The following is a 60,948-nucleotide window of genomic DNA, read 5'->3' on the forward strand; positions in this document are numbered from 1 at the left end:
GTTACAGTTACACAGATGAAACAGTTAATACAGTTCATATAGATGAAACCAGTAATTGTAAAATTATTGTGAAATAAGAGGAGAAATCTCTATGTTCCCTGAGTGTAAAGATTTGAAAGGAGTTGGGCATTTGTGACCTCTGAGTATACACCCTGACACGACCTATTATAATTTTTATCACCTTGCATGAGGTCATCTTTTCATAGCATTTTTTCCCTGATTATAAATGCAATTCGTGCACATTTTACAAAATATGGAAAATAAGAGAAAAATGCAAGTAGGCTATGAAGCATATCATCATTTAGGGCAAAATCCTTTAAAGTTTATGGGTAATAATTGCAGATGGGCAGGAAGAGTAGCTCTACCAGTGAAATCATATAAATCATTAAAAACATGTAAATGAGGACTCTTACCAAAGACAGTGGTTGTTCTTTTTTAAGGGGACATTTCATTTCCCTAGGTTGTGTTTGTTTAACTCATTTAACACAAGAACCTCCTCCAGTCAAATGGGTTTGAGAAGGGGAATAAGTGATTTAAAAAATCAGCACCCTGCGCCGCTCTGGCCCCAACACCTTCTCTAAAATTTTTAAGCTACCAGCGAACGCATGGTGGCGCTGTTGACTAAGAAGGCGAATTAAACCACCGTCATTGTGCGCACTCTTTAAGGCACCGATCCAATTCGGTAAACTAGGGGGTTGTGAGCCTGGGCAGATTTTTAAGCAAGCAAATCTGAGCCCAGGAAAGGATTATTCGCTAGACCTTCTTCAAAGGTTGGAAGGCAAAAGGCTGCGTTTGCTAGCACTGCCGGAGGCTTAGTTTGTCAATATATCCGGGAAGAACGTGGCGAAAGCACAATGGAGGCCAGAGGGGAGCGTTTTCTTAGACAAAGGCAAGTCCTATTTCTCTTTGTTTTTCTGGGTGGGTCTCTGGCTGGGTCTGACTCAAGACGCTACTCTGTGTTTGAGGAAACAGAGAGGGGCTATTTAATAGCTAACCTAGCAAAGGATCTAGGGCTAGGGGTAGGGGAACTGGCTGTGAGGGGCGCCCAGGTTGTGTCTAAAGGGAACAAACAGCATTTTCAGCTCAACCATCAGACCGGCGATTTGCTCCTGCATGAGAAATTGGACCGGGAAGAGCTTTGCGGCCCCACTGAGCCATGTATACTGCATTTTCAGATATTGCTGCAAAACCCTTTGCAGTTAGTTACAAATGAGCTTCAGGTCATAGATGTAAATGACCATTCTCCGGTATTCTTTGAAAATGAAATGCAGCTGAAACTCTTAGAAAACACGCCACCAGGAACCATAATTCCTTTGGAAAATGCTGAGGACTTGGATGTGGGAAGAAACAGTCTCCAAAACTACACTATCACTCCTAATTCCCATTTCCACGTTCTCACACGCAGCCGTAGAGACGGAAGAAAGTACCCACAACTGGTGCTGGACAAAGCGCTAGACCGCGAGGAGCAGACAGAGCTCCTTTTGACGCTCACCGCGCTGGATGGCGGCTCTCCACCCCGGTCGGGAATCGTCCAGATCCACATCCTGATCTTAGACATAAACGACAACGCCCCTGAATTTACACAGTCACTCTATGAGGTTCAAATTCTAGAGAACAGCCCCATTAACTCTGTTATTGTCACTGTCTCAGCTTCTGACTTAGATACAGGAAATTTGGGGACAGTATCATATGCATTTTTTCACGCTTCTGAAGAAATTCGCAAAACCTTCCAGCTAAATCCAATTACTGGTGATATCCAGCTAGTCAAATATTTGAATTATGAGGTTTTGAATACTTATGAAGTGGACATAGAAGCTAAGGATGGTGGAGGCCTTTCCGGAAAAACCACAGTGATAGTTCAGGTGGTTGATGTGAACGACAACCCACCAGAACTGACCTTGTCCTCAATTACCAGCCCTATCCCTGAGAACTCGCCAGAGACTGTGGTGGCTGTTTTCAGTGTTTCTGATCTAGACTCTGGAGACAATGGGAGAATTATGTGTTTCATCGAGAACAATCTCCCCTTCATGCTCAAACCATCCGTAGAAAATTTTTACACCCTAGTTACAGAGAGACCACTCGACAGAGAGACCCAGGCCGAGTACAACATCACCATCACCGTCACCGACCTGGGGACCCCCAGGCTGAAAACCCAGCACAACTTAACCGTGACGGTGTCCGACGTCAACGACAACGCCCCCGCCTTCAGCCAAAGCTCCTACACCCTGCGGGTCCGCGAGAACAACAGCCCCGCCCTGCACATCGGCAGCGTGAGCGCCACCGACAGAGACGCGGGCGCCAACGCCCAGGTCACCTACTCGCTGCTGCTGCCGCCCCACGACCCGCACCTGCCCCTGGCCTCGCTGGTGTCCATCAACGCGGACAACGGGCAGCTGTTCGCGCTCAGGGCGCTGGATTACGAGGCGCTGCAGGCGTTCGAGTTCGGCGTGCGCGCGGCCGACCGCGGCTCGCCCGCGCTCAGCAGCCAGGCGCTGGTGCGCGTGCTGGTGGTGGACGACAACGACAACGCGCCCTTCGTGCTGTACCCGCTGCAGAACGGCTCGGCGCCCTGCACCGAGCTGGTGCCCAGGGCGGCCGAGGCGGGCTACCTGGTGACCAAGGTGGTGGCGGTGGACGGCGACTCGGGCCAGAACGCCTGGCTGTCGTACCAGCTGCTCAAGGCCACGGAGCCCGGGCTGTTCGGCGTGTGGGCGCACAACGGCGAGGTGCGCACGGCCCGGCTGCTGAGCGAGCGCGACGCCGTCAAGCACAGGCTGCTGGTGCTGGTCAAGGACAATGGCGAGCCGCCGCTGTCGGCCAGCGTCACGCTGCACGTGCTGCTGGTGGACGGCTTCTCGCAGCCCTACCTGCCGCTGCCGGACGTGGCGGCGGCCGAGGCCCGGGCCGACCCGCTCACCGTCTACTTGGTCATCGCCTTGGCGTCGGTGTCGTCGCTCTTCCTGGTGTCGGTGCTGGTGTTCGTGGCGGTGCGGCTGTGCAGGAGGAGCCGGGCGGCGTCGGGGGGCGGCTGCGCGGTGCCCGAGGGCCCGTTTGCGGGCCACCTGGTGGGACGTCAGCGGCACGGGGACCCTGTCCCACAGCTACCAGTATGAGGTGTGTCTGAGGGGAGGCTCAGGGACCGGCGAGTTCAAGTTCCTCAAGCCCATGAGTCTGGTTCAAGACACTGAGTGAGACTAAAGCAAAGCTCTAATTTTAAGGATAGTTTAGGTTTCATTTACAGAATAGTATAAAAATAGTTGTTTGGCTATGTTTTTCTTTTGAAATCAAGAATCTTTAGTTGATATAACCTTTTGTTTATATATTGATTTTACTTTGTTAATCCTTGCATATTCTTTTTTCATCTGCTTCCTTTCTTACTAATGCAGTCTTAATGCCTCCTTTTCTTTTTCTAATAGGTGATCAAAAATACATTCATTTTGTTTTAATGATGATTTCTAATAGGTTTACTTTAAGGAACTCATCTCAAATTCTATATCCAGAGCAATGTAGATAGAGTTCCACACCAGTGATCTTATAATTTACCTTGTTGAATACAGTCAGATATTGTTCTTTACAATATACTTAAAGCAGCTTTGTAGTTAATGAAGTTTGTGGATAGATATAATTTGTTTTCTTTAAGATGCACCTTCTTTAAGGTACAACATGTTTTTAAGGACATAGTAATCAAACGAAAGTAATACATTTAGTTCAGTTTCTGTTTTGACATTTGCAGTTAATATTTCAATATTATATGCATTTACATTGACAAAAATGAACACAAAATATAGGCAATAAGGCAAATTACTCTTGGATTTGACTAGAGTATTCTCATGATGTCTGAAGAAAAAAATTAAACCTAGAGTATTTTAAACAACAGATTGTGCCTTTCCATTTTGCACGAAAACATTGTTTAGTGAGGCATCTGATGCGACGACAATTTAGTTTGTAAATTCTGAGATATAAATGTTATCAACCCAAGAGTCATTTTTAAAAAGGTTTCATTTATTTATTTATTTATTTATTTATTTATTTAAAAGACAGAGTGGAGAGGGGTAGGAGAGAGGGAGAGAGAGAGAGAGACTCTCAAGCAGACTCCGTGCTTAGCTCCATCTCAGGACCCTGAGATCATAACCTGAGGGGAAACCAAGAGTCTTGGGCTCAACAGGCTGACCACCCAGGTATCCCAACCTAAGCGTCATTTTTAAAAAATTTTCAAGAAAGCACATGCATATATGATTTCTAAATGGATTATGGTAAAAGTGGTGTCCCATCCAATCCTACTTTTAAAATTAATACCTAGGGGTGCCTGGGTGGCCCAGTCAGTTAAGCCACTGACTGTTGGTTTTCGGCTCCAGTCCTGATCTCAGCGTCATGAGATTGAGCCCAGCCTCCGTGCTCCAGTTGGAGTCTGCTTGAATTCTCTCTTCCTCTCCCTCTGCCCCACCCTGCCTCCATTCTCTCTCTCTAAAATAAATAAGTAAATCTTTTTAAGAAGAACCATTTAAATTAATACCTACTTGGCATTTAGATGGTGATATATGAGGGAAATACATATGTATTTTTTTGTTTCCTGTCTTGGTTCCCTCCTCCTGATTTCAATCTGTCATGACTCAGGATTATATATGGTCCTTCTGGGATAAACTGTCCATCCACATCAGCATTCTACCCCCTATAATGTAATTAAAAGATGTCCAAGAATAGGGTAGTTCTAGAGAAGAGAGAGCAATATCATTGTGAAAGTCTAAATTAGCTACATCTATGGACAAAATCTGGAAGCAACCAACACACATTTTATGGCTATTTTGGGTGAAACAGAAAAACTTATATTTAATTGACAAATTATTTAGTTCCCAATTAGAGAAGTTGATTAGGAAAAAATCGAGTTTTCTCCTCAGAGGCATTTTCTCATCCGAATGGATAGAAACTTCCAAGAACTGAAAACTGGTGACTAGAAGAAAGTAAAGTTTCTCAACGATTTTGAAAATTCCCAAAAGAGAAAAAGAATTTAAGATTGACTTGCCTTCAATCATACATTAAAGTGTATGTCATATATAAAATGCTGTCATTTTATATAACTGAGAATCAAATGTATGAATCCTATTAACCAGGGGAAAGAGAATATTTCCTTTCACTGATGAAGCACTTTATAGAGATGTTTGAATCTGGCTCTTTTAGTCGGATCTTTTTTCTTCTTTTCATACGTAGCTGAATTTTCAGTAAGAGAAGAAAAAGGCAAAGAACTGTGATCAAGACTTCTCTTTATTTACCCAGGCTTAGTCCTGGGTAGTGTGAGAACTAGGGAAGTATTCTCTGTAAGGTATAGAAGGCAGGGTTTTTTTTTGTTTTTTGTTTTTCCAATATGGTATACGACCTAGGACTAAAGATGGAGGGGCTAAATGCTGAGCATTCATTTATACCCAGAACACAAAAGAATGGATACTATTAATAACTTAGTTGGTTGATCCATTGAATTCATATATTGTTGAGAAAGTGAACAGAATTTAGTAAAGCCAGAAAAGATCCTCTGAACTAAATTTGAAGATCAGAAGTAATTACACCTTAGTCTTGTTTCAATATTGCTTTTATTTCTGGGCTGTTGAAGACCTTTTACTCTTTTATTTGAAGACAATGTTCAAAAACCTCTTTATCTGGATATTAAGTACAGGATGAAGGGGGCACCATATGTATAGTACTATCTATTGTGGCCACTTTTTGGAATTCCCATACTGAAAGTCTGGTACAGGGTGAAAGGGATGGCTTCCCGTGCTAATGATAATTTTTAGTAGTCTTCTATGAGGACTAATAAGTTCATTACTGTGAATTATTTCCAAATCGATCTCTAATATTCTAATTTTCAAAAAGTAAGCAAAATTAAAATGGCCCCTCCCCCCAAACACACTAGACTCTAAGGAACTTGTTGGTAGAGTGTGTTTGTGTTTTATTCAGATAGCACAATGTGTCACACATAGTAGATGCTTGAATAACATTTGTTGCATGAGTAATTTTAAAAAAATACTTGGGAAGTCAGCGAATTTTTCAAGGACTTGTTTACTTGAAACTTATCTGCATGCTGAAATTCCAAAGAACTAGCTACATTCAGAAAGGGCCAGGGCTTTAGAATTCTTTTTTTTTTTTTAAGATTTTATTTATTTGACAGAGAGAGAGACAGCTGGTGAGAGAGGGAACACAAGCAGGGGGAGTGGGATAGGAAGAAGCAGGCTCCCAGTGGAGGACCCTGATGTGGGGCTCGATCCCAGGACCCTGGGATCACACCCTGACCTGAAGGCAGACCCTTAACGACTGAGCCACCCAGGCGCCCCTAGAATTCTGATCTCCATAGAGCCAATATATTATTTACTGGTCTTCCTTCATTTGTTGAGATTTCTGGAAACTCAGAATTGTAAAATAATGTATTAATCTCTCTTTGGGTTCCAGTTGCTCTTGCTCACATCCTTGATTTCAGGGATAAAGAAGAAATGAAATGCAAGTAATTTATAAAAGCAGTGTCAATTTCCCAGACCTTCTGTTCCTCAAATTAGCTTCCTGAAATTGGTATTTGAAGTCCCTGGCCTCTAGTAGGTTATTCTGTTGAACTTTAGTTAGTCTTCATGGTATCAGAATTAAAATTTTGCAAGATCTGAAAATCTTTGAATAAACTTTAAAATAGCCACTGATTAATTTATTTTCAAAATGCAATTCTAGGTACTGTGCACTCCTTTTCCTCTCTGAAAACACATAAATTCATAAATAATTCATAACATAAATTCATAAATAATTGAAATATTTCCTTGACATCCACTATTTTTCAACTCTTCAAGCAAAGAAATATTTCAAACTTTTATGTAGGTTTGTTAAAAAACTAAACTGTACTCAAATACCAGTCATTAAAACTAGTGAAGCAAGTTAGTTAGCATACCTTTTATAAATCTTCCTTAAATATGGCTGCCTTGTAAATGAGGACTTAAAAAAAAAAGTCAGTTTTTCTGCATATCCCGCTACTCTTATTCTTTATTTATACTGGCTTTTCAGAGTAGTTTGCTATATATTTTAAAGCTAGAAGTCTGTTAGTTGTAATTCAGAGTTACTTTTATGTCTAATACTGATATTCTTAGCCAATAGTTTGGTTGAACACAGATTTTTTAATTTAAACACATTTTCCTCCTGTTCTTTTGGTATTTAACACTGTTGATCAAAAGTATGAAATCAGTATAGTTGTCATTCTTTTATCTGTAAACTTCTTTATTCTATTTTTTAAAAGTAATCTCTGTGCCCAGCATGGGGCTCTAACTCACGACCCAAGATCAAGAGTCATGTGCTCTACCCACTGAGTCAGCCAGGTGCCCCGTCTTTACTCTGTTTTTTTTTTTAAGATATTTTTTTCTTTATTCTTGATGTGCTGGTACTTGCTAGGTCCCAACCTGAGATTTACCCAATATACTGATTTTTTTTGTTTCAGTAACTTTAGTTTTTTTTAACTTCCATTTGGTCAGTTTTCACAACAACTTGTTTTTTCTATTCACAATTGTTATTTCCTTCTTTTTTGTTTGAGGAAAGTAAATGTCTTTTAAGTTCTTTCCATATTGTTCTGAATCTCTATTTCTTATGTATACGTTCTTTTATCTGTTGAGTCCATTTTTCACTCTGTCAGTCTTCCTCATTTGCTTGGTGATATTTTATTGGCAACTCATCCCCTTTTGGAGGTTTCCCTCATACCAGTACTGGTATTGGTAGTCTTGTGGAAGGGGGAAGGAGGAGTCTCAGGGCGGTTTCAGCCCCAGGCTCTGCAAATCCAAGCCTTAATTAAGAAGCTTATCTCAGCTCTGTCACAGGTAGAAGTTTGAGACCAACACCTAATGATGTATTTGATCTGGGTCCCAGTCTCCCTTGGACGGTCCTGCTCTGCATTTGCTCCGTGAGGCAAAATCACAGAGAAGGTCACCCTCTGCCTCTTGTTTGTCATGGTGATGGCTGAGGCTGTAGACATGGGAGCTAGTGGAGACATTTTTTACTTTCTAATCTACAGAGTAAACAAGCCGGTTTTGAGGAAAATCGAGTTGTAACTGAAGTAATTGATACATGGGAATTCCCTACAGGACAAAAAAGCAAGGTCTTGATTAATATGTGACAGTGTTGCACATGGTAGTGCTGGATGACCAAGAAAATGTGCTGCGGAGCTATCTTATATTATACACTGAGCTGGTGCCACACAGACAAGGTGGTAACCGGGATGGCAATCTGAGTAAAACTCAGGACTGTTTTATCAATGATTCAAAGCTTCATAGTACTTGATGTTTAGCAAGTGGGCCCACAACCTGGAAGTATGGAGGGCTGAAGCATATCTAGGCTCCCAAGTCACAGGCACAGCCAGGCACAAGCTACTGCTATTATTAAAGACTAGAAGTCACCTCTATTTGACAGGGTCTAGGACCTATCCCCACCTGACCTGTCATTCACGGAACCTCCACAGATGTTTACTCAGCTGGCAGGTTCTCTGTCCTCTTGAGCACTGAGATGACTCAGCCATCTTCCTCTTTCAATTCTCTGCTCCTGTTCAATGATATTCAGTTGTGGAGGATGAACAGGGAACCTTCAGTGGACTACTGCTCATAAGGCCATTTTTTTTGAGCATTTGGGGGATATCAACATCATTTGGACTTAGTTAAAGAACTATTAATGTGAGAGGTTTCTGACTGGAATGTCAGAGACGAATGGGTTCAGATTTCTGAAGTCAGTTGTCTCCAGCTAATATGGGCTGACTATGAGCTTTGATGAGAAACTCAACTTCTAAAACAATTGGTGGTTTATAAAAAATTAAAATTGTATTGTCTAAATATTGTCATTTTGAGGTGGGAGGGTTTTTACCTATTTTTTTATCTTTAGGGAAATGGATTTTTTCATCCTAAATGTCTTATCCTATTCAAGATTTAATCAGTAATCAAAAACTTTCCATAAAGATAGGCCCAGAACTAGAATTCTACTGAATGGTTAAAGAATTAGCACCAGTCCTTCACAAATCCAATTATAAAAAGAGGAGCAGAGACATCTCCCAATTCATTCTATGGGGCCTGTATTATCATGATGCTAAAACCAGACAAAGATAATACAAGAAAATAAAATAATATACCATATCCCTTATGAATATAGATGCAAAAATTCTCAACAAAATATTAGCAAACTAACTCCAGCAACATATAAAAAGGATTATATACCATGACCAAGTAGAATTCATTCCAGAAATTAAAGGTTGGTTTAACATATGAAAATCAATCAGTGCAATACACCATATTACCATCTCAATTAACACAGAAAAATCACTTGACAAAATCCAATACCTTTTCATGATAAAAAACACTCAATAAACCAGGAAGAATAAGGAATGTCCTCAACCTGATTAAGGACAACTATAAAACCCACAGTTAACTTCATATTTAATGGTGAAGGACTTTCTCCCTAAGATGAGGAACAAACAAGGATGTCTCCTCTGACTGCTTTATTTAATATTGTACTGGAACTGTAGCCAGGGCAATAAGGTGAGAAAAAGAAAATAGTTCAGATTGGAAATGAAGAAGTTAAAGTATATTTGTGGATGACATGATCTTGAATAAAAATTTTAAATCCTACAGAGGGGCGCCTGGGTGGCTCAATTGGTTGAACATCCAACTCTTGATTTCAGCTCAGGTCGTGATCTCAGGGTCCTGGGATAGAGCCCCACATAGGGCTCCTGGCTCAGTGGAGAGACTGCTTCCTTGCTCTCGCCCTCTGCCCCTCCCCCGCCCCTCCCCCTACCCCTGCTTATGCGCACACTCTCTAAATAAATAAATAATCTTTAAAAATCAATCGAAAACTGAAATGAAAACAATTCTACTTATGATAGCATCAAAGAGAATAAAGTGCTTAGGAACAAATTTAAGAAAAGAAGTGCAAGACTTTACACTGAGCACAACCAAACATCATTGAAAGACATTAAAGAAGACCTAAGTAAATGGAAAGTGTTCATGGATTGAAAGACTCAATATTGTTGAGATGGTGATACCTCCCAAATTGGTCTGCAGATTCAATGCAATCCCTATCAGAATCCCAGCAGGCTTTTTTTGTTGTTGTTTCAGAAATTGGGAAATCGACCTTAAAAGTCATATGGAAATGCAAGGGACCCAGAAGAGCCAAAATAATCTTGAAAAAGAACAACAGAGTTGGAGGACTCATACTTCCTGAGTTTAAAGTTAGATATTAGATTTTGAACATTTCGATACATTAAACATACAAATACTATCTTTTCATTTAGAATGTTCTACAAGAAATTATTAGAAATTATCTTAGATGCCATCATAAATTTCTTTAGCCAAATTCTCATCATTCAGATATCTCCTTTCAAAATTTGCATTTCAATAAAGGTGATTTATTTATTTATTTATTTATTTATTTATTTATTTATTTATTATTTATTGGAGAGAGTGAACACGAGACTGTGAACAGGGAGCAGCAGAGGGAGAGGGGAGAGAGAATCTTAAGCTGGCTGCACACTTAGCATGGAGCCCAGTGCTGGGCTCAGACTCAGGACCCTGAGATCATGAGCTGAGCCGAAATCAAGAGTTGGATGCTCACCGAATGAGCCCCCAGGTGTCCCAATAAATGTGATTTTTAAAAATATCTTACAGGTTTAGTTTGGAATTTTAACTGATATTACATTTTAGTTTGCTTTCACCAGTGAGCAGTATTGTTTGCTTTATAGTTATTTCACTCAAATGGCCAGCCTGATGTATCTAATTTATCTATCTAGTAGAAGAACTCAAAAATTTGTAAGAATTTCTGACAAAATCCACACGCCATCAATATGAACCAATTGTTAATGTTAGTTTAATATTTTGAAATAATACTATTGAAGTGTGATTTAAGGAGCTAAAAATACTAGTTAAAATCTAATTCCTATTTCACCAATTAATCTTTCTCTCAACAATTAGTTTAATTTCCCTCTACTATCCCTCTTCACATTAAGAACAAAACAGCCCTCAAGTCATCATGAGGTTTAAAAAACATTCATTCACTTTTTTTTAAACAAGTGAGAATATTCAAAACTTCAGAGTATGGACTTTGCATTTTGAACTTCTGGTCTACTTGTATTCAAATTCCTTTAAAATGATTTTTATTTTTTCTTCAAGGAAATTTAAAATTCTTGCTTATATTACACCAGGGAGGAATCAAAACTATCTCTCTCTTTGTATATTCAACATGGAAAAAATGCTTTGAATGTCATGCTTCAGGTCTGGTGAAAATTGTGTAAATTGTAGTCATATGAGTCCTTCAGAATGGAAAATGCAACTTTCCCAACTGGAATAGAATGGTTTTTCAGGTGATCATCCTTGATATCATTAACTCTTCCTCCATGCAGGTACAACATAATAGATATTTTTTCTAAGTTTAGCAGTTTTTTTGGGGGGAATAATCCATGATGTAAGACTGCCCTCTTAGGTTGTCTTTCTTGTTTTTAACTTTATACCCTAATAACATTTCAAAAGATCCATACATAGGTATCTTTTTCTTCAGTAATCAAGGCTACAGGGAATTCATGATATATATCACTCTTTTTTTTTTTTACCTAATTAATGATCTCAACAAAACACTACCAGTTTCCCTTCCAATTTCTAAGTTGTGTAAGCACCTGTTTTTGCTGGTATCTATCTCTAAAGGCAGACAGACCATTTTAAAAGTTCTTATATTAATTGCAAACTTGAACACAAATATATCACCTGTGATATCTCTGTAACCAAGGCAAGGCTGAAGTTTGGATCTAAATTATCTAAAAAGTTGTTCACTTCTCCAATTCCACTTATGTGGGTAAGAGAATAGATTCTGGAGCCACACTGTAACGGTGTGAATCCTAGCTTTACCATTTCATATGATGTGTGATTATGGGCAGGTTATTTAAACTCTCTATGCCTCAATTTCTTCATCTATAAAACGTGGCTAATAAGAGTGTCTACCTTGTAGGATTGTTGGGGGATAAAATGAACTAATATGTGGAAATGCTTAGAATAATATCTAGCATATAATTGCACATATGCATTAATATTATCTAAATTTCATTTGCTTTGGGTTGACAAAAAAACTGAAAAGAACTGATTTGCAACATTATTTCAATGTCAACATATAGGAATAAATAAACAAAATGTAGTTTAAGTTTTGTTTTGAACACTTCAACTTGAATCTAACTAGAGCTTGGTTATTATATTATAAACAGTTTGCTCTTTTGTTTTGCCCAGGGTATTTGTTTTCCATTTATATCTAAAATAATATTTTTGCCTTTTGCTCTTTTCAGTGTTTTATCATTTTTTATTTCACTTAATGGTCATATATATTGTATTTACCTCTGATTTGCCTTAAATGTGAAAGAATTCTAAAGTGTATTAATGTTATTATTGCCATTGCTATGACTCTTATAGGAATTAATTACTAGAACTAAAATCAAAGTAAATTTAATTGAATAGTACTTAGCATGTATTATACTTTGAGAATTCTGTTTATTTTCAGACATGTTCATGGCTGAATATATGATCTGGCAGTAATCTTCATATATAAATAGAAACATGATCATTAGAATGGATTAATTTATTTGTTTGACATTCTTTAATGACTACCATAATCCAAGCTTCTTTCAAGAATATTTTTTCTGGGGTGCCTGGGTGGCTTAGTTGTTAAGCGTCTGCCTTCCGCTCAGGGCGTGATCCCAGTGTTCTGGGATCGAGCCCCACATCGGGCTCCTCCCCTGGGAGCCTGCCTCTTCCTCTCCCACTCTCTGTGCTTGTATTCCCTCTCTCGCTGGCTGTCTCTATCAAATAAATAAATAAAATCTTTAAAAAAATAAATAAAATAAAATCTTTAAAAAATATTTTTCTATACTTTCTGTCACTCTCAGAATTTAAATATTAATGCTTTTAAAATAATTCATTCAACATGAATTATAATTTATTAAGTTAACTAAGTAATTAAATAAAATAGCAAGATATTTAAAGAGGGGAAATCCTGTATGTGCCAAGATAAATGGTACTCTACTCAATACACTCAATATACTAATTGTAACCGAGAATCTGCTTAACTGTATCTCAGTTAACTTACTATATCAGGGTGATCACAATGGCTGAACACTGTGCTGGAATCCATTTTATAAATAAGTCTCTCCTCTTTATGATATATGAATAGACAAGGCCTGAGGCACCCTTTGCTCACAAATTAAAATGCTTTAAATCAGGGCTTCTTATTTTGCCCAAATCAGCTGGTTGAAGAATATGGTATCTGGGATACAAAGGATGAATGCAGTAAGAAGTAAACTTGCTCTAAATAAGTTTAAGCTTAAAGCCTTTACTTTAACAAAATTTTATGATTTTTACTTACTTGATTTTGTTTTTATATTATTCTGATAATAGCCCATTAATCAAGTCCTTATCACCCTCTGAGCTTCAGTTTCCTTGTCTGTAAAACCCCTTGCATTTGCTCTCCAGGTCTAAGAATCTGACTCTAATATGTTTGATTTCCTTCTAAATTTAATGCGGGTTTACACTGTAAAAGGACTCATAACAAAGCAAGATGCCTCTTCATTCAACTATACTACTGTTTGTATAGCAGCGTAGGGACAGAGAAAGTTTCTTTGAAAAATAGTCTCCCTGAGACCATGTGATAGCGAGCACCTTAACAAACTTTGCATCATCATAAATTCCTCACATACTTGGAAATAAACAAATATTAACTATTATGATTTATAATTTTATAAGAATTTATCTCCCCTGGTTAGACTACATAAAGGGGAAATGGAGTTCTTTGAAGTTCCACTAATTAGAGTGTGGGGAGACCAGGGTATCCTCCTGATTTGCGCTCACAGTTACTGTAGCTCATGCAATATGAGGAAGTAACCTTATAAATTATGCAAGTTAATGGAATTAAAATTTTGTGAAAGTTCTATACACTTTAAAAAATAGCTTGCCTTTGGACACTTCCAAAATATGCTTTGACGTGAGAATATTAATTTCTCAATCAAGACGCAGGGTGGCGCTGCAGGCTAAGGTTGTGAATACAGAGCCCTAAAAAGCTCGCGTATTCCTTTGTTGCAAAAGGAATCAAAAATACACGAGAGGAGCTTTGTCAGCCGTGCTGGGTTACCAGCGAGTTTGGACTGCGGTATACTAAACGAATTTTAAGATTAAAGGCAACTTTTTGAGGACTCTACCAAACAAGAAATCATAATTTAATACCTCTGTGGGTGCCAGAAGGGATTGGATGTAAGCACCGGGTCTCCAACATGGAGACGCTAGAGAGAATTCAACCAAACAGGCAAGTGATGGTCTTTATTTTGATGGCGTTCTTGTCTCCGGCTCTTGCTGAGCCTATTCGTTATTCTGTAATGGAAGAAACAGAGAGTGGCTCCTTTGTAGCCCATCTGACCAAGGATCTGGGCCTGGGAATCAGGGACCTGGCCTCCCGGTCAGCCCGGGTGGTGTCTGACGATGACAAGCAGTGCTTGCAGCTGGATCGTCAGACTGGAGATTTGCTTTTGAGGGAGAAACTAGACAGGGAAGAGCTATGTGGCCCTACTGAACCGTGTGTACTGCATTTCCAAGTGTTCCTAGAAAAGCCGGTTCAATTTTTTGAAGGCGAATTATCAATCCAGGACGTAAATGACCACTCCCCGGTATTCCCAACTGGGGAAATGCTCTTGAAAATACCGGAAAACAGCCAGCCAGGGACTCTGTTTCCCTTGAAATTAGCTCAGGATTTGGATGTGGGCAGCAATGGTCTTCAAAAATACACTATCAGCCCCAATTCTCATTTTCATGTTCTGACTCGAAATCATAGTGACGGCAAGAAATACCCAGATTTGGTGCAGGACAAAGCGCTGGATCGAGAGGAGCGGCCTGAGTTCAGCTTAACCCTCACTGCGCTGGATGGTGGGTCTCCACCTAAGTCTGGCACCACCACAGTGCGGATCCTGATCATGGACGTCAATGACAATGCTCCGGAGTTTGTGCACACCCCGTATAAGGTGCGGGTCTTGGAAAACAGCCCACTAGGCTCCCCAGTACTTAGTGTCTCCGCTAGAGATGTAGATGATGGAAACTTCGGGAGTGTTTCCTATGGCTTGTTCCAGGCATCAGATGAAATTAAACAAACTTTCTCAATAAATGAAGTCACAGGAGAAATCCGACTGACAAAGAAACTGGATTTTGAACAAATTAAATCTTACCACGTGGAAATTGAAGCTATAGACGGGGGAGGCCTTTCTGGAAAATGCACCGTCGTCATAGATGTGGTGGATGTGAACGACAACGCCCCTGAACTTACCATATCTTCACTCACCAGCTCCGTACCAGAAAATGCTCCTGAGACTGTAGTCTCTATCTTCAGAATTCGAGATCGAGACTCTGGAGACAATGGAAAGATGATTTGCTCTATACCAGATAATCTGCCATTCCTTCTGAAACCGACTTTCAAGAATTTCTACACCCTGGTAACAGAAAGCCCCCTCGACAGAGAAAGCCAGGCCGAGTACAACATCACCATCACCGTCACCGACCTGGGGACCCCCAGGCTGAAAACCCAGCACAACTTAAGCGTGACGGTGTCCGACGTACGACAACGCCCCCGCCTTCAGCCAAAGCTCCTACACCCTGCGGGTCCGCGAGAACAACAGCCCCGCCCTGCACATCGGCAGCGTGAGCGCCACCGACAGAGACGCGGGCGCCAACGCCCAGGTCACCTACTCGCTGCTGCTGCCGCCCCACGACCCGCACCTGCCCCTGGCCTCGCTGGTGTCCATCAACGCGGACAACGGGCAGCTGTTCGCGCTCAGGGCGCTGGATTACGAGGCGCTGCAGGCGTTCGAGTTCGGCGTGCGCGCGGCCGACCGCGGCTCGCCCGCGCTCAGCAGCCAGGCGCTGGTGCGCGTGCTGGTGGTGGACGACAACGACAACGCGCCCTTCGTGCTGTACCCGCTGCAGAACGGCTCGGCGCCCTGCACCGAGCTGGTGCCCAGGGCGGCCGAGGCGGGCTACCTGGTGACCAAGGTGGTGGCGGTGGACGGCGACTCGGGCCAGAACGCCTGGCTGTCGTACCAGCTGCTCAAGGCCACGGAGCCCGGGCTGTTCGGCGTGTGGGCGCACAACGGCGAGGTGCGCACGGCCCGGCTGCTGAGCGAGCGCGACGCCGTCAAGCACAGGCTGCTGGTGCTGGTCAAGGACAATGGCGAGCCGCCGCTGTCGGCCAGCGTCACGCTGCACGTGCTGCTGGTGGACGGCTTCTCGCAGCCCTACCTGCCGCTGCCGGACGTGGCGGCGGCCGAGGCCCGGGCCGACCCGCTCACCGTCTACTTGGTCATCGCCTTGGCGTCGGTGTCGTCGCTCTTCCTGGTGTCGGTGCTGGTGTTCGTGGCGGTGCGGCTGTGCAGGAGGAGCCGGGCGGCGTCGGGGGGCGGCTGCGCGGTGCCCGAGGGCCCGTTTGCGGGCCACCTGGTGGACGTCAGCGGCACGGGGACCCTGTCCCACAGCTACCAGTATGACATGCGTCTGACGGGAGTTCCTAGGACTGGTGAGTTCAAATTCTTGAAGCCAGTATTTCCCAATCTCTTGATTGAGGACATTGAGAGAGAAATTGAAAAAAACCCCAACTGCAGGAATAGCTTTGTATTCAGTTAAAGAGTGTATTTGGTTAAGTCAGCCTCTCCTTAATTTTGACAAACCTAACTCCCTTTACAATGCCTTTCTTTTAAGAAATTCTGTTGTCTAAATATGTATATCTCTATTCCAAACCTATGCATGTCCCTGATTGTGCTAAATTTCCCTTCTTTTATTAATATTCATTGGACTTAGCATTTTCACTTACACTGATTATGGAGTATGTATATTCTCCATATTTGACCTTTTCCTCATGATTAATCTGTCCATAACTATAAATTACTCAAGTAGTTTAAGAAGAAATTTTTATTTACATCAACTCCTTGCTGTCTTAAAGCTTTTATGTAATTTTGCATTTCTATGTATTTGTGGTGTTTGTCTTTACCATCACCTTTATCTTTAGAGTGTTTGAAATTCTTTTAGCTACGTAGGACTTTTTGACTGTCCTCCAGGCTATGCCCCTGGAAAGCCATGAGCATGTAACTTAACCTACGTGTTTCTCTGAAATTGTACAGGAACATGCACTTTGATTAAAATATTAAAACACTACAATTGTGACTTCCTAATGTGAACACCATACATGCTAGAATTTAAAAAAAATTTTGATTGCTACTTACCTAGCATACTGTATGTGTTCTGTAAACACTAATACTAAATTTAAAAAATTATTTTCATTTATAAGTAATTATTGAAAATCTATCATTTGGCATCATGCTCACTAACCAAAACTAAATCACTGCTTGATAAAATCCTTTAAAGCAATTTCATACCTTAAATGAACCTTAAATCCTTTCAAAGGATTCAAGATATGAAGGATATCATATCTTCCTTGTCCTTCCTTTTGCCCTATAAATAGAAGTTCAAGTGAAATTTAATGTGTATGTTTGTTTTGGTTTTCTTGCAGCTTCTCCCCACTTTTCAAAAGAGTCAGAGAATTTCTTCTGAGTTTCGGTTATTCCATTCAGGTCTATTCAAGGTTATTGGGTGATAGGAGGTTTTCACTTTAAATTACTTTGCAGACATGAACATCCTTTATCAACAAAATAATGTTTTATTTTTGATGTCCAAGTTATCTTCTGTTCAATGTAGCTTTGAGGTGTTTTATGTAAATTTACTTTATCAATTATGCTAAACTTTCATTTATAAGAAATAAGCATTATGTTGTCATTTTGGACAATAGGATATAAGTGTAAAACCTCTTAGTTGAACTTTTGACACAATGTGATCAATTGAAGAGCTTGCTTTATAATCTAAATATTTATTTTTAAATATCAAGGATCATACTGGCATTTAATTATTTGTACTTAACCCTAAATTACTTTTTTTCCCTAAGGATATAATAATGACATAAAAAGGAAAATTACTGGTTAAGTTATTCTTGAAACATAATTTTTAGTCTTCAGTCTAAAAATTGAAATGAGGGGGGCGCCTGGGTAGTGCAGTCGTTAAGCGTCTGCCTTCGGCTCAGGGCGTGATCCCGGCGTTATGGGATCGAGCCCCACATCAGGCTCCTTGGCTGGGAGCCTGCTTCTTCCTCTCCCACTCCCCCTGCTGTGTTCCCTCTCTCGCTGGCTGTCTATCTATGTCACATAGATAAATAAAATCTTAAAAAAAATAAAATAAAAATTGAAATGAGAAAGTGATAAAAATGAGAACAAAATTAAACACAAGTATATTTAGACAAAAATATGGTAGTCAACTTTAATGACTACTCCATTTATTAGCAATTTAAATGAATAGCTTTTATATGTGATAAGAAATCTGATTGAAGTTTTCACCAGTACATTGCAACATTATGAAAATCCAAGTTCTCTTTTTTTTGTTTATATCAGAAAAGGCCAGTTTGTATAATTGCCCAAGTGAGACTGGCCAAATAAACACCCAAAACCACCTTTATGAATTTCTGTGTAAATTTGTGAATTACTTTGTGTATTATTTTATTGATTACTGTGTGTATTCATAAAGCACAGACCATTCCTTACCATAACACATGGATCATCTTATTTTAGGCACAGCACATAGTGAGTTGAACATATGCTGCTTTGGGGGCAGAACTTTTACTGAAGGTTAAAAGTTATGTAGTTATTTGGTAGAAGTCTCCTTCCAGGTAGAATGGATGGATTACCTAACAGTATAAAAACTTGTTAAAATTCAGAAATTATCTGTTTGGAGCAACAGACAGCAGATAATATAAAAAGAACTCAAAGGGCTAAGATTTCTTGGAGTTGTGAACTGACTTCTGCAGTTTGACCTGCGGAAATTTGCTAAGTCTTGGAACAGACACAAGGCTCCTGCTATGGGCTAGAGCAACTTCAGTAGCCTTTGCAGACTGGAAGAGTCAAGCTCATGGCCAATTTTTCCCCTCAAGATAGTAGTCAAACCCAGGGACAGTCCAGGGAAGAAGACTAAAAGTCTAAGTAAAAAAATCTCTGAATAGCAGAGTCAGTTTTGATAGTCTTGATACATAAAGACTAGGGTTTAAAACCTGTCATGAGAAGGGACTGTGGAAAATACACTAAGTTCTCAACTGATAATTCTAGAGAATTAGGTGCTTATCAGGACTGCAAAGCACCTTGACTAAGCACAGAGCCTGTTTGGATTAAGGAAATTAGATGAGACATGACTCTATCAAGTTAACAGAGTTGAAAAGGTGAACTCTTTTTGGAAAAAGATAATATCATCTGGATCCTGGACAGCTTTTTACGTAAATATTCTGCATTCAATTAAAAACTACTAGGCACACATACAAAAAAACTGGTTGACATGAATAAAACCTAGAGGAAAAAAACAGGCAATACAAATGACCCAAAGAAGAAACAGATACTAAAACTTACTGACAGTGATGTTAAAATAAGTATGACTAATAGGTTACAAATAAAGAATAGAGAAAAGAAATAAAAGAGAATTTCACCAGAGAATTGAAATTTAAAATGGAAATTCATTATAGAACTGAAAGAAATAAAATCTGAAATTAAAAACTATTTAGGTAGTTTATAGCTTAGTAGACATAAAGGAATACAGGATTAATGAATGCAAGACAAGCCAATATAAAATATCCAAATAGAAGCATAGGAAAAAATAATGAAAAATACAGAAAAGAACATTAGTGACATGTGGGATATAATGAAAAACTCTAACATACATATGATTGTAATCCTAAAAGGAGAGGAGATATTAGTAATAGAGAATAAGCAATGTTTGAAGAGATAATGGCCAAGAATTTTCCAAAATTTGTGAAAATCCTTCACCACTTAAGATGCTTGGGGAGACCCAATGAGAAGAAATAAAATACAAAGTACACCTAGACATATCATAGGAAAGATGCTGAAGACCAGAGTCAAAGAGAAAACCTTAAAAGCAACCATCAAAAAATGATACATTACTCTTAAGGGAGCAACAATAAAATAGCAGACTTTTCCACATAAATCATGAAACCAAAAGACAAGGAAATGATGCCTTTAAAACAGACTAGCACTCTTATATTACCAGAAAATATATATTTCAAAAATACAGCTTTCAAACAAATGAAAACCAAAGGAATTAAACATAGTCATATTTGCACTAAAAGAAATACTTTTAGTGGAATTCACTGGGCAGAGGGAGAACAGTCCTAAAGGAATCAGGCTTGCAGGAAAAAATGAAGAGTAACAGGAAGGGTAAATATAAATTAATATTGGCTATAGAAGGCAAAAATAGAAGTTTCTTAAAGGACTTTGTATATATATAAAATTTAAATTCATGACAATAATGTACAAGGAAGATGGTATAAATACAGTTAATGAGTTCTAGGAATTATCATGGAAGCAGTAAAATTAAAAAAAATTATATTAGACTCTTCTAGATCAAAGATGCATGCTTTAATCTGTAGGATAATTACTATGAGATTAACTAAAAAACTAATTGAAGGAAAATGAAAAATAACAAATATATGAATAATCCAAAAAAGAATGAAACTTTAAGGACAAATTTAAAAAGTAGATGGTAAGTATAAATAGAGAATTATCAAATATTACATTAATTGTGATTAGATTAAATGATCCCATTATACAACTGAAATTTTTCAGAGTAGGGGCGCCTGGGTGGCTCAGTCATTGGGCATCTGCCTTTGGCTCAGGGCATGATCCCAGCATTCTGGGATCGATCCCCACATCAGGCTCCTCCGCTGGAGGCCTGCTTCTTCCTCTCCCACTCCCCCTGCTTGTGTTCCCTCTCTCACTGGCTGTCTCTATCTCTGTCAAATGAATAAATGAAATCTTTAAAAAAATAAAAGGAAATTTTCAGAGTAGGTATAAGAATATCCCAACTATTGTATATGGTATCATATAAATGTGTGTTTGTGTGAGATATAACAAAAAGGTTGAAAGTTTAAAAAAAATAGGAAAAGGTACAATACAGACACTAACCAAAATAAACCTAGTGTAGCTGTACTCATATAACACAAAGAGACTTTGAGGAAAGATGCATTGCATGCATAGAGATAAAAGAGATGTTTTGTAATGATAAAGATGTAAATCTACCAGCATTATGCCAGTTCTAAGACTGAATATATTCCCATAAGATAATTACAAAATACAGAAGTTAAACTGAGAGAATATAAATGAAAAATACACAAATCCATGGTCATAGTAGACTTAATGCAACTCTCTTGATTCCTGGTAGAAAAAGAAGACATATACACACAAACATACAAATACCAAGAATATCCAAAATCTGAGCAAGACAATAATCATATTGGAATAAACTGACATACACAGAATACTGGAGAATACACAATATTTTATGTGCATATGAAAGATATCAAAATTATCCACATTCTGGGTCAAAGACAAACATCAAAAATTTTAAAAGAATTGAAAAGACTCAGAGTATGCTTTTTGACAGTGGAATTAAGACAGAATTAAAAATGTAACTAAGGGGCATGTGGGTGGCTCAGTCAGTTAAGTGTCTTACTCTTGATTTCAGCTCAGGTCTTGATCTCGCAGTTGTGAGTTCAAGCCCCATGTTGGCTCCATGCTAGATGTGGAGCCTACTTGAAGTGAAATAAAATGAAATTAAATGAAATAAATTTAAATATAGTTTAAAATAAAAATATAATAAGAAATCCCCAAATGCTTCAAAAGTAAATAATATAATCCATGGGTTAAAGAAGATGTCATAGCAGAAATTTCCATTTATTTTGAACTGGGTAAATATTAAGATTTGCTGCATCAAAACAGGTCTTAGAAGGAAATTTAAAAACTTTAAATGTGCATGCTAGAAAAGAAATATTAAAAATCACTAATCCAAGAGTTCCTCTGAAGAAGCTAGAAAAATAACAAATACAAATAAGGAAGAAAACATATATAAACATAAATAGATGACAAATAACACAGAAAATCAACAAAACTGAAAGTTAGCTCTTTGTAATGATTAATACAATTAAAAATTCTTATGAGGCACCTGGGTAGCTCAGTTGGTTAAGAGTTGGACTCTTGGTTTTGGCTCAGGTCATAATCTTGCGGTCATTATGCTCAACCCCTAGTCTGCTTTAGATTCTTTCTCTTTCTCCCTCTCCCTCTGCCCCTCCCCTCTCTCTGCCCCTCCCCTCTCTCTCCTCTCTCTCAAAAATAAATAAATAAATAAATAAATAAATAAATAAATAAATAAATAAAATCTTTTTAAAAAACCATCTAGGTAAAACTAATCAAGAAAGAATAAAACACAAACTATCAATATCAGGAATGAAAAGGAACATCACTACCAATCTCACAGACATTAAAAAAATAAAAAGGGATTTTATGAATAACTTTATGCCAATAAATTTGACAATTTATGTAAAATGGAAAACATCTTTGAAAAACACAATATACTAAAACTGAAACAAGAAGATATATAAAATCTGATTAGGCATATCTACTAAGTAAATTAAACTTGTTATTAAAGAAACCTTTCCAGTCCAATTCACACTTGTGAATTCTTCCAAAATACTTATAGAAGAACTAACACCAGTTTTTGCAGGCTCTTTCAGAGAATAGAAAAATAGGAAATGTTTCTCAAATCATTTCAGTGCTAGCATAACTTCAGTGGGTTATGACATCCAAACCTGAATAAGACATTATAAGAGAGGAAAAGCAGAGGCCAATCGCATTTATAAACATAGACGGGAAAATTCTAAACAAAATATCAGCAAATAAAATTCAGAAATATATGAAAGGGAAATAATAAATTATGAGAAAATGTGTTATTTTAAGGATGCAAATCCAATTTAATATTTGAAAATTAATATAATTAGTTACATGGACAGATGAAGAAAAATATGATTATCTCAGTGAATACAGAAAAAGTCCTTTGATAAAATTCAGCCCACATTCATGGTATTCAGCAAATTCAAAATAGAAGGGAACATTCAACTGTATTTTAAAACCTACAGGAAAAATTATCTTTAATGGTAAATCATTGAAGTTTCCCTTAGTTAACAAGAATGAGATAAGGATGCCTGCCTTTACTATTTCACTTCAGTATTATACCATACATCCTAACCAGTGGAATAAGGCAAAGAAAAGATAAAAGGCACAATGATTGAAAGGGGAGAAATAAGAATGTCTTTTTAAAAAAATGACATGACTTTAGATATAAAAAGTGATAAGGAATCTATTGATGATTAGGATTAATAAGTTAGCAATTCCACTGGATATAAAGTAGCATACAAATATAAATTGTATTTCTGGTAACAACAAAAATCATAAAATTTAAGATTTTGAATATAATTTACAATAGTTAAAAAAATACCACATGTCTAGAAACAAATCTAACAACGTGTGTATGACTTATATACTGAAAAACTATAAAATATTGAGAAAAATTAAAGACCTAAAATAGAGGGATATATAATTTTCAATAATTGGAAGACTCGATGTTGGTAATATGGCAATTCTCCCCAAACAATCTATAGATGGAATAAAATTCTAAACAAAATTTCAGCAGATTTCTTTGTGAAAATCAACAAGCCAAATCTAAAATTTATATAGAAATACAAAGGGATAATAAGAACCAAAACCATCTTGAAGAAAAAGAATAAAAGTGGAGGACTTCTTTCTGTGCTCACACCCCTGGCGGTTCCTGCACCTCTACGTACCGCGGAAACGCTCCGCCAGCAACCGCATCGTCAGCGCCAAGGACCACACATCCACCCAGATGAACGTGGCCAAGGTTGAGAAGATGACAGGCAGGTTCAATGCCAGTTTAAAACCTATGCCATCTGCGGGGCCATTCCCAGAATGGGTGAGTCAGATGACTCCATCCTCAAACTGGCCAATGCTGAAGTCGTTTCAAAGAACTTCTGGAAAGGATCTTGGATGTGGGTATTTGTCATATATAAATAGTAAGCCCCCCAAAAGTGGAGGATTTACCTATCAGATAATAAAGCCTATTATAAAGATATAGTTATTAAGACAATATCGTATTGCAGGATAAATGAAGAGAAAAATTGAAGAAAGGGTCTTGAACAGACCTATGGTCACCTAGCTTACAACAAAATGACACTTCAGAAACAATACGGAATGGAGCTTCTTTTCAGTAGATAGTGCAAAGTCATTTGGATATTTTTATGAAAAAATAATGTAACCCTAACCTCATTCACATGAAAAAATCAAATTCAAGAAGATTATTGCTCTAAATGTGAAAAGCAAAGCAACTGATTTAAAAAATATACAAGAATATTTTCATGATCTGGGGATATATGCAAAGATTTAAAGAGAACACAAGCCCTAACCATAAATGAAAAATATTGATAAATTAGACTAACAGTAAGAAGTTTTGTTCATCAAAGATAGCAGAAGAGAGGTGAAATGCAAGCCATAGAGTGGGAGAAGATATTTGCAATACATACTTCTGAAAAAGCATTTATACTCAAGATATATAAGGAACTTCTAATGATTGATGGGGAAAAAATCAAATACCGTAAATAGAAAGAGAAACAAAAGACAAGTACTTCACAAGAATATACCCTAACGGCCATTAAACATGTGAAAAAAGTGCTCAATTTAATTAATCAGGAAGATGCTAATTAAAGTTACAATATAGTATCACTACACACCCATCAGAGCGGTTAAAATTAAAAGACAGTGTCAAATGTTGACAAGGACATGGAGCAACTGGAACTGTCACTTTTTTGCTGGTTTCAGTAAAACCACATTTGTAAACTTTTGCAATATCTGTTAAAGCTAAATATACATGCACATCTTCGCACATAGAAGTCTAACTCCTAGGAATATATTCAACATAAATGGTCACATAGAAACCAAAAGACAAGAACAAGAATGTCGGTAACAGCATTATCCAACAAATCCCCAAACTGGAAAACCCCAGTGTGCATCACCTGGAGAATAGATACATAGTAGTACAGTCATACAACAGAATAATATAAAGCACTGAGAATAAAATAAATCAGGACAATACATAACAGATGAATTTTTAAAAACAAAATGTCGAGTAAAAGAAGCCAAACATAAAAGAGAAATACTACATAAGTCCATTTGTATAAAAGTTCAAAAAAAAAAAAAGAAAAAAAATCTGTGATAATAAATATAAGAAGCATGCTTACCTTTAGGGGAAAGAGTAATTACCAAACAAAAACAGAAGGGAGCTTCTACGGTTTTGGTAACATTTTAGTTTTTTAGTCTAGTTTCTACTTACAGGAGTGTGTTCACTTCCTGAAAATGTATTGAGTTGTACACTTATCACTTGTACCCTTTCTGATATGTTATATTTAAAAATAAAAATAACTTTTGTAAAATGGTAAACTTTTGTAAACATCAGGTGTCACTTATTTCTTGAATGTAATCAAGAAACCCGACAATAGGTTTCTTCTCAAAATGTATTTTATGAAGAACACTAATATATCATTTAGTTTGTTCTGAAAAGTATTATTGCACTGAAAGTTAACTCAACAAATATTTCTTTAGAATTTCCAATGCCTAAGAACTGGAGATACGATCGGGCGCACTTCTGTAACTTAAGAGAACTTTGATAGTATACCGGTGATAATTTGGAATGAAATGGCAAATACTACATGCCATAGTAAATAAGAACGCCTGGTGGCGCTGCAGGCTAGCAGTATGAATGAAAGGCTCTGTGGCTGTCCCGGACGCCATTAAGCTGGGAATCAGAAGGAGGAGTGCTTCTTAAAAGAAGGAAGCATTTTAGTAAGATCTAGGGGCAGATATCTTCAGAGGGGACATCGTTCTAGGGCAAGTCAGTCAGAAATATCTAAATCGAGGTTATTTAGCCAAATCATCTGGGTTGATTGTATACAGAGTTGAAGAAACTGCACCTTCTTGAATTGGGTCTGAACAATGGAGACTGCGCTAGCAAAAACGCCACAGAAAAGGCAAGTTATCTTTCTTGCTATATTGTTGCTTTTGTGGGAGGCTGGCTCTGATGCGATTAGGTATTCCATGCCAGAAGAAACAGAAAGTGGCTCCTTTGTGGCCAACCTGGCGAAAGACCTTGGGCTCAGGGTGGGGGAGCTAGGGACTCGGGGCGCGCGAATCCATTACAAAGGAAACAAAGAGGTCTTGCAGCTGGATATAGAAACCGGGAATTTGCTGCTGTATGAAAAACTAGACCGGGAGGTGCTGTGCGGGGCGACAGATCCCTGTGTACTATATTTCCAGTTATTACTGGAAAACCCTGTGCAGTTTTTTCAGGCTGATCTGCAGCTTACGGATATAAATGACCATTCCCCAGAGTTCCTAGAGAAGGAAATGCCCCTAAAAATCCCAGAGAGCATTCAGCCAGGGACCACATTTCCTTTGAAAATAGCTCAGGACTTGGACGTAGGTATCAACACTGTGCAGAACTACACAATCAGCCCCAGCTCCCATTTTCACGTTGTCACCCGTAATCGCGGAGATGGCAGAATATACCCAGAGCTCATGCTGGACAGAGCGCTGGATCGGGAGGAGCAGTCCGAGCTCAGTTTAACCCTCACGGCGCTGGATGGTGGGACTCCGCCCAGGTCAGGCACCACTGTAGTCCGCATTGAAGTCGTGGACATCAATGATAACGCCCCTCAGTTTTTACAGTCCCTCTATGAGGTACAGGTCCCCGAGAACAGCCCCCTAAACTCCTTAGTTGTCGCTGTCTCTGCCCAAGATTTAGATTCAGGAACATACGGGAATGTAGTCTACACTCTATTCCAAGGCGATGAAGTTACTCAACCATTTGTAATAGATGAAAATACAGGAGAAATTCGTCTGAAAAAGGCATTGGATTTCGAGGCAACTCGATACTATAATGTGGAAATTGCAGGCACAGACGGCGGGGGCCTTTCAGGAAAATGCACTGTAGCTATAGAGGTTGTGGATGTGAATGACAACGCCCCTGAACTTACCATGTCGACGCTCGCAAGCTCTACCCCAGAAAACTCACCAGAGACCGTAGTGGCTGTTTTCAGTGTTTCTGATCCAGACTCCGGGGACAACGGTAGGATGGTTTGCTCCATCCAGAACGATCTCCCCTTTCTCCTGAAACCCACATTCAAGAACTTTTACACCCTAGTTACAGAGAGACCACTCGACAGAGAGACCCAGGCCGAGTACAACATCACCATCACCGTCACCGACCTGGGGACCCCCAGGCTGAAAACCCAACTCAACCGTGACGGTGTCCGACGTCAACGACAACGCCCCCGCCTTCAGCCAAAGCTCCTACACCCTGCGGGTCCGCGAGAACAACAGCCCCGCCCTGCACATCGGCAGCGTGAGCGCCACCGACAGAGACGCGGGCGCCAACGCCCAGGTCACCTACTCGCTGCTGCTGCCGCCCCACGACCCGCACCTGCCCCTGGCCTCGCTGGTGTCCATCAACGCGGACAACGGGCAGCTGTTCGCGCTCAGGGCGCTGGATTACGAGGCGCTGCAGGCGTTCGAGTTCGGCGTGCGCGCGGCCGACCGCGGCTCGCCCGCGCTCAGCAGCCAGGCGCTGGTGCGCGTGCTGGTGGTGGACGACAACGACAACGCGCCCTTCGTGCTGTACCCGCTGCAGAACGGCTCGGCGCCCTGCACCGAGCTGGTGCCCAGGGCGGCCGAGGCGGGCTACCTGGTGACCAAGGTGGTGGCGGTGGACGGCGACTCGGGCCAGAACGCCTGGCTGTCGTACCAGCTGCTCAAGGCCACGGAGCCCGGGCTGTTCGGCGTGTGGGCGCACAACGGCGAGGTGCGCACGGCCCGGCTGCTGAGCGAGCGCGACGCCGTCAAGCACAGGCTGCTGGTGCTGGTCAAGGACAATGGCGAGCCGCCGCTGTCGGCCAGCGTCACGCTGCACGTGCTGCTGGTGGACGGCTTCTCGCAGCCCTACCTGCCGCTGCCGGACGTGGCGGCGGCCGAGGCCCGGGCCGACCCGCTCACCGTCTACTTGGTCATCGCCTTGGCGTCGGTGTCGTCGCTCTTCCTGGTGTCGGTGCTGGTGTTCGTGGCGGTGCGGCTGTGCAGGAGGAGCCGGGCGGCGTCGGGGGGCGGCTGCGCGGTGCCCGAGGGCCCGTTTGCGGGCCACCTGGTGGACGTCAGCGGCACGGGGACCCTGTCCCACAGCTACCAGTATGAGGTGTGTCTGAGGGGAGGCTCAGGGACCGGCGAGTTCAAGTTCTTGAAGCCTATTATCCCCAAATTTCCGCCCCATGGCGCTGTCGAAGAAATAGAGGGAAACGCCACCTTCCGGAATAGCTTTGGATTCAATTAGGGGGATCTGATGGTAATGTCTTGTGTTTGGCCATTTATCTCTAATTTCCCCAAATACCGAGTATGAGAGCGTCGTGGAGAAAAACCCTACCCTCAGGTATGATTTCCCTTTTGTAGCTAATTTATCCTTTGATAAACTTTATCTCGTCTAGTTTTGAAAAACTGAATTATTCGTCGTTGCATCTGTTTACCCAGTGCCACTTCAAATCTATGCATGCTCTTGATTTTTCTGAAATGTTTGCTCCTGGGTATTAGGGTGCGATATTTTAATGAAATCAAGTATTGTTTTGCTCTGTATTCTGTCCGTTGTTTCATCACACTCGAAGTGTTTTTTGATGCTAAATAGCAAAAATAAAAATGTTTTTGCATAATTTTATTTTGTTTTCAAAGAAATACAGGCACATGATAATATGTGAGAAAACCTGACAAAAGGCAACAATATTCTGGGCACCTGGGTGGCTCCGAGGGTTGAGCGTCTAACTCATGATTTTGGCTCAGGTCTTGATCTCAGGGTGGGGATCCGCCTGTGTGGGGCTCTGGGCTCAAGGGAGTCAGCTTCAAATTTTCTCTCTCTCTCTCCCTCTGTCCCTTCTCACCCCCCTGCTCTCTCTCTCAAATAAATATGTAAATGCTTTTTATGTCTACTCTTTGTAATGTTTTCTATCTTCTATGTTTTAATCTTCTACTCTTCTTTCCTAGTTCTGATCCATACTGGCAAACATTTTTTTAAACAAACATTTTTTTATTGAATTATACACGCAGAAAAAGGAACAAATCCTAACATTGGCTCAGTGTATTTTCAGAAAGTGAACATACTTGGTACCAGTATCTTGATGAAGAAATGAAACATTGCTAGCATTTCAGGTGCCACACAAATTACCTCTTAAAGTCATTACCAGCCCAAGTATAAGAAATAATCCTGATTGCCAATACTATGTTTTAGTTTACCTGTTTTGAATTTATATCAATGGAATAGTAGAGTATGAACTGTTCTGTGTTGGGCTTCTTTCGCTGAACATTATGTTTATGAAATTTGTCCATGATATTGCTTTTAACTTTAGCTTTTTATTCTCGTTGCTGTATAGTACTCCATTGTGTGACTATTTCACAATTTATTGCCCATCCTACTGTAGATGGATATTTGGGTTGGTGCAAGGTTTGACTGAATAATACTGCTTTGAACATTCTCATACATGTCCTATGGCAAACAGGTATGTGCCTTTATGTTGGCATATACCTAGGAGTGAAATTGTGGCTCATTTACAAAGTACATGGTCACTTTTAGTAGATACTTCCAAATAGTTTTCCAAACTGGTGGAACCAATTTACACTGCTATCAGTACGGTCTGGATGTACCAGTTCCTCCACATTTTTGCCAACACTTGGTATTATTTGTTTTTCATTTTATCCCATTGGAAAGTACTTTTAAACCTTTTATTTCTAGTTCTTTTTATATTCATTTCTTTTCTACTAAAGAACATGTTTGTAACTTTTTAAAATAAACTAAATAATTTCCTCAATTTTCTGCTGTTCTTTAGTACCTAGCACACTTAAAACTTCTCTCATCCATCCTTCACATTGGCTGTGTCACTATTTTCCAATACTTCCCTGCACAAACTGAAACCTTTCATTGATTATTGTACTAACAACAGTTCCTTTGTATTTACTTGTATGACAGAATAGAATACAATTCTTATTTTTTTCTCTTACCTCTTTCTCCCTTAAACTTTCAGACCTCTATCAAATTAACTTTTACTTTTGTCAAGGCTAATGATATTTTTTACTCTACAACCATAGCCAAGAATTTCCCCTTTTGTCTGTAGATCCGTTGTCTGAAAACCAATATTAAAAATTCACCTTTAATGACATATAAATTATGAATGCCCTGCAGCCAAAGATCACCAGGAACACACTGAATCAGAACAAAGTTGGGTTTATTGACTTGTTGGAATGAGGGAGACTGCACACCCAGGGAGAGCATGGGTCACCTTAGTAATAGTGCCTTAGAAAGGAGCTATAGGTTTTAGGCTTGTGTTAGGTGATTTTGCATAGGGTTCAAGGAAGTAGCCCTGGTATTGGATGCTTTTAGTGAATGGCAGTAATACTCTTATAGGGTCTCTCATTGAATTTTATTTAGGAGGTGAGAAGAACAAAGTGAGGTTAAAGCTGTAATTGTTTTTTTTTTTAAATCAGCATTCATTATAATAAGCCAGGACAGAGGACTTTGGTCATTTTTTTTGTTTGTTTTTACTTGTTTTTGTCTCTGCTCAAGCATGATCATGATATCGTCTTATTATGGTTTTGTTCTATTTTATCACAATGATCTTTCATGATGTCATTCTGTGAAGTTGTTTATATTCAACAGGAGAAGATCATGGCCTATTTGTGAGTGCTAGGCCAGTTCCTATTTATAAGAAGCTGATTTTCTCTTTCTCAAAATATTCATTGCACTATAAAATTCCTAGAAGAAAGCACAAGAGAAAAGCTTCATGACATTGAATTTGGCGATGATTTCTTGGATATGACACCAAAGCAACAAAGGCAAAAATAGACGAATGACACTACATCAAACTTAAAAAGTTTTATGCATCAAAGAACACAGTCAACAGTGAAAAGGCAACCTATGGAATGGGAGAAAATATTTGCAAATCTTTTGTCTGATAAGGGGTTATTGTCCATAACATTTAAGAACTCCTACAACCCAACAGAAACAACAAAATATCAAGTAACCTCACTAAAAAAATGAACAAAGTACTTGAATCGACATTTCTCCAAAGATGATGTGCAGATGACCAACAAAATATGAAAAAATGCTCAACATCACTAATCATCAGAGAAATGGAAATCCAAACCACAATGAGGTATTACCTCACACACGAGGATGACTGCTATCAAAACCAGGAAATAGCAAGTGTTCACAAGGTTGTGGAGAAACTTGTACCTTTGTGCTGCACTGTTGGTGAGATTGTAAAATGGTGCAACTGCTAAAAAAACAGTATGGAGGCTCCTCAAAAAATTTAAAAGAGAACTTCTATATGATCCAGAAATCTCATTCCGGGGTGTATATCTAAAGGAATTGAGGGGCGCCTGGGGAGCGCAGTGGGGCACCTGGGTAGCGCAGTCCTTAGGCGTCTGCCTTCAGCTCAGGGTGTGATCCCGGCGTTCTGGGATCGAGTCCCACATCAGGCTCCTCCGCTGGGAGCCTGCTTCTTCGTCTCCCACTCCCCCTGCTTGTGTTCCCTCTCTTGCTGGCTGTCTATCTCTGTCAAATAAATAAATAAAAAAATCTTTAAAAAAATAAAATAAAGGAATTGAAAGCAGGGTCTCAAGGAGATATTTGTGCACCCATATTCATAGCAGCATATTCACAACTGGCAAGAGATGTAAGCAACCCAAATACCCACATATGGATGAATGAATAAACAAAATGTGGTGTGTGTGTATATATATATATATATATATGTAAAGAATGGAATATTATTCAGCCTTAAAAAATGAAGGGAAGCCTATCACATGCTACAGCATGGATGAACTTTGAGGGCATTATTCTAAGTGAAATAAGATCGTCACAAAAAGGCAAATACTGTATGATTCCACTTAAATCATGTATTTAAAAGTTGTTAAATTCATACAAACAGAAATTAGAATGGTGGTTACCAAGGATGGGGGGAGGAGGAAAAGGGGAGTTTTGTTTAATGGGAATAGAGTTTCAGATTTGCAAAATGAAAATGTTCTGAAGATCTGTTTCACAACAATGTAAATATATTTAACACTGCTGAACTGTATACCAAAAAATGGTCATGATGGTGAATTTTATGTTATATTTTTAACTACAATAAAATACATTGTTCATTGCAGAGCCATATTACTTAGTGGTAAGGACTGTGTTTTCTGCTCCTTTGATCTATTCTTGTGTTTCCTGTGTCATTGAAAATAGAGTGTTCCTAGAATCAAGATCAAGTAGATTCACCATTTTAGACTCCATCGGTTGGCTTTACTATATCCTCAAATATCTTTAAATCAATAATTCAGGTTCCCATATTTCTTACCTGAAGCCCTCTATCTTTCTGCTTCTTTATGGACTAAATTATTTCTAAATGTGGACAAAACTATCATCTTGTCTTCATACCTCTCCTAGTTAAGTCCATTGATAGATTACTTATCTCCTTTTTAAAAAAAATCCCTCTCTTTGCTACAGTATATCCTCAAGTGGATTCCTGAGAGGGTGCATGAAAAATAAACTCTTGTCTCTGCATGTCTGAAAATGCGTTTAGTTTTCTCTTACACTTCATTGATATGTATTATGTATGTCATTTAATGTCTTATATATTCTAACAATTCATGCTTTTTCATATCTGGGATGATTTCATCTCTACTACTATTTCCTTAATAACTGTATTCCTATTTTTATCTGTTTTTTTCCTCTGAGAATTGTGTTTGTCAGATATTGAACATTCTCAATTATTTCTCTATGTTTCTTATATTTCTCTTTTATTTTACATTTTTGGTTTTTCTTCTCCATCTCTTTTTAAAGTGAGTCCCTCACTGTACTTTGAGTATTTCTATTTCTTCCTCTAGGAGAAGTGTTGATATTTGTTGCTACAGGAAGCAGGGGGATCCTGGCAACTTCACAGCAGAGGAGCAACATGCTGAAAACATAGGGGAAAAGCCTCATGACATCATATTTGGTAATCCACACCAAAAGACATCGTAGTCAAATTTCTGAAAACTAAAGGCAAGGAAAAAATTTTGAAAGCAGAAAGAGAAATGACACATTATTCACAGAGCAATAACAATTTGAATGACAGTAGACTTCTCATCAAAAATCATAGAGGTCAGAAAGAAGGACACATATTTTTCAAGTGCTGAGAGAAAAAAAATGTTAACCTAGAATCCTATATCTAGTGAAAATACCCTTCAGGAAGAGAATTTGTACACCTACCCTAAAGAGTGGCTGATGGAAATTCTCCGAATGGAAAGGAATCAATTAAAAAGAAAGGAATCTTGGGACTCAGTGAGAGCATGCAACTCTTGATTTCAGGGTTATAAGTTCGAGCCGCATGTTGGACATGGAGCCTACTTTTAAAAAAAGGCATCTTGGAACATCAGTAAAGAAGAAAAACACAGTAAAAAAAAATATGGGTAAATGTGATAGACTTTCCTTCTCTTGAGTTTCCTAAATTATGTTTGATGGTTAAATCCCAAATTATATTTGATCATGTCTGATATAGTTCTAAGTATATAGAGAGGAAATTTTTAAGATGATTATAAATGCGGATGGCAAAGAGATATAAAGGGAGGTAAGTTTTCTACCCTACTCTTGAACTGGTAAAATGACAATACCAGTAAACTGTAATAAGTTATGTATGGAGCAACCAATGTAAAAGCTACACAATGTGATACACTAAAAAAACACTATAGATAAATCAAAGTGGAATTCTAAAAAATGTTCTAATAACCCACAGGAAGGCAGGAAAGAGAAAACAGAAACAAAAAAAAAGGTGGGGTGCCTGGGTGGCACAGTTGTTAAGCGTCTGCCTTCGGCTCAGGGTGTGATCCCGGCATTCTGGGATCGAGCCCCCCATCGGGCTCCTCTGCTGGTAGCCTGCTTCTTCCTCTCCCACTCCCCTGGCTTGTGTTCCCTCTCTCACTACCTGTCTCTCTCTGTCAAATAAATAAAAATAAATAAAATCTTAAAAAAAGAAAAAAACAGAGAACAAATAGAAAACAAAAAAAAATGTTAGGCTTATGCTCTAACATCAGTTATCACATTAGATGTAAATGGTCTAAACAAACCAATTAAAGCAAAGAGATTGATAGAATGAGTTAAAAATGTCCAACTGTATGCTGCTTACAAGAAACTTCACTTCAAATATAATGATATAGGCAGATTGAATGTAAAAAGATGGGAAATATGTTATGCAAATGTTAATAAAAATATATCAGGAGTGACCATACTAATGTCAGATAAAGTAGACTTCAGAGGGGAGAGTTGACCAGAAAGTGGGGAAGAAAGTGACAGAGTAGGAAATTATATAACGATGAAAGACAAAGCATTCCTATGTATTCCATACATATTTAGTATGTATATACCAAGTAACAAAGTTGCAAATTATGTGAAGCAAAAACTGACAGATGTGAAAGGAAAACTCAATCTACGATCAAAGTTGGATACTTCAGCACCCTCTCGTAACAAGTGATAGAACAACTAGATAGAAAATCAGCAAGAACTTAGAACTAAACAACACCATCAACCAACAGAATCTAATCCATATTTATGAAATTCCTAGCCAAAAACACTATAATACACATTCTTTCCAAATTCTTTCAGAAAATATACAAGATAAACTACATAAACAAGGCCATAACACAAACTTCAACTGATTTACAAGAATTGAAATCATACAATATGCGTTCTCCAATCACAATGGAATCAAACTATAAAATCAATAACATAAAAATAACAGGAAAATCTTCAAACACTCAAGAACTAAACAACACACTTCTAAGTCATCCCTGGATCAAAGACAAAGTCTCAAGGGATATAAAAAAATACCAAGCTGAATGACAACAAATTAAAATTTGTAAGACAAAGCTAAAGCAGTACAGAGAGGGACATCAATAACACTAAATGCATACATTCTAGAAAAAAGGAAAAGTCTCAAATCAATTGTCTAATCTCCCACCTCAAGAATCTAGAAAAAGTACAGTAAAATAAGCCCAAAGCAAGAGGAGAAGCAGGAGGAAGGAAATAACAAAAATAATAGAAGAAACCAACGAAATACAAAATAAAAATAAAAGAGAAAATCGATGACATAAAAAGCTGGTTCTTTGTTGGTTTTTTTTTTAGAGGGGAAGGCGCAGAGAGAAAGGCAGAGAGAGAAAATCTTAAGCAGGCTCCATGCCCAGCGCAGAGCCATGCCCCGGAGCTCAATGATCTCACAACCCTGAGATCACGAGCTGAGCTGAAATCGAGAGTTGGAAACTTAACTGCCTGAGCCACCCAAGAACCCCTAAAAATCCTTTATATTTTCAAACTTTTCTGCATCATTTCTCCCATCAATTCAGAGGGTTCTTTAAGTCATTGCTTACATATTTCCATCTTTTCCCTGAATTATTGTTTTTCCTTGGATGTAGCTAAATTAAATAAGATTTTAAGAGATTCATAACAAAATTAAAGAAGATTTGGAAGAAAGGTTAGTCTTTGTCTCTCAGTTTTAGTTAACTTGAAGGATTTTTATTTTTTTAATTTTTTTAAATTTTATTTAAATTCAATTAGTGTATTATACATATAGTGTATTATTAGTTTCAGAGGTAGAGTTCAGTGATTCATCAGTTGCCTGTAACACCCAGTGCTCATTACATCATGTGCCCTCCTTAATGCCCATCACCCAGTTACCCCACCCCCCCACCCATCTCCCCTCCAGCAACCCTCAGTTTGTTTCCTATAGTTAAAAGTCTCATATGGTTTGTCTCCCTCTCCGATTTATCTTATATTATTTTTCCGTCCCTTCCCCTATGATCCTGTTTTATTTCTTAAATTCCACATATGAGTGAAATCATATAAAAATTGTCTTTCTCTGATTTGACTTATTTCACTTAGCATAATACCGTCTAGTTCCATTCATGTCAATGCAAATGGTAAGATTTCATTTTTTTGATGCCTGAGTAATATTCCATTATATATATATGTATATATATACATTTTACATTTTCTTTATCCACATCCATTCATTTGTTGATGGACATCTGGGTTCTTTCCATAGTTTGGCTATTGTGGACGTTGTTGCTATAAACATTGGGGTGCAGGTGCCCCTTCGGATCACTGTTTATATCCTTTGGGTAAATACCTAGTAGAGCAATTGCTGGGTTGTAGGGTAGCTCTATTTTCAACTTTTTAAGGAACGTCCATACTGTTTTCCAGAGTGACTGCACCAGCTTGCATTCCCACCGGCAGTGTAAGAGGGTTCTCCTTTCTTCACATCTTCACCAACATTTGTTATTTCCTGACTTGTTAGTTTTAGCCATTCTGACTGGTGTGAGGTGGTATCTCATTGTGATTTTGATCTGTATTTCCCTTATGCTGAGGGATGTTGAGCATTTTTTCACGTTTCTGGTAGCATTTGTATGTGTTCCTTGGAGAAATGTCTGTGTCTTCTGCCCATTTCTTGATTAGATTATTTATTTTGGGGGTGTTGAGTTTGATAAGTTCCTTATAGATCTTGGATACTAACCTTTATCCAATAAGACTTTGCAAATATCTTCTCCCATTCTGTAGGTCTTTTGGTTTTGTTGCCTGTTTCCTTTGCTGTGCAAAAGCTTTTTATCTTGATGAAGTCCCAATAGTTCATTTTTGTTTTGTTTCCCTTACCTTTGGAGACATGTCTAGGAAGAAGTTGTTGCAGCTGAGGTCAAAGAGGTTCTCTTGTGTTCTCCTCTAGGATTTTGGTGGATTCTCACATTAAGAACTTAAATAATTTTAAAAATTTATAATGGAATGAAAGGAAAACAAACATTTATAGCATAAAAATGGAAACCAGCTTGATCAGCTATGTAATAATTATAAGCTAACTAAATAAAATTAAGTTTAATACACTTTACAATGTTTCATCAAAGTATTATTTTAGCTTACTGGTAATAATTAGTTAATCTTTTTTTTTTTTTTTTTTTTTTTTTTTTAAAGTTTTTTTTTTTTTTTAAAAGNACAGAGATAGAGACAGCCAGAGAGAGAAGGAACACAAGCAAGGGGAGTGGGAGAGGAAGAAGCAGGCTCACAGCAGAGGAGCCTGACGTGGGGCTCGATCCCACAACGCCGGGACCACGCCCTGAGCCGAAGGCAGACGCGTAACCGCTGTGCCACCCAGGCGCCCCTAGTTAAATTAATCTTAATGATGTCACTTTACATAAGCATACGTGAGCATAATGAGCCTAGGGCATGGTGGTTTTTTACAGTTTACCTTTCCATGTTGTGTCCAGAGAAGACCAAGATTTTGCCACCTAATTATTGAAATTAAGCTGGAAAACATGACTAAGAAGATTCCCAATGAATGATGGAAATATTCTATATCTTGAAAGAGGTGTGGGTGACATGGATGGATCCATTTATTCAGTTAAGATTGGTGCATTTCAATTTGTGTAAACATTACCTTAAGAAAAGACTCAAACATTGAGTGGGAAGTGGAGAGTGGAGGGGAAGGTATAAATGAAGCAAGACAAGACATTGTGAAGCTGGGTGATGTGTACATGGAAGTTATGCTGTTTGCTTTGTATGTGTTGAACTTTTCCCACAAACGTTAGTGAGTTATTACTTGTGAGACAAGTTTATAAATGTCAATTCAGTTCTACTCTAGCAAAGGAAAGCAAAAGAGAATAACACAGAGAAGCATTCTTCTGAAAGAATCTAAAGTAATCCATTTCCATAAAAAGGCAGTGTCTTCACATACCAACTGATAGCCTTGGATGATACATTAAGATATTATCCTCTTCCTCTCTGTCATAACAAGCAACATTCTCAAAGACACTTCAATGTCTCGATTGAGTTTCACAGATACTGTACTGCTAGTAAAATTTGCTTTAAAATGAAAAATAATTCAGTAAGCTGTATGTGAAGATGGCTGGTGGCACTACAGGCAAAGAGAGTGCACGAAGGACTACACAGACACCTGGGAGGGCATCATGCCCACCGAAGGAAGGAAACACTTAGGATTGAATTGGAAATAACTTTGTTTCAAAAAAGAAACTAAACCCATCTCATATGTTTATGATTGCTGGTTTTACTTCATCAGTTTATTTTGTCATTCATACTCTCAAGGAAGTCTATTCTCAGTAACATTTATCAAGTGAACCATGGAGACTGGTCACAGTGATCTTATTTTTTATCCTTCTGGGTAGATAGAGATGCTTTTTAGCTACAAAATTATTTCATCTGTTCAGAGTTTAGACTTTACTTAGCTTTACTTATTTTACCTAGAGTTGAAACATCTTGAAAAAGATCCTCATTTTTAATCTTCCATCATTCTGGCTCTTACCTGAAGTGAAATTTGGTTGAACTCAATTGATTTCACCTCCCAAGAAATATGAAATCAATCTGAAATGAGATTAGGTTTGGCACATTTTATGTTCTTGTATGTGAACTGACCCATTTCGTATAGTTTGAGGATATTTAAAGACATATTTTCCTATTTATCTAAACAAAAACTGGTGAGATAGAAATGGGTATAGCCGTGATGAACCATCATTGAATTCTGTGGAATCCATTCAAATGTAATTCACTACCTTATTTGGTGTTTATTTATAGCAACTAGTGTTGTCCTTGTTGTGAGAGGATGGTAGAGGTGATTCTTGAATGTTTGTTTTCTGCATTGCATTATGTCCTTACAATATGGTAATATATTTGGGCCTTGATTAATTAATATAGGAGGGAAATTTGATTTAAAAGTTATAATAAAATGAACAAACCTAATAAAATCATGACCAATTCTTCCCATACAAAATGAAGTAAAATCCTAAAATGCCTACTTAAGACAGACTGATTGCTGCTAGTTCCTCTTTTAAAGATTTATTTATTTATTTATTTATTTATTTATTTATTTATTTATTTGAGAGAGCACAGCAGGGAGGGGCAGCGGGAGAGGGAAAGAGTCTTAAGCAGACTGTCAGGGAGCTCGGAGCCATCTGGGGCCTCTATCTCACAACCCTGAGATCATGACATGAGCTGAAACCAAAAGTCCAAGGCTTAGCTGACTGTACCACTGAGGTGTCCTGCTAGTTCCTCTTTTAAATAATTTAATTGATTTGGTACTCCTATCATAAGTAGGTGTTGGCCTCAATTTTCCTCCTAATAGCCTAATTGTTCCCCTTACTGTGCAGGTGTAACCATAAAATAAATTAGGTCTGTTGTTCATGCCATTTTATGAGCCATATAACTTAGAGAAACAATTGTTTATTTTATAATTGGTGATGCTAACCAACTTTTACATTTTGTATAGTTTATTGACTTGTTTGTTAGGATGATTAAATAGTGTATTTCTTGGATTCACAAATCACACTACTCATGAGATAAATTTCACTGCCAAAGAATAAAAATGATTGTAGGAAGTTTACATTACCCGAGGGCGTGATTCTTAAACATTAGTATGCATGAGAATCACTTAGAGAGATTGAAGGGCAGATTTTAGCACCACCAGAGAATTTCATTCAAGGTCTGGAGGAAACCCCAGGAGTCAACCTTGAAAAAAAAACAACTCAAGACTCCCGAATAATTATTTATGCATATGGTTCACACACTACAATTTGAGAAACAGAGTCTACCTGAAAGTCTTTATAAGGCTCAGATTTTGGAAATGGTGTTGCCTGTACACACTTCCTGAAGTTATTAATTTGAACGCGTGGTGGCAGTGCAGGCTAAGAGAGTGAATAAGAGCTCACGGATTCGGTGGACTCCATTTTATTCAGAAGCCAGCCCCCGCCCCCAAAACAGAGCACACTTACAGCTAAAGCTAAGATAGACGTATTCAGGAAGGCAGTCGTCACCAGACAAGTTATAAGACGAATTCGAAATTCAGCAGCAAAGACATTTCGGAGGGTAGATGGTGGACGTGCTGATGGGGACTGGAAAAGGATTTTTTCCTCTGGGATCAGACATAATGGAGATGGCGCGAACAAAAGTACATCGCAAGAAAAGGCAAGTGGCAATTCTCATTATATGGATGCTTTTGTGGGAAGCCGGTTCAGAATCGATTCAATATTCTGTACTGGAGGAGTCAGAAAGGGGCACGTTTGTGGCCAATTTGACAAAGGACCTGGGACTCGGGAGAGGAGAACTGGCTGCGCGGGGTGCCCAGGTTGTTTTCAAGGGGAACAGACAGCATTTGCAGCTTGACCCACAGACCCATGATTTACTGCTAAATGAGAAACTGGACCGGGAAGAGCTGTGCGGCTCCACTGAGCCATGTGTGCTACCTTTCCAAGTGTTACTGGAAAATCCCTTGCAGTTTTTTCAGGCTGCTTTACGAGTCAGAGATATAAATGACCACGCCCCGGAGTTCCCAGCCAGAGAAATGCTACTTAAAATATCAGAAATTACTACACCAGGAAAGCTATTTCCTTTGAAAATGGCACAGGATTTAGACGCTGGTAGCAACAGTCTTCAGACCTACATAATCAGCTCCAATCCTCATTTCCACGTTCTCACTCGCCATCGCAGCGACGGCAGGAAGTTCCCGGAGCTGGTGCTGGACAAAGCCTTGGACCGCGAGGAGCAGCCCGAGCATAGGCTTACCCTCACAGCGCTGGATGGTGGGTCTCCGCCCCGGTCTGGAACCACGGAGATTAAGATCCTGGTCTTGGACAGCAATGACAATGCTCCCGAGTTTGCTCAGGAGCTCTATGAGGCACAAATCCCTGAAAACAATTCCCTGGGCTCTCTGATTATCACTGTCTCAGCCAGAGATTTAGATGCAGGATCCTTTGGGGAGGTATCTTATGCCCTATTTCAGGTAGATGACATTAATCAACCTTTTGAAATAAACACAATTACAGGAGAAATTCGACTGAGAAAGACTTTGGATTTTGAGGAAATTCAATCTTATCACGTGGATATTGAGGCTACAGATGGCGGGGGACTATCAGGAAAATGCTCTTTAGTCATCAAGGTTCTGGACGTAAATGACAACGCTCCTCAATTGACCATGTCGTCACTCATCAGTCCCATCCCCGAAAACCTGCCAGAAATCATAGTAGCAGTTTTCAGTGTGTCAGATGCAGATTCTGGACAAAATCAACAAGTTCTTTGTTCTATAGATGACAATCTGCCCTTTCTTCTAAGACCATCAGTAGAGAATTTCTACACGTTGGTAACTGAAGGAGCGCTGGATAGAGAGAGCCAGGCCCAGTACAACATCACCATCACCGTCACCGACCTGGGGACCCCCAGGCTGAAAACCCAGCACAACTTAACCGTGACGGTGTCCGACGTCAACGACAACGCCCCCGCCTTCAGCCAAAGCTCCTACACCCTGCGGGTCCGCGAGAACAACAGCCCCGCCCTGCACATCGGCAGCGTGAGCGCCACCGACAGAGACGCGGGCGCCAACGCCCAGGTCACCTACTCGCTGCTGCTGCCGCCCCACGACCCGCACCTGCCCCTGGCCTCGCTGGTGTCCATCAACGCGGACAACGGGCAGCTGTTCGCGCTCAGGGCGCTGGATTACGAGGCGCTGCAGGCGTTCGAGTTCGGCGTGCGCGCGGCCGACCGCGGCTCGCCCGCGCTCAGCAGCCAGGCGCTGGTGCGCGTGCTGGTGGTGGACGACAACGACAACGCGCCCTTCGTGCTGTACCCGCTGCAGAACGGCTCGGCGCCCTGCACCGAGCTGGTGCCCAGGGCGGCCGAGGCGGGCTACCTGGTGACCAAGGTGGTGGCGGTGGACGGCGACTCGGGCCAGAACGCCTGGCTGTCGTACCAGCTGCTCAAGGCCACGGAGCCCGGGCTGTTCGGCGTGTGGGCGCACAACGGCGAGGTGCGCACGGCCCGGCTGCTGAGCGAGCGCGACGCCGTCAAGCACAGGCTGCTGGTGCTGGTCAAGGACAATGGCGAGCCGCCGCTGTCGGCCAGCGTCACGCTGCACGTGCTGCTGGTGGACGGCTTCTCGCAGCCCTACCTGCCGCTGCCGGACGTGGCGGCGGCCGAGGCCCGGGCCGACCCGCTCACCGTCTACTTGGTCATCGCCTTGGCGTCGGTGTCGTCGCTCTTCCTGGTGTCGGTGCTGGTGTTCGTGGCGGTGCGGCTGTGCAGGAGGAGCCGGGCGGCGTCGGGGGGCGGCTGCGCGGTGCCCGAGGGCCCGTTTGCGGGCCACCTGGTGGACGTCAGCGGCACGGGGACCCTGTCCCACAGCTACCAGTATGAGGTGTGTCTGAGGGGAGGCTCAGGGACCGGCGAGTTCAAGTTCCTCAAGCCCATTATCCCCAATATCGTGGGTGAAGGGGCCAATAGGGGCACGGAGGAAAACTCTCACTTTAGAAATCATTTTGGGTTCAGTTAGGCATCTCACCTTAAGTGGAGATAAATGATAACATTAACTAATGTATCATTAGTTCACAACCCGTTCATTCACATAAAGAGCTACTTATTCATACATTAATAATTATTGTCATATTTACAGTTATTTCAGCTTGTTTATTTTACATTCTGAATCTCTGGGTGTTTGTTGTTTTCCCTGTTGTTGTTTTTAGCCAGATCACATTTTGCATGTTCATACAATAGTGGAGAAATGGTGTTTCTCAGTTTTCGGGGGTCAGGAAATGTTTTCAGATCCCTGATGTTTGAGCTTGTTCACTGATAGCTTCTTGTGACTAAGAGAATTGTGTTTTCTGATTATCATCAGCATAGTATCTTGTAAATGATGGCTTTCAACTTTAAAAATACTTCTCATTTATGCAAAAATTTTTCTTACCTTGGGAATGGTTAGATTTCTGTAGTGTGGTTTTGAAAACAGTATTGTCTTTTCTCAAAGGAACTAGTATTTTATCTGGATGTTTTCTAAGTTGAGTATTTTCTTTCAAAATTGATATCTTTGAACAAGACTCTCTGATACGACTTTGAAGAATTCAATCCCTGTGAAATAGAAAAAGTAGAAAAGATGTTAGTGGACTGATGATTACTTTTTCATAATAAATGGTGTGGGTATGTAAATAATGATTCTCATTCTTTTAGATATAGATATAGATATAGATATAGATATATAGGGTTGCATGATTCAAACACATTCAATATGAAGAGAAAACAAAGGAATTCTTTTCTTTTTCAAATTTTTATTTAAACTCGTTAACATACAGTATAATATTGGTTTCAGGAGTGGAATTTAGTGATTCATCACTTACATATAACACCCGGTGCTCATCATAACAAGTGCCCTCCTTAATACCCATCACCCATTTAACCTATCCCCCACCCACTTCCCTCCATCAACCCTCAGTTTTTCCTCTATCATGAAGAATCTCTTATGGTTTGTTTCCTTCTCTCTTTTCCCCCCCTTCTCATATGTTCATATGCTTTGTTTCTTAAATTCCACGTATGAGTGAAATCATGTGGTATTAGTCTTTCGCTGATTTATTTCACTTAGAATAATATACTCTAGCTCCATCTGCATTGTTGCAAATGGCAAGATTTCATTCTTTTTGATGAATGAGTAATAGTCCATTGTGTGTAGGTACCACATCTTCTTTATTCATTCATTAGTAGATGGATATTTGGGCTTGTTCCGTAGTCTGGCTATTGTTGGTAATGATGCTGCAAACATTGGGGTGCATGTACTCCTTCAAAACTATAGTTTTGTATCCTTTTGTTAAATGCCAGTAGGGCAGTTGCTGGTTGCAAGGGTAGTTCTATTTTTAACTTTTTGAGGAAACCCCATACTGGAAAACATAGGAAATTAACATCATTATTTCACCACTCAAATAATTATTAAGTCAATATCCTTAAAATATTTCTATGGATGCACATAAGAATAAGTTAATAGATGAAAATAATTTCATAAAATGGATCTATAATAAATTGCTAGATTCATAATTGAAGCTATCATGTTTTACTTGAATATATAAGCAAAATTATATGAAACTATAGATCTTGCAAAGCTTAGATAAATAATCCCTATAAGGTAAAAAAAAATATGATGCATATTAAGATATTAGCATCACTTAACTGGTTGCTAAAAATGAGCAAAGAAACATTATTACACATCCTCCCTCCTCTCCTCACCTTACTTTATGCTTTTTGTTATATATAGTACCCTATCAATGTTTATAGTATTTACAATGTATTTTAAAAAGATAATCCCTATAATTGTTTAGACCTTTTATTTTTTTAAGATTTTATTTATTTGAGAGAGATTGAGAGCACAAGCAGGGGGAGTGGCAGAGGAAGAGGGAGAAGCAGGCTCCCTGTTGAGCAGGGAGCCCTACGCCAGGCCAGCCAGCTGTGCTCTATCACAAGACCCTGGGTATCATGACCCAAGCTGAAGGCACAAGCTTAACCGATGGAGCCACCCAGGTGCCCCTAGACCCTTTATGGTTTAAAAGTCAGTGTACCTTTTCAGTCTGTTAATGCAAATGTTCAAGCACATCATTTATTGGCTTATGTATGGGAAGCATGATTGGTTTTTAAATCTATCTGATACTTCTGATAGCTGAAGTCTGTATGGGTCTATTTCTGCTGTATTGTTGCTGATTCTTCTCATGCATGCTATCTTTGTTTCTTTGTGTGACTCATATGGTTGATTGCCCTTGAAAATTTATTTGTAGGATGTCCTCAAAGCCTCAATTGTATGTTTCATCCTTCATAATGTATTTTCATTGGTTTCAGCTATCAATCAGTAGGGAACCACTGCAAACCAAGTTTGAGGCTTGATGTTTCTCACAACCCAATGTGTGCATATTGAAAATATAAACACACATGAGGACCAACCTGTAGCTACCGGTTCCCAGACATCTTTTCTTTTCTTTTTCTTTTGCTGTACTTGACATCAGGGGGGCTTCTATATAATTCCTAGGAGCTGGGGAAAGAGAGAATCTTTAGATTTGTTAATATTTACACTGCATAAACATTTACATGTGTGTGTATGTGTGTGTGTATGGGGTGTAGCCCTGGGGGTCCCTTAAAATGGGGAGGATCTTTGTATGATATGCTGCAAATTAGTTTGGCCTTGAGCCTTGGTTGATATTTATTTAATCTCATGAATAGCATCAAATCAAGCCCAAAGGCAGATATTTTTAAATGCCCTGAAGGAATAATAAGTTTCATTGTTCTGATACATTGTTTACCCCTCCATTGCAGGCTTCCATCAAAAACTGGGGTTTCTTTTCACTATGTTTTCTACTGTTTTTAGCTCTTCAATATTTTTCATGTTTTTTAAAAGTCTTGTTGATTATTTTTTATTATTTTCTATGTGAGGGTCATCCATATTATCTATACCATCAATTTCAGAAATGAGAAGCTCTGCCTAACATCTTTTCAATTTGAAGATTCAGTTTTGCCATCATTTCAATGATATATGAGTCTATTTTTCTTTGAAGTCAATGTTCCATTCACTGGGCACTCCACCCAGACAAATGATCTTTCCCCACTAAAGTTTAATCTCTTCATAAAGTGGGCTTTTTCTATTACGCTTAGGAAAATACATATTGCAGTAAATATAGATGAATGACAGTTGAATAAATTAATGAATTTCAGTGTTTTATCATCTGGCCTTATATTAAAAACTACAACACAATATTTTATTTATTTTTATAAAATGCTCATGTACTATTTACACTATTTGATATTTGCTTTGTTCACCTAACAATTTATCATTTAGAATATCATTAGACTATCATCGAGTGAGCCAACTATCATCTTTTAAACTGTATGATGTGATGTTGAGCACTTTTCTTATTTATTCACAAACAATGAAATTTTTTTTAAAAAATTTTATTTTGGAGAGAGAGGGGGAGGGGCAGAGAGAGAGGAAAAAGGAGAGAGAGAATCCCAAGACTCCTTGCCTGAGCTGGAGCCCTACTTGGGACTCAGATCCCACGACCCTGNGCCCAGTACAACATCACCATCACCGTCACCGACCTGGGGACCCCCAGGCTGAAAACCCAGCACAACTTAACCGTGACGGTGTCCGACGTCAACGACAACGCCCCCGCCTTCAGCCAAAGCTCCTACACCCTGCGGGTCCGCGAGAACAACAGCCCCGCCCTGCACATCGGCAGCGTGAGCGCCACCGACAGAGACGCGGGCGCCAACGCCCAGGTCACCTACTCGCTGCTGCTGCCGCCCCACGACCCGCACCTGCCCCTGGCCTCGCTGGTGTCCATCAACGCGGACAACGGGCAGCTGTTCGCGCTCAGGGCGCTGGATTACGAGGCGCTGCAGGCGTTCGAGTTCGGCGTGCGCGCGGCCGACCGCGGCTCGCCCGCGCTCAGCAGCCAGGCGCTGGTGCGCGTGCTGGTGGTGGACGACAACGACAACGCGCCCTTCGTGCTGTACCCGCTGCAGAACGGCTCGGCGCCCTGCACCGAGCTGGTGCCCAGGGCGGCCGAGGCGGGCTACCTGGTGACCAAGGTGGTGGCGGTGGACGGCGACTCGGGCCAGAACGCCTGGCTGTCGTACCAGCTGCTCAAGGCCACGGAGCCCGGGCTGTTCGGCGTGTGGGCGCACAACGGCGAGGTGCGCACGGCCCGGCTGCTGAGCGAGCGCGACGCCGTCAAGCACAGGCTGCTGGTGCTGGTCAAGGACAATGGCGAGCCGCCGCTGTCGGCCAGCGTCACGCTGCACGTGCTGCTGGTGGACGGCTTCTCGCAGCCCTACCTGCCGCTGCCGGACGTGGCGGCGGCCGAGGCCCGGGCCGACCCGCTCACCGTCTACTTGGTCATCGCCTTGGCGTCGGTGTCGTCGCTCTTCCTGGTGTCGGTGCTGGTGTTCGTGGCGGTGCGGCTGTGCAGGAGGAGCCGGGCGGCGTCGGAGGGCGGCTGCGCGGTGCCCGAGGGCCCGTTTGCGGGCCACCTGGTGGACGTCAGCGGCACGGGGACCCTGTCCCACAGCTACCAGTATGAGGTGTGTCTGAGGGGAGGCTCAGGGACCGGCGAGTTCAAGTTCCTCAAGCCCATTATCCCCAATATCGTGGGTGAAGGGGCCAATAGGGGCACGGAGGAAAACTCTCACTTTAGAAATCATTTTGGGTTCAGTTAGGCATCTCACCTTAAGTGGAGATAAATGATAACATTAACTAATGTATCATTAGTTCACAACCCGTTCATTCACATAAAGAGCTACTTATTCATACATTAATAATTATTGTCATATTTACAGTTATTTCAGCTTGTTTATTTTACATTCTGAATCTCTGGGTGTTTGTTGTTTTCCCTGTTGTTGTTTTTAGCCAGATCACATTTTGCATGTTCATACAATAGTGGAGAAATGGTGTTTCTCAGTTTTCGGGGGTCAGGAAATGTTTTCAGATCCCTGATGTTTGAGCTTGTTCACTGATAGCTTCTTGTGACTAAGAGAATTGTGTTTTCTGATTATCATCAGCATAGTATCTTGTAAATGATGGCTTTCAACTTTAAAAATACTTCTCATTTATGCAAAAATTTTTCTTACCTTGGGAATGGTTAGATTTCTGTAGTGTGGTTTTGAAAACAGTATTGTCTTTTCTCAAAGGAACTAGTATTTTATCTGGATGTTTTCTAAGTTGAGTATTTTCTTTCAAAATTGATATCTTTGAACAAGACTCTCTGATACGACTTTGAAGAATTCAATCCCTGTGAAATAGAAAAAGTAGAAAAGATGTTAGTGGACTGATGATTACTTTTTCATAATAAATGGTGTGGGTATGTAAATAATGATTCTCATTCTTTTAGATATAGATATAGATATAGATATAGATATATAGGGTTGCATGATTCAAACACATTCAATATGAAGAGAAAACAAAGGAATTCTTTTCTTTTTCAAATTTTTATTTAAACTCGTTAACATACAGTATAATATTGGTTTCAGGAGTGGAATTTAGTGATTCATCACTTACATATAACACCCGGTGCTCATCATAACAAGTGCCCTCCTTAATACCCATCACCCATTTAACCTATCCCCCACCCACTTCCCTCCATCAACCCTCAGTTTTTCCTCTATCATGAAGAATCTCTTATGGTTTGTTTCCTTCTCTCTTTTCCCCCCCTTCTCATATGTTCATATGCTTTGTTTCTTAAATTCCACGTATGAGTGAAATCATGTGGTATTAGTCTTTCGCTGATTTATTTCACTTAGAATAATATACTCTAGCTCCATCTGCATTGTTGCAAATGGCAAGATTTCATTCTTTTTGATGAATGAGTAATAGTCCATTGTGTGTAGGTACCACATCTTCTTTATTCATTCATTAGTAGATGGATATTTGGGCTTGTTCCGTAGTCTGGCTATTGTTGGTAATGATGCTGCAAACATTGGGGTGCATGTACTCCTTCAAAACTATAGTTTTGTATCCTTTTGTTAAATGCCAGTAGGGCAGTTGCTGGTTGCAAGGGTAGTTCTATTTTTAACTTTTTGAGGAAACCCCATACTGGAAAACATAGGAAATTAACATCATTATTTCACCACTCAAATAATTATTAAGTCAATATCCTTAAAATATTTCTATGGATGCACATAAGAATAAGTTAATAGATGAAAATAATTTCATAAAATGGATCTATAATAAATTGCTAGATTCATAATTGAAGCTATCATGTTTTACTTGAATATATAAGCAAAATTATATGAAACTATAGATCTTGCAAAGCTTAGATAAATAATCCCTATAAGGTAAAAAAAAATATGATGCATATTAAGATATTAGCATCACTTAACTGGTTGCTAAAAATGAGCAAAGAAACATTATTACACATCCTCCCTCCTCTCCTCACCTTACTTTATGCTTTTTGTTATATATAGTACCCTATCAATGTTTATAGTATTTACAATGTATTTTAAAAAGATAATCCCTATAATTGTTTAGACCTTTTATTTTTTTAAGATTTTATTTATTTGAGAGAGATTGAGAGCACAAGCAGGGGGAGTGGCAGAGGAAGAGGGAGAAGCAGGCTCCCTGTTGAGCAGGGAGCCCTACGCCAGGCCAGCCAGCTGTGCTCTATCACAAGACCCTGGGTATCATGACCCAAGCTGAAGGCACAAGCTTAACCGATGGAGCCACCCAGGTGCCCCTAGACCCTTTATGGTTTAAAAGTCAGTGTACCTTTTCAGTCTGTTAATGCAAATGTTCAAGCACATCATTTATTGGCTTATGTATGGGAAGCATGATTGGTTTTTAAATCTATCTGATACTTCTGATAGCTGAAGTCTGTATGGGTCTATTTCTGCTGTATTGTTGCTGATTCTTCTCATGCATGCTATCTTTGTTTCTTTGTGTGACTCATATGGTTGATTGCCCTTGAAAATTTATTTGTAGGATGTCCTCAAAGCCTCAATTGTATGTTTCATCCTTCATAATGTATTTTCATTGGTTTCAGCTATCAATCAGTAGGGAACCACTGCAAACCAAGTTTGAGGCTTGATGTTTCTCACAACCCAATGTGTGCATATTGAAAATATAAACACACATGAGGACCAACCTGTAGCTACCGGTTCCCAGACATCTTTTCTTTTCTTTTTCTTTTGCTGTACTTGACATCAGGGGGGCTTCTATATAATTCCTAGGAGCTGGGGAAAGAGAGAATCTTTAGATTTGTTAATATTTACACTGCATAAACATTTACATGTGTGTGTATGTGTGTGTGTATGGGGTGTAGCCCTGGGGGTCCCTTAAAATGGGGAGGATCTTTGTATGATATGCTGCAAATTAGTTTGGCCTTGAGCCTTGGTTGATATTTATTTAATCTCATGAATAGCATCAAATCAAGCCCAAAGGCAGATATTTTTAAATGCCCTGAAGGAATAATAAGTTTCATTGTTCTGATACATTGTTTACCCCTCCATTGCAGGCTTCCATCAAAAACTGGGGTTTCTTTTCACTATGTTTTCTACTGTTTTTAGCTCTTCAATATTTTTCATGTTTTTTAAAAGTCTTGTTGATTATTTTTTATTATTTTCTATGTGAGGGTCATCCATATTATCTATACCATCAATTTCAGAAATGAGAAGCTCTGCCTAACATCTTTTCAATTTGAAGATTCAGTTTTGCCATCATTTCAATGATATATGAGTCTATTTTTCTTTGAAGTCAATGTTCCATTCACTGGGCACTCCACCCAGACAAATGATCTTTCCCCACTAAAGTTTAATCTCTTCATAAAGTGGGCTTTTTCTATTACGCTTAGGAAAATACATATTGCAGTAAATATAGATGAATGACAGTTGAATAAATTAATGAATTTCAGTGTTTTATCATCTGGCCTTATATTAAAAACTACAACACAATATTTTATTTATTTTTATAAAATGCTCATGTACTATTTACACTATTTGATATTTGCTTTGTTCACCTAACAATTTATCATTTAGAATATCATTAGACTATCATCGAGTGAGCCAACTATCATCTTTTAAACTGTATGATGTGATGTTGAGCACTTTTCTTATTTATTCACAAACAATGAAATTTTTTTTAAAAAATTTTATTTTGGAGAGAGAGGGGGAGGGGCAGAGAGAGAGGAAAAAGGAGAGAGAGAATCCCAAGACTCCTTGCCTGAGCTGGAGCCCTACTTGGGACTCAGATCCCACGACCCTGAGATTATGAGCCGAGCTAAAATCAAGAGTCAGAGACTTAACCAATTGAGCCACTCAGGCACCCCTGAAATTTTTAAAATATATATATTTATTTATTTGAGAGAGAGAGAGAGAGGTGGGAGGGGCAGAGGGAGAGAATCTTCAAGTAGACAACCCATGGAGCACAGAGCCTGAGCAAGAGGGGGCTCCTTTTCATGACCCATGAGATCACGACCTGAGCCAAAACCAAGAGTTGGACGTTTAACCAACTGAGTCACCCAGGTGCTCCAAATAATTAAATTTTTAAGCTTATTTATTGTGTTACACATTAGGGGAGAAAGAAAGTGTCTATGACTGGTTTCAGATGATGGTCTGTTTTAAAGTGTATATACATGTCTGTATATATATTACATTTAAATATATATTAAATATAAAAGTGTATATATATTAAATTTATTAAACATTTTCATCCTTGGTTTCTCAGGAATGCACCTGTAATTTTTTTATTTTTCCATATTCTTAAACCAACTAAGATGTGTTAGCTTAAGGGAATAGTGCTTTAACTGCTTGATGATTTTATACTTTACTTCTTTTCCTTTATAAACTCTAATTGAGAAGCTCCTATTCCTTATAATTTGAGTGAAGATGTACAATTTTGAGTTTAGGTGAATTATTCAGACTTCAGGACAAAAAAACCCAGAAGCCGCTCTATATATATCTAACCAAAAAAAGATACTTACTAGAAGGAATTACAAAATCAGAAGAACTGGACAAGCAAAAGTGAGAGAGCCAGCACTGAACTCCCGGTTTTGAAGGCATTCTCCTATTGCTGCAGTACAGAAATCAGGAAGCCATTATTACTGCCAAAACTGTTGCTCCCACAATGTCCTCTCCCACCATCACCTCCAAAACTAGTGACAATGCCCAGAAACTTAGTGTCTTGCTGCCCCAATGGCCTCCGATTCTTTCTGAAACTGATGGCTAGACACAGAAATGCTGGCTTGGCTGCAAGCATGCACATCTCTCTGACCTTGTTGGCCAACAGGAGCAACAGTGGGTAGATGACCTTTGCCTAACTTCTCAGGCTCATCTGAAGGCATTTCACTGGTAAAGCCTAATTTGCATCCAGAATAATTCAAAGGAGTCCTTAAAATGGAGTTTTATGATTTCTGGACTCAGGGTTTTTTAAAAAATCATAAAAGGAAGTAGAAATGGATGACAGTTGCCAGTAGCACACTGGGGAAGCATTATTAGTTCAAAGAGAATCTTGCCCCAGCAATTGAAGTCATTTATTGCTTTGGGGCTAAGTGTTCTGTGGAATAAGAATTCTTTTGGCTACAGATCACACCACCAATATGTAGCAATGCAATCATATGCTCCTCTAATAATCAATCCAAGCAGGCAATTTTAGTTGACCCTACCTGCTCCTAGTGGGCAGTGGGAACTATAGGTGTGGTCTGAGTGGGTATGACATAAACTACTCATTTCACCCAAATATATGTTCTCCCCTTATTTGTTACTAATAGACCTCTCAGTTTTAGTTGCCCATGTGGATATGTGGATTATAGATTGTATTTCCCAACTTCTGTTGTGATTGGAATTGGTCTTGTGACTAAGTTATGGCCATTGAGATAGGAGTACAAGTGCCATGGACTATTTCATGGAAGTAGTCTTTAAAAAGGAAGACAAAACCTTCCCTTTCTCCCATTTGTTGGTCTGAATGGAGATCTTGGACTGTAAACTAAAGGCCATGATTTGAAGATGGAAACAAGATGGAAAGTGACTATCAGAGATAACACTGAATGCATTTCAAGCCACCAGCCTTTTATGAGAGAAAATAAAATTCTGTTTTGTGCTAGCCATTGTCATTATAGGTTCTTCTATAATAGCAGGTTGAAATTACAGAGAACATATTTATACATAGATATTACATAGAACATAATTCTGGCTGATATAGTAAACTTCTTTAACAAAGTGATATTTAAGATAAGAACCAAAGAATGATTAAAGAAAACTGCGAGGTTTACATGCATGTCTTAGAAATCAAGGTTTATTGAGAATAGGCAAAGGAAAAACCCAAGATTTAAAAAAAATAATTTTTAAAATGAAGAAAATAAAAGAAACTGATTGTAAGTATAAAAGCATAAATTAATTAAAAGAGTAATAACCATAGAAGATTTAACCAATAAAACATAAGTCTATTTCTCTGAAAAATTCAAGGGTATTTATTTTGAGTTAAATTGGTGATTGGAGATATACCTTTAATATGACTTCCTCTAAATATGCATTAACATAAAAGTGAAGAGCTATTTTCAAAAACATAAACTTAACAGAATGAAAGAATAAAGTAGAAGACAACAGAGAAAAACCTTAGTAGCTAGGAAGTAGATGAATGACTTAGGAGACTGACCAAACAACTACCAATCCTGGAGTGGGGAAGCTGAGAACCAATCCTATTTAGACTGCAGGATTTTCAGAAGCATCAGAGCTGTCAGCCCTGGAGACTCTGGAAATGATGATGGGGTGCCAAATATGGAGGGTCATCATCATTGCCTGAAAATGGTTAAATCTGTAACAGATAACTTTTCCCCACTGCAGTCAGTGAGCAACCTATTTCTCTTATCCTGGAGTTTTGATTTCTCAAGACAGGAAAAAGGAGGGTCATTAAATTAGAGGTTCCACTGGCAAAAAAATTGAGGGCAGGGTAATACGGGTAGTGGGAATAAGTGACCATCTAAACATTGAATGCTGACTGATTGTTAAAATGCTATGATAATCACTGGGACCANGACCCTTTGCCTTTATTAGTCAACTTTGCTTCAGTAACAAATGATACCAGAAATGTGTTACTTAAAATAACAATGACTTATTCCCTCCTCACATTACATGTTTGTCAACAAGTTTGCCTATGTTTTTGCTCCAATGTATCTTCTTATTCTGGGACCTTGACTGAAGGACTAATCTTTACATAGAACATTCTATTCTTCCTTCTTCCCTTCCTTCCCTTCCTTCCTTCCTTCCTTCCTTCCTTCCTTCCTTCCTTCCTTCCTTCCTTCTTTTGAGAAAGCATAGGCGCACCAAGGTGGGGAGAGGGGGCAGAGGAAGAGAGAATCTTAAGCAGGCACCATGCTCAGTGCGGAGCCTGACTCAGGGCTCGATTTCATGACCCTGAGATCATGACCTGAGCTGAAATCAAGAGTCGGATACTTAACTGACTAAACCACCCAGGCGCCCCTGGCAGAATATTAATTCTATTTCCTCTTTAAATTAGGTATGACCATGTAATTTCTTTTGCCCAATAAAATGTGAGAAGAAATGATATATATTACTTCTGGGCTAAAGCTTTCAGAGACTGTGCATGGTTTAACACATTTACTTTCTCCAACATAGTGATCCTGAAAGCATAGGTGGAGATGGAGTCTCCAGAAGCCTGGATCCCTGACTGACCACTGTATGGGCTCCATGATGAACTGTATAGGATATGTAGTATAAGAAAGGAATAAACCTTCATTGTCTCAAGCCATTGAAATTTGGAGTTGTTTGATAATGAAGCATTACCTAGCATATCCTGAGTGATGCAGATCTCCACTCCTCTTCTCCCATCAATTCTTTACCTTTTCAATCTATGCCTTTTTCTTTTGGGTAGGAGATTTTATAGAGTTGGGCAATCTGACCAGTCCAAGTGGAAAGACCTAATCAGATTAACACTGTGGTTTCTCCAACTAAAAGTGCTCTCGGTTGACCTTACAGTACACATTAAAATGAATAAGCCCTGCCAACATGCTCAGAGCTATTACTTAGTCTACCAAATTAGATTAAGAACGGACACCTGAATGAGACACCTGAAGAAAATTTCTAAAAAGAAAAACAGAAACAAAAACCAAGCAAAGAGGAAAGAAGGTAAATTGGAGAAAACGTTTGCAGAGAAGAAGACTTGAAAAAACAACTATAGTTAATATCATCAGATAAGAAAAGAAGCTATTACATCTGAGAAATAAGTACAGAGGCCTCTCTTGAGAAAAGTAGGGCTCTTGTAAAATATGAACATAACGAAATGAAAATCTCAAGAAGAGCTTGAAGGTAAAGTTAAGAAAATATTCCAGGAAATATTGCAGAAAATATTTTAAAATGACAAACAGGAGAGAAAAAATAAGGAAATTAGAGATCGTAAAGAGGCCCAACATCTGGTTTGTAGTAATTGAGAGAGAGAGAAAAAAATTATCCATGAAGTAATTCAAGAAAATTTCTAAGAGTTGAAGGAAATTAGCTTCTTAGTATAAAGGGCTTACTAATTGTCAGTGGGTGAACATAAACTCAAACCACAACACATCAGTGTTTAATTTGAAAGTGGTGCAATGACTAAATACTACAAGAAATAAAAATACAGGTCACATATAGTAAGATATAAAATAAGGTTTGCCTTAGAGTTCTTAATAAATACATTGGTTTAGGGAACTCACTGACAAAATATTTTGAAATTCTGAAGAAAAAATATTTTCAACCTAGAACTCTATAATCAAATTTTCAATCAAGTTTGAGGGTAGACTAAAGATATTTTAATATACTCAAGGTCACAACAAAATTTAACTCTCATACACTCTTCTCTGGAAACTACTAGAAGATATCTATCAAAATGTTAGAGTAGTCCAAGAGAGCGGAAGTCAGAAGAAAAAAAGACAATATTGAAAAAAGAAGTGAAATGAATCTCTAGATGATGTTCAAGGATGATCCCATGATAACAACTGTGTCTCAAGGGCAAAGTAGTCCAATTTGAAGCGTATAACTCAAGAGACAGGCATTTGGAGGATATCATCAGCAAGTCCCCTGACATCTCTTCAATCAGATGAAACTGTTATAGGTATTATAGGATGTGATCTATTAAAGTCATAGAGTAAACGAAAAAGGCGGAAGAAATAAAACCCTCAAAATAGGAAATCCAACCAGAATAAAAGGCAAAGAGAATTCCAAGCACAACAGCAAAGGAATGTTCCAGGATGATAGCAATGCAACACATTTCGAGAACCACCACCCAATTGAAAGAAAATTGCTATCTCCAAAGATATGAGAATGATCATGTGGAAAATTGTACTGGGAAGCAATGGGAAGTATGGGAAGAAAAAGTGGTAAATATAAAGAAGATCAAGTAGGGTCTCCTGGGTGGCTCAGTCACTTAAGCATCTGACTTCGGCTCAGGTCATGATCTCAGCATCCTGGTATCCAGCTCAGCTTCCCACTCTGCATTCAGTGGGGAGTCTGCTTCTTCCTTTCCCTCTCCCTCTTGCTCTCCCCCTGTTTGTGCTCTCTCTCTCTCAAATAAATAAATAAAATCTTTAAAAAAAGAAAATCAAGTAAATGAAAAAGCAAGGAAATTATTAACTTCGAGGAAAAAAAGTGAGAAAATATAATTTGTACACAACAATGTTCCCAATGATACTGCAACTTAAGGAAGGCAAGAATGGGCCTTGCAAGTGTACAAGAGCTAAAACCTAGTCCCAACATAGTAAGGAGTCAATTTATAATGTCTAAAATTAATCAAAATATGGAATACAGAATAAAGCAGAAGAGATAACTAAAAGAGATTAAAGTGCCTTGCTATTAGGAAGGAGCTAGGAAAGTGAAGAAACAAAGGGCAGAAAACTACTGTATTTTATTCTAAGCCATTTAGTAATATTTGATTTTGAATCAAGTTCATATATTATTTTGGGGAAAAAATGCATATTAAAAGAGCAGCAGAATAGAGACCTTGCAAGTCTCCCCAAGGATAAAGGAGAGACAAAATATTAAACATTACTAATAATAGGGATATACCTGAAGATAAAAAAATTAAATTTTGCAAACCTAGAAAAAATGAATAGCTTATAAAATTAAACATAAATTATTTTAAAAGTAAACAAAACCTGGACAGATTGATAACCAAAAGTAAAATGGGAAATATAGTCATAGATATACCACCAGCAAAGCCACAAAACCAACTCATTTAAAAACTGGTGAAAGTTTTCTTAAGATTTAATCCTGGTGGGAAGCCAGAGTTTAATTGCATGTTCCTAGATTAAGGAAAACAACTTTATTTTTCTACAAATTCAGACTATCAGAAGAAAAAGCAATGTGAACTACTAACGTTACTGTGACCATTTGAAGAAAAAGTTGTAATAAAACCGCAAAGACCCTTGGGGGTAAAAAAGTCACTCCTATTGCAGTTCCTTTGATCGGCCATCTTTTCGTTCTATTCTTGAAAACGGGAATAACATCCACAAAACGCAAGGTGGCGCTGCTGGCTAAAAAGAGGGGGAAATATTCACACAAAGGATGTTACAAATTCCAGTGTTCAGAGGAAAGCTGGCCAGACAAGAAAAATAGAGGAAAGGAAACCGTGGTGATGGAGTTGGGGAAAAGTGGGACTCTTCCCCATGAGCATTGCTATTATCCAGCTCATTTCTAAGGATTCGGTTTCTGGCATTTCTGAGAGCTGCTTGAGGCCGAGTGAACGTGGTTTTGAAAGATTGCTTAAACAAAGAATGGAGGCCAGAGTGGTGCGTGCAGCGCAGAAAAGGCAAGTGTTGTTTCTTTATGTGTTTCTGGGAGTGTCTTGGGCTGGTGCAGAACCGCTTCGGTATATTGTGGCAGAGGAAACAGAGAGAGGGACCTTTCTGGCCAACTTAGCAATTGATTTGGGGTTGGGGGCGGGGGAACTGTCAGCTCGGGGATCTAGAATCATTTCAGATGAGAACATACGATTTTTACTCCTCAATCCGCTTACTGGTGATTTACTTCTAAATGAGAAATTAGACCGAGAAGAACTGTGCGGCCCCACAGAGCCGTGTGTGCTGCCTTTCCAGTTGTTACTTGAAAAACCTTTTCAGATTTTCCGTGCTGAACTACAGGTCACAGACATCAATGATAATTCTCCAGTATTTCTAGATAGAGAGATTACCTTAAACATTTTAGAAAGTACCACTCCAGGGGCAACATTTCTCCTAGAAAGTGCACAGGATTCAGATGTTGGAATCAACAACCTGAGAAACTACACCATCAGCTCCAATGTCTATTTCCATATTAATGTCCGCGATAGTGGGGAGGGGAATGTTTATCCCGAATTGGTACTGGATAGAGTGCTGGATCGTGAAGAGGTTCCTGAGCTCATTTTAACCCTCACCGCCTTGGATGGCGGCTCTCCGCCCAGATCCGGAAACACCCTCATACGCATCTTGGTTTTGGATATAAACGACAACGTCCCTGAATTTGTAGAGTCGCTTTACAAGGTGCAGGTGCCCGAGAACAGCCCTGTTGGCTCCCTGGTTGTCACTGTGTCAGCTAGAGATTTAGATGCTGGAAGTAATGGAGAAATAGTCTATGCATTTTTTTACGCTACTGAAATAATTCTCAAAACATTTCGAATCAATTCAACATCTGGCAATCTTCATCTTAAAGCTAAATTGAACTACGAGGCAATACAAACTTATACATTGACTATTCAGGCCAAAGACGGTGGAGGGCTTTCTGGAAAATGTACTGTGGTGGTCCAAGTAACAGATATAAATGATAATCCACCAGAACTGCTCCTGTCATCACTTACTAGCCCAATTGCAGAAAACTCCCCAGAGACAGTAGTAGCTGTCTTTAGGATTAGAGACAGGGATTCAGGGAACAATGCAAAGATGGTGTGCTCCATCCAAGACCATCTCCCCTTCGTCCTGAAGCCGTCAGTAGAGAATTTCTACACCCTGGTAACAGAAAGTCCCCTCGACAGAGAAAGCCAGGCCGAGTACAATATCACCATCACCGTCACCGACCTGGGGACCCCCAGGCTAAAAACCCAGCACAACTTAACCGTGACGGTGTCCGACGTCAACGACAACGCCCCCGCCTTCAGCCAAAGCTCCTACACCCTGCGGGTCCGCGAGAACCAGCCCCGCCCTGCACATCGGCAGCGTGAGCGCCACCGACAGAGACGCGGGCGCCAACGCCCAGGTCACCTACTCGCTGCTGCTGCCGCCCCACGACCCGCACCTGCCCCTGGCCTCGCTGGTGTCCATCAACGCGGACAACGGGCAGCTGTTCGCGCTCAGGGCGCTGGATTACGAGGCGCTGCAGGCGTTCGAGTTCGGCGTGCGCGCGGCCGACCGCGGCTCGCCCGCGCTCAGCAGCCAGGCGCTGGTGCGCGTGCTGGTGGTGGACGACAACGACAACGCGCCCTTCGTGCTGTACCCGCTGCAGAACGGCTCGGCGCCCTGCACCGAGCTGGTGCCCAGGGCGGCCGAGGCGGGCTACCTGGTGACCAAGGTGGTGGCGGTGGACGGCGACTCGGGCCAGAACGCCTGGCTGTCGTACCAGCTGCTCAAGGCCACGGAGCCCGGGCTGTTCGGCGTGTGGGCGCACAACGGCGAGGTGCGCACGGCCCGGCTGCTGAGCGAGCGCGACGCCGTCAAGCACAGGCTGCTGGTGCTGGTCAAGGACAATGGCGAGCCGCCGCTGTCGGCCAGCGTCACGCTGCACGTGCTGCTGGTGGACGGCTTCTCGCAGCCCTACCTGCCGCTGCCGGACGTGGCGGCGGCCGAGGCCCGGGCCGACCCGCTCACCGTCTACTTGGTCATCGCCTTGGCGTCGGTGTCGTCGCTCTTCCTGGTGTCGGTGCTGGTGTTCGTGGCGGTGCGGCTGTGCAGGAGGAGCCGGGCGGCGTCGGGGGGCGGCTGCGCGGTGCCCGAGGGCCCGTTTGCGGGCCACCTGGTGGACGTCAGCGGCACGGGGACCCTGTCCCACAGCTACCAGTATGAGGTGTGTCTGAGGGGAGGCTCAGGGACTGGCGAGTTCAAGTTCCTCAAGCCAATTCTCCCCAGTTTCCTTGGTCTGGGTGAGGAGAGGATTAGTGAAGGAAACCCCAATTTCAGGGATAATTTTGAATTCAATTAAGTATTGATACGGGTCTACTGAGCCTAGTCTCAGTTAATTTGTGGAAAGTCCTTTCTTACTGCCTTGCTCACTGGGGTTCTTTTTATTTGGTAAGTAGCTATCCTATTCCAATTTAGTGCATGTTACTGGTGTTTCTAAAGGTGTTCATTTGTGGTATAAGGAATGCAAATTTCCTTTGTTTTCTTTTTGTTGATTAGTCTCACTATAACTTAATTCAACTTAAAGTGTGAAAGTAAATTTTGTATTTTCGGAAGTCTTTAATTTTTAAGTTAGACCACCGTTTTCCAAACTCACCTACCACAGTTCCTAGGTAATTTTGCAGAACTTAAAATTTAAAACATCTTTTTAAATGTTTGCAATCGCTACACAAGCTTATTCCTTTTCCAACCCAGAATATTTGTGTTTGTATGTTCTTTTAGACTAGTATAACTTCTATTCTGTTTGCTCACGTTGACTAAAACCATTAATATATGTGTATTCTTTAATAACAAAACAACATCTCACATTTTTCTAAATATGTACTTCCTTAAAGTGTCCATAAATGAAGATTATGATTTCTTAGAGATTGTGACAACCTTGACTGCTGGATTCTACAAACCATTCACATCAATAGTGCTCAGTCAACTACTAATATTCTCAAATGTAGTTAAATAAATAGCATGTGTCCAGTTGTTTTTAAAGCCATGTAATTCTTCATGCTTTCTGTTAAAATTTTTTCTTTAAACCTCTGCTCATTTCAATTCCCCGTTAAAAGTTACCAGTTTTAGCAATTACAACCCATCTGTTAACTTTGAGCACATCCTTAAAATCCAAGAGATATGAGGAAATAAATCTAAGTCTTTGTTCTTGACCAAATTTTAGAAACTTCAAATGTTAGTTTGGCATTGCATTTTTCAAAAATTTTGGAGCATTTATGATTCCTTTGGAAATAAGCCCGTGACTACTTCTGTTTTTCCCTTTTCAGTTTCCTAGGGTTTTCAAAGCTTTTTTTCTTTTTAGGTTCTTGAATATGTTTCTCAATAGCTCCCCATTTATTGTATGATTAGCACAGTAACTGGAGGATTATAGGTTCTTAATAAAAGTTTTGAATAAATGATTGAAAGAAAGAAGTGTCTTTATTTCACCCTGTGATATTTTGATATTTAAAGACACTAAAATACTCAGAGAACAAAATTTTGCTGGAATTAAATGCTCTCTGATGCATGAGGAATTACATATATAATTTTTGGTTACTAAATTAACCTGATTACTGTTATTGAAAGATCATGCAGTTGTCAGTCCCTGATGTCTCTTTTCTTCAATATATTTTTCCTTTCTCTCTTCCTATTTGAGTCTCCTCTCCTGACTTCTAGTTTAAGGGCTTTATATGGGGAAATTGTGTTTTTGATTTTATAATTTAAATTTCCTTGTATAATTCCCTAAATGATTC

The 60,948-nt window shown here is 39.8% G+C and overlaps 5 protein-coding genes across 5 annotated transcripts; all 5 read left to right on the forward strand.

Moving 5' to 3' along the window:
- The first annotated feature begins 627 nt into the window (after positions 1 to 627).
- Positions 628 to 3,951, forward strand: LOC100484918 (protocadherin beta-3). Its single transcript, XM_019795555.2, is given in 2 exon segments — positions 628 to 3,068; positions 3,070 to 3,951. Coding segments are annotated over 2 exon segments (2,337 nt in total). The 5' UTR covers positions 628 to 854; the 3' UTR covers positions 3,193 to 3,951.
- A 10,153-nt stretch (positions 3,952 to 14,104) lies between these two features.
- LOC100469050 (protocadherin beta-4) lies at positions 14,105 to 17,786 on the forward strand. The gene is given in 2 exon segments (XM_002912555.4): positions 14,105 to 15,615; positions 15,617 to 17,786. Coding segments are annotated over 2 exon segments (2,388 nt in total). The 5' UTR covers positions 14,105 to 14,287; the 3' UTR covers positions 16,677 to 17,786.
- A 4,712-nt stretch (positions 17,787 to 22,498) lies between these two features.
- LOC100468799 (protocadherin beta-5) lies at positions 22,499 to 28,855 on the forward strand. Its single transcript, XM_034656138.1, is given in 2 exon segments — positions 22,499 to 27,291; positions 27,293 to 28,855. Coding segments are annotated over 2 exon segments (2,385 nt in total). The 5' UTR covers positions 22,499 to 25,987; the 3' UTR covers positions 28,374 to 28,855.
- Positions 28,856 to 39,001: 10,146 nt separating this feature from the next.
- On the forward strand, positions 39,002 to 43,172 carry LOC100468550 (protocadherin beta-6). Its single transcript, XM_002912553.4, has one exon. The coding sequence runs from the start codon at positions 39,961 to 39,963 to the stop codon at positions 42,409 to 42,411; it is 2,451 nt and encodes an 816-aa protein (XP_002912599.3). The 5' UTR covers positions 39,002 to 39,960; the 3' UTR covers positions 42,412 to 43,172.
- A 12,791-nt stretch (positions 43,173 to 55,963) lies between these two features.
- On the forward strand, positions 55,964 to 60,597 carry LOC100484164 (protocadherin beta-7). The gene is given in 2 exon segments (XM_034656139.1): positions 55,964 to 58,515; positions 58,517 to 60,597. Coding segments are annotated over 2 exon segments (2,499 nt in total). The 5' UTR covers positions 55,964 to 57,019; the 3' UTR covers positions 59,520 to 60,597.
- Positions 60,598 to 60,948: the final 351 nt, after the last annotated feature.

Source organism: Ailuropoda melanoleuca, chromosome 3 (genome assembly GCF_002007445.2).
Source record: "Ailuropoda melanoleuca isolate Jingjing chromosome 3, ASM200744v2, whole genome shotgun sequence".
NCBI lineage: Eukaryota > Metazoa > Chordata > Mammalia > Carnivora > Ursidae > Ailuropoda > Ailuropoda melanoleuca.

Coding starts and splice junctions, on each gene's coding strand:
- LOC100468550 (XM_002912553.4), top strand. CDS start 39,961: ATGGTGGACGTGCTGATGGGGACTGGAAAAGGATTTTTTCCTCTGGGA.